Below are 71063 nucleotides of genomic sequence, written 5' to 3' on the forward strand. Positions count from 1 at the left end.
TCTGAGGCACAGCTGCTGAAAGGCAGAAAGGCACACAGCACAACTGATATTAATTTGCATACGGGTGTCATTCTGAAGAGGCAAGGCTTTAGCGAGGGCTGAGAAAATTCCGAAAGGACAGCATCAGAGCGTTCATGAATATTTTGGTTTTATTTGTTGTGAGCACAAGAAAACCACAGCAATGGGGAGTATTTCATTTTGCTGCAGCAACATTAGCTAGAAAACATTCAAAGCATTGAATGAAGCGAGCAGCCCTACAGTGTAGATGCATATCGGTGAGGTGGCTGTACAACTCCCCACCACTAGAGGGAAACCTTCCCAGAAAAACTTACCCCCATAAGCCTTCCTACTAAGGGACCAGGGAATGCAAAAAGATATAAGGTAACCACGGTGGGGAAAACCTGGTGAGAGTAAAGGAGAGAGGAAGTGCACAAGTGTATGCTTCCCCTGAGCAACAATCTCTCTGGCTCTGACTCCCTTTGGGGAGTCTATTCAGTAAACAAGCACCACTTGTACACTAGGTGGATTTTGGACTGGTTTCCTGGCAGACAGCAAAGGAACACTTTCAGTAATCTTAGGCTCAAAATCAGGTTTTCAACTGTCTAATACCCCTCCCCACATTTCTTTTTTTACCTGCACCATTTCATTTCCGCTGCACATCATACTACTACATCATCATATCGTTTCCTACTACTGTAGGAAGCCTGGTGTCATCAATGGTCTGATTACAACAGCATGATGTTGTAGCTAGCTGGTAGCTAATTACATTGGATAGCTTGACAGCACTAATGGGTTCTTTGTACTTGTATTACAGTTGAAGAACAGGTGATAGAGAACCTAAGGCAGCTAGTTACAAATGGTAAGTCTGGTTTTGTCCAACCCTGTTGCTACATTGTTGACATTAGTGAAATTTGCAAGTAATTTTTGCATAATTTGTTTTGTGGCCGGGGCATGTCCGTTTATCCAAAACCTTCCCGTTTCCATCCTGCATTAGCAATAAGATGCCAACAACGGCAAAATAACACAGGTGTGTTTAAGGTAGCTACCCATATTCAAATTGCCACACACAGGGAGAATGTGTCTAATGTCCTACCTGATGGCAGAGGCTAAGTAGGCGGCTGTGCCACAAACACAGCTCTGTTGGTCGTGTTCACACAGCCCTCTGGTGGTCAGCCTGAGTAAACACTCTTTGCCTTGCCTTTGTGTTTTCACATTAATTTTTGTACTGTACATTACATTATTGTCATTTAGCAGATGCTCTCATCCAGAGCAACTTACATACATTATAATTTTTACATGTTATCCATTTATACAGCTGGAGTCAAGCTGAGTCTTTGATTGTTGCTGCTACACAGGCCAAACTTAACTGAAAAATGAACACACACAGAATATTTAAATTCATTTTATTTATTACTTAGCCACGTTTACATAATTTTATTTTACAGCACTTAAAACAATGTTAGTGAAAGATTTTATATATGTAATCGGTGTTTCATTCTAAAAATCTCAACCAAACGGGTAACCTTGTATTGGCAGATGGGTGGCACAAGTGGCAAAGGAATATCAAAGAAAATCTCACAAAATAATCCAAGCCTCTGACGGAGGTTGAGCAGCTACCATGGGAACCACATGGCGAGACCACCTGAGTGGTGCTGAAATGACAAGAACACTGCAATTCCACCATCTGTAAAGATGTTGAACCTTTAGACCGTTTAACAACTATGGAGAAGCACTGGAGGGACCTTCCAGTCATTACAACAGTTAAGAACAGACTGCAGTTTGCCCCATTTTACCAATACTTCACCCTGTAGCAGCATATTTCTACTGTAAAGGGCTGTGAAGTGTATTTGCCTGTGCTAAAATTTTGCATAAAGTCTAATACTCATTCTGATTCAGGTTCAAGCCTTCATTTTTCAGAGTCTGAAGAGATCCCAAAACCTGGGCCTGGCCCACTGCTCTTATCATATTTGTATGCCTAGCAGACTCTCTTGCACAGATTTTCACAGTTAATTAACGAGGCAATTTAGGTTAAGTGCCTTTCACAGAAATACAGCAGTAGACTCTCCAGGGATATGATCCTGCAACCTTCTGCTTACAAAGCCAGTTCCCTACGGGCTCAGGAGCCCATGGTGAAGCTACAGTAAATGCCCCAGTGGTCGCTGGTGTAGCGGCCGCAGTCCAGCTTTTCGAGGCCCACCAGGCTCATGTGCTCGGGGGCCACCTGGGCCCCCGCCTTGGGGGGCCGCAGGTAGACGCGGTCGAAGCGGCACCTGCTGACGTACGGGACGCCCTTGTTGCTGTTGGCCTTGGTGTCCCAGGTGTACCTGCAGTGCTCCTGCCGGCCCAGGTGCTCCCACACGTCGCACACGCCCGCCGGCAGACCCCCCACCTTGGTGACCTGGATGGAGACGATGCAGAGGTCAGGGGTCAAAGGTCAGAACCGGCTGAGAGTGTCCCAGCTCTTGCCCTGCCCATTACAGCCCTTCATGGCATTGTTCTAATAAATGGTCTTCATAACATATATAACTTATTACAGACATAGATAATACATAAATATAGACTAAGGGTGGGAGGGAACATGGAGAAGAAAAGATGATGTTATAAATGGGGAACTGAAAGAACTACATTTTAGACAGAATGGTTCAAGGTTCAAGGTTCAAGGTTATCTTTTACCAGCAAAGCACAAAGGTTTTCACATTACAGTATATTCTTCTGTGGTGACCTTTATCTGTGAATATCTGACTTTTTCTGTATACCACTATTACACAGATGTGCTGAAGTCCAGATCTGACTGGTACTCATCTCATAATAACTTTAATGGGGAATTTCACTGATTTTCTGTTATTTTCCCTTCATTTCCTTGCAAGGCCACAGTTAGATCTCAATATACAGCACTCCCTCCACCAAACTAAGCTTGTTCATTGGGGTTATATGACTGATTTTAGAATCATGTTTGAATTACACACTACTAATAACAAAAACTGCCATCACTGTATTCTGACCACACACCATCTATACCCAAGTACTCTAACTATGACCATACATTAACTTTATCTCTCTGATATATACTGTGCCTGTCCATCTTAATGAGACTATCCCAGAACATTACAAAATGTCACCCACAGACATGGCTGACTTCTCCTCCCCTCTGGTCTTACCTCAGTGTCCCTCAGGTTGGTGTCCCCCCCAAACAACACTGTGATGTTGTCAGGTGCCTCTCTAATCCTCTTCAGCACCATCTTCAGCTGGGTCATCCTCTCCTGGGACTGTTCTTTACAGCTCTCCAGGTGTGATGTCATCAGGCACAGCTCCTGGCCGGAGAAGCTCACCTGAGTCCACAAGCAATCAGAAGACAGGGGTTACGTCAATGCTGATCACAGATTAAAAAAATGACATCCATTCCATCATCACTACTCGATAGCATATTAAGAACTCAGTAGCACCCAGAGCTCCCTAGAGCCAAACCAGGACAAAACATGTGTAGTCACCCTTATTCATGGTTTCCGTGATTGCTTTGTGATGTACAGCTTCACTGAGTGATCAAGCAGATGCCATAAGAGCAACTGGATACTCCCCTCTTCCACCCCAGACAAGGCAAATTAATCCCAGAGAGAAACAGGTCTACAAGACTGGAAGGTCTTGATCAAAGGCAGATGCTGGCAACATCTCATTATACATTGATTAGGTCCACCACACAAGTCATTCAGTGACTACAGAAATGTTTAACTCCTACAAAATGCAGGAACAAATATGGAAAAGTAGACTCTCTTCACCAAGTTGTCAGCATGGAGATACACTAAAGTGGTCCACCATCATCTGGTGTAGCCCATAACCTTGTCCTTACCATTTTTAGGGACCAACTAACCTGAGCTATGAGCAGGTTTCTCAACATCTGTGTTGTGGGGTATTCCACGATCTCGCTCTTCAAGAGTTTGACTCGAGATTTCTTCAACATGATGCCAGTGAAGTAACCATCCTCGTTTCCTTTAAGGAGAGGAAGCGTTGAAGAAACCGAGAGAGAAACACACAACAAACTAGATAAACCTGGTTTGCTGCAGCTAATGAAAATGAAAAGACCATACCTACCCTCAATGATGGTGTAACTCACTGCTCGTTTCCTCAGATATTGAATGTAGGGCGGAATAAGCTCTTGCAAAAACACCACATCAGGCGTGTACCTGAATATCACATTTTAAAGAAGCAGAATTAAACAGTGTAACTTAAAACACAAAGAAAATAACTATCACCTGTTAACATCAGGTACATCCACTAACTTAAGTAATATTCTCATCAGATTTATGAAAATTCAAAGCCACCAAGTAACATTTATAGACAAAAGTTTTTAAAAGTTTCATTCTTCCTTTATGAGGACAGCAAAAAAAAAAAACATACAGTATCTGTATTCACAATTCTAAAGTGCCCAGACACAGAATTCCGAAAATAAGCCCATTGATTTCTACATCAGCCCCAGCCCAAACCCTATCAGCAAAACACAACTTCGGCGGGGCTATCTGGATACACTTTACCCTGAAGACATACTCATAAAGAAGATGCTGCACATCCTTAATGACCAATATATCGCTGGACAATGACGTGCGCGGTTACCTTAACTAACTTACAGGACTAAGTACGAGCACAGTCCCCGAGCGCGCTCCTGCAGATTCCCCAGGTCCAGGCCGTCCACGTTCCAGGTGAGCAGGGACAGCTTTCCTTCGTCCTCCTGCTCCGTTTTTGCCTTAGTGCCTTCCCCGCTCCCCTCAGTAGCTGTGCTGCTACAGCTAGCAGGTTCATCATCCGTCAAATCAATACTGTAGGTCGGAAAAGAAAAATTGGGGAGCAGGCCCGGAAACAACAACAAGATTTATGAACACATACGTCGTCAGGATGGTGGGGATGCCGTTAAAATCATGATGGGGGTGGAAGTGTCATGGCAATCCGAGCCAAAAGCCACACCTTGTTTTTGGTGTTTACTTATAAAATTGGGCATACAACGATCCTACCCAGTACAGGCCGAAAGGCGAAGTACCGTATCTGATTAATCATTATTATTATTCGTATTACTTGGCTTGCGTTACAGTACCCTACAGTCCTTCGTGTCCTGGCCCTGTGACCCTGCTTGTTTGAAATTAAATAATCGCCCATTTTTGCACTGAACAAGATGGGTAATCTGATACATAAATCTTGGTCAATCTGTCTATGTGCCTGGGATTTTCAGTGGTGCATGTTCGTACAATGAAGGGGCTAGCTAACTAGCAAACGTTTCGTCGTTTATATTAGAAAAACGGGCTCACCAGTCTACGGTTTCAGTCACCGACTTTTTGCTCTTTTTAGAACTGTCGTCGTTTTCTGGTAAATCTTCGAATTCATCGGCAACCGCCTTCACGTCAGCCTCGAAAAACGAGTTCAGAGCCCTCTAAGGAAATCAGACAAAAAGAAAAGAATGGTAAACCTCTAGCAACTGGTTTTAAAATATATTATTCTAATGGTTGTCTAATTGTTTTGAAACTCACATACTTCCATATCCCAGTCATTTTCGGCAAGGTAGCACTGAGCCAGTGCGTTGTCAGTACTAGTGATCGAAGCAAACTCATCGCACAGACGAGTCCTTGATTCTTCCAAACTTGCCTCAGACTGTTGGTGTGACTGTACGTCGATATTCATATTTAGCGAACTAGCTAGTCAAGCAACTGAATAAAACTAAATCAAATTTTACATATCCACCATCCCATTGTATTGACAAGCTGTGTGTTTCCCCCAGCTCCAGCGCGCTACTTTGCTGTCAATGTTTCTTTAATAACGGTCCGGGTAATAACATACCCTCTCACATTTGTTTAGGCCTACAAGAAATGTCACGCCGTTCTACTTTCTAAACCAATTGCTAATTATTATTTTAAGGGATTATTGAAACAGCTTCTCGTGTAAACTTGAAAAAAAATCCAAGTTGGCAAAGTTAGCCCTTTATTTTACCAAAACCCTTTGCAAGCTGCGCGTACTTATTTTCATCGCGGAACTATAAATTACACAATGTTGTCGTAGGGATGTATTACAAGCGGGGTCCCTCGGGTTGCCAGGTTTTATGAAATGAACGTTATGAAGTGGAGATAGACTAAATTGTAATACATGTGGTGACATTTTCATTCAATTATGAACTAGTCTAACGCAAAAAAAAAAAAAAAAACATCAGCAGCTACAAGTTATGATAGCCGCAAAGCTGTAATTCTTTGCTAGCGAGCATGCAAAGTTGTTTGCATGCTGACCATGTAGGTCAATCAGCTGTCATTGTCACAAGCTAACGCGTCTATGCCTCTTAATTAGAGAGCTAGCAAGTTAACTTCATAACCAGTTTGTTAACTTAGCACGCTGGCTTGGTTACATAATTCCAACCTTGTGCCAAGGCTAAAATAAATGAGCAAGTATGAAGCATTGTCAAAACGGGTCATTTTAACATTTATTCTGAATATATATGATGACAGTGTGTCCGATGGCAAATTTTGTATGAGAAACAAAATGGGCATGCAATAATGTTAGTGTCCGATAAAATGTAATCATTGAATCTAATTTGGTACCTGTTATTTAGCCATGGGAGGTCACCAACCAGTCAGGTGAGCTCTGTATTTTTATTTATTTATTTATTTATTTACAATATGTCTGCAGAAATTAAACCCCATTATGAGCAGCAGTGGCAGTTCTGTTTAGTATTACAATGTTATCATGTTGTAGGCCTACATCCAGAGTGACATTTAATGTCAATTGAAGTGGCAATGGAAACTGGCAGGCTGACCTTCATCTTTGTCCTACTTTTCAGTTCATCTTCACTGTCACCATTGCAATTTCGATTTTCATCATAATGTCCCACTTGTCTGCAAACGAATCAACTGAACTGAGCATTTAATTAAATGGGAATGTGCAGGCTGAAGTGTATGAAGTGCTTAAGTGAACAGAGTGTTGTAAAAGCACTAGCATAGATGGCAAAATATTCAGGATCATTTTGAGCATGAGTGCTGAAAAGCAGTGGTATGTGGAGTTGTGCAGTGAGTTGCAAATGTCTATGGTTCACTCCACTGAGCATGGTGAGCTAAGGCTGCTGTTGCTTACCTTTGGCACATTTCACCTCTCTTAATCACACCCCTTCAGTTGCACGGAAGTGTAGCACTTACAAATCATATCGCAGGGATATGACTTCAACCAAGGAATGATAATACTGAACAATTTTACTGGCTCTTGCCAGAAGGTTGGTTTTGAGTGTATATATCTAAGTGTTTACTTAATCAGGTTGTGTTTAGCAGAAGCAAATACAGCATATATATCGCACTACCTTTATAAATGTATAAGATTGTTACTTTTTGGAGTGGGTGGATGCTCAAGCGACATCTGAGAGGACGCTTCAAATGGGGAATTGCAAATCTCTAGCGCAAAAAGTGGCAACCCTGGAAGTGCTTTGGTTCGTTCAAACCATTTCCGTTTCAAAAAAGAGTCTGCAGTTTGACATTGACGCTGGCCAGCCAGCTATCTAACTAAAGTAGAATAATGGGATCCTTGTCTTTAACTTCATTAAAACAAATTATGCGAGCTATGGTGGACAGTTCTGGCTTTGATCGAGTCTTAAGTAAGGTAAGTTACGCTTCCTTTACTTAGCCAGGTATGTAGTTTACTAAGTTAGCTAGGTAGTCCTACTACCGTATCTTCACACAAACTGTCAGTTTACAAAGTTTCTCGCACGCACAGTGCGGATATCCTCTGTAAATCTGTAAAACACCTGCAAATAGGTGTGCCATTCAAAAATTACATCGAATGAATGCAAGTTACATAAAACAACTGAAAACGTATTAGCTACTTCAGACGAAACAACCAAGGCTTTGTTGTGTAGTATCCACATCTTAAATGCCGGTAAGTGTGAGTATTGTGATTATATAACGCTCCATTAATGAAATGTATTGTCTTTATAAAGTACACTCCAGACCTGATATGTCTTTGCTTGAGATTATAAATTTATTGTGCTTATTATCACTTTTTAAAGATCTAGCATAGTTGATAATGACCTGCACTTACATTGTAGCAAAACATTAATTTATGCAAGCCCTTCAGTCGCTGTATTTGAAGCCACTCACATGAAAGTGTCGAATGCCGGACAATGCGAGGGAATAATATAACTTTACTATTGATGTAATTTATAGCAATTGAAAAATATCTTCCACATGATGTAAGCGTATACTTAATGTAAGTGGTTTGTCACTTTCTGTAGCACTACAGCTACAATCACAGCAATACCACTTTGTATGTAGGCCAGCATTTTAATGATGTCTAGGGGGGGTGTAATAAGGTCCACCAGATGGTTTACCATGATGTAGTGTGGCAGAAAAATTAAGATGAAGATAAGGAAGAAAGTGTGAAAATTTCCAACTGTGGACATTCATTGTGCAGCTGTTTCTAATTGTATCTGTGTAAGAGATCAGATGGCAAATGTTTTTAACGACTCAGGATCATTATGGTTATTTCCAGAGAAAACACCAAAAATGGCTTAACTGTTGGTGCTGTGTAGGTATGGAGTATGACCTGCCATCTGTAACTTCACAGATCGCATATCTGCCCTCCCACTGTTTTAGATTGCTAGACTACCTACTGTAAAAGAATGCATAGTTAGTTGGTTAGCTACCCAGCTTGATGGATCATACACTCAAGGGGAAATGTATGTAGCTAGCTAGCCACATAGTAAGGTAGCTAGAGACATGAATATCGTCTTATTACTCCAAACGAAAGAGTGAAATTAGTTGCTGTGGTTGTGTTGCTCTGCGGTTAATCCTCATACTGAAGGTGTGATGGGTCTCATGGCTCTCCAGGTTAACATCGTGTCAGCCAGCCCGGGTAAAGTGGTGTGTGAGATGAAGGTCGAGGAAGAGCACACAAACCGAGGTGGCACTCTCCACGGAGGGCTAACGGCCACGCTGGTGGACGTCATCTCCACAACCGCACTGATGTACACAGAAAGAGGAGCACCTGGCGTGAGCGTGGACATGAACATCACGTGAGGTTTTTTTGTTGTCAGGAGCATGTGTAATGTAACCGGCTGTATGAACATTGGAGTTTGTGGTTACGGTTCAGTTGTGTATTGGGACCCAGGCACTGGATTCAGGACTGGATCGGTCTCCAGCATTGCCACCATTAAGGCTTACTGATTATACAGCCAAAATAATGTTTGCGTGTCTGTGTGTGTGACTGAATTCTGTCTGTTTTGAATCCCTATGAAGGTACATGAACGCTGCCAAACTGGGAGAGGATGTCATCATTACTGCCCAAGTCCTGAAGCAAGGGCGGACCTTGGCATTCGCCACTGTAGATCTCACTTCCAAAGCAACCGGAAAGCTCATCGCACAGGGAAGACACACAAAGCACCTGGGCAGCTGAAGCTGTGATTGTGATGTAATAATGAGAGGGAAGTGCTAGACTGCAGGAAGAGATGGACATGCGGGAATTGGCAGTAGCCACGTTGCCACGGTGTTCTTGCTATATAGATCATTTTTGTTGAATGCAGTTCCTGTTCTTTTCCGTTGTAAATAATTACGGTACATCCGTTGACTAAATTAAACCACAGTATAATGTTTAACAGTGCTGATTTTCCAAAGTTAATCGTTCTCAAACACAAGAACCTGAGTCTAAACGTGCTGATTTGTGCCTTTATCTAGTGAAGTCTGTTTAAAAAATACACATTTAAGCACCAGGAACAAATAATCCAAATGAATCTTCCACTTGCATTATAAATATAAATTGAAATACTCCATTTTCATTAATACCTTTGGAGCAACATGTTACTGTCCAAAGTGTTTCTGAGATGTTTGTGTAGTTGCCTCTTGGGAATACCTGTTGTATATTATCAGGACAAATATTTTATTCCTAATAACAACAGGTCCTTGAGATAGGTCAGTACTTTGAATTCTTGCATTAACTTCATTAATTCATATCAGTAGCTGGAAGCTTATTGCACATTTTCCTAACAGCGACCAAGACTGGCACCTTTTAGTATTAACCTACCTGTAACTGCTGTCGGCCAATAAAGTGGACTACAGACTGACTGGGGTTGTTCATGAAGTTGCATGTTAAGTGTTTCACATAGTTTCTGGAGTGGAATTCAGACTTTACCAGAGGATAGAAAAGACTTATAAGAACACCTGAATACAGACGTCCCTGCAGATCTAAAACAACTACACTAGCTAACTTATTCATATTATGCATTTGAAAAGAATGTAAAATGGCGGATACTGCAGCTGTACTTTTTTGATGGTGATGACATGTATAAATGATTTTTGAGACATGACCATTTAGCACATACCTGAACAGGCCTAGTACATGCCTAAGAAGGTTGATCATCAGGCAGCTTCTGTCTAGAGAAGGGAAGACGGTATCTACAGCATCTATGCCATTGCTAGCCCGGGTGAAGTATTTATCCTTGGAACATCCTATAATGTCCTGCAACTAAAATAGTAATGGGCAAGAAAGAGTCAAGTAAGATGAGGCAGAATAATAAATGTGTGTCTGTAGCAATGCCACAGACTGTACACTAGATGTCACCAATTAGCTTTCCCCCTTACATCTTCCATTGATGCAATGAGTTTTGAATTGGAACAATGGGCATTTGTTTTATTTGTAAAGGTCATCATCTTTTTGTGAATTTATTGGTTATAATAGTGTTTCTTGGTGGCTTGTACCGAAATGCTTATAGCTAGCTACATAAATAGTAATATTAATTGTGATTCATTTTTAAGGCCGTCACAAGTCGGGAGGCTATTTGTACTCTGTTGTAAGGTGTTGTGTATGTGATTCAGTTCTCTGTGTTAGAACTGCATCGTCTACCACAGGTATTTGTCAGAATGTTTATTTTGTCTCACAGGTGAAAGCAGGCCAAAGAGGGTAAGGTAACGCAAATGTTACTATTTGTGAACAGAAACAATGTAATTCTTATATGGCCATAAACATCAGCATATGAGATGAAATGGGGTATGAGTCATTGCATTCTATTGTATGATATAAAGTGAAAAGATGGTTTCATGTCAAATTAAGTGAGCATTTGATGACAATATAGTCTGTATTGTTCCCAAGATATTACTTTATTTGAATATGTAGTTTACATTTTCTCTTCTGGTGAAAGCCTTCACAGACATCACTGAGATGCTGGGAGTTGCTGTATGTTTTAGTGCATCTGCTCTTCTTCCTCTTGTAGGAAGCATAAGGTGCCACCAGATGGCAGTCAATTTGTTTTCTACTGACCTTTGTGTGGCCTTTCTGTATGTCATAACAGAGTTGTGATTGAAGATAATCACCATAGAATTCCTGTCCACTGCCATCAACTGTATTTCAGTAACTGTCGGGATAAACCTAGGAATGGGGGGGGGGGTTGTGGGTGCTGTAAAAAATGTTACAAATATGTAACTAAAATAGTTCATGCAAACAGATCAACACTTAACAGGTAATCACCTTGTCCTCAACTGTATTCACATTCCAGAGCTGGGGTTTTACCCAGGACATATTTTGGCATCATTATCTAAGGGGACAAAAAAATATGGCAATTCATTTCAGTACAAGTTGTGACATAACACTACATTCCTCAAGCCTGTGCAGTAACAGTCCACACCATGCAGAGTACTGGACTCACAACCAGAATGTTACAGCTTTGAAACTTTGATATGATTTGTACCCTTGAGCAAAGAATGCAATCTCAGTTGCTTCAAGTAAATTTCCAGTTGTATGAGAGGATCGTTTTTAAATTTAAACATGTATGGTTAAAGCCGAGGTAGAGCTGTTGTAACTGCTGGACAAGACAGATGGCAGAAGATAATTTTGGGTGACAACCACAAAGAAAACACAAACAAAAAGATTCATTTTGTGTTTTTCATGTATGAAGGAAACCAGTCTTGATTTTTAAAAATGTTGCTATTTCAACTTCAGGCATGTTATCCACCAAGTTAAGGGTTGGGGGTTGTACCCCATACCTATATAGCACAGAGAGTTAGGTATTTTATGGGGTGTCCTATAGAAATAACCACAATGACCCTGACGTCTGACTCCTTTTACACATTTACTGATGTACCATCTAATCTCATCTAAACCAACAAAATTCACATACAACCTCATATGGCCACACAATAAATGGTTAAAGTTAGGCCATTTGCACTTCCTATCGCATCTTCTGCATCTTAATAAAACTCCCAGTACCCCTAATAGTACTTTTAGTCACTATTAGTCTGTCATGCCTAAATAGCCTGAATTTCACCATTGCTGATGGCAGATTGCTTTACTTCCTGTACATGTTCAGCATGCTTTTCTTGTTTTTTCTCAAAACTGAAATTTATTTTGTGCCTCCTGTAGGCTTAATATAGTCAGCTAATGCTGAGAATGAAACGCCATATGCTTGACATTATTGATATCTATACTGCGTTCACATTTTAAATGTATTTGAGTTTGCTTCACTGTACAAATATATACACGCACACAAAGATGACAGGTGTCTGTTACTGGATTCCTGCGTAGAATTATCAGGCAGCATAAAAGATGTAACAAAAAGCATGTCAATTATCTAGGCGTTTAAAGCTAACCTGATATGATAAAATAAACACCGCTCAGTTAAAGTTTAAAAGATCCCAAAAGAAATGCGCGATAGTACAGATCAACGAAGTTCTGTTGGCCTATTGACCATCCTGCGTGTTTATTTTACTTCAAAGTTGTTCAAACGAGAAGTAAAAAGGTATGCGTCGTAAAACAAGTCCTTATTGCCATTATTCTCTGTCGCACTTTCAAGGACGGCCTTTGAAGTATTATCTCTTCTTTGCGGCTATCTTAACTGTCGATGATAGTGTGAGTAGTGATGCCGAACTGCTGCCAGCAAGAGAAGGACCATCAAGAGATAGCACCCCCGCCCCAAGTGGCTTTTGAACATCGCACTTCCAAGAACCACCCAGTAACACTTTCAACTCACATAACTAGAAGCTAAGTGATCAGTCCTTTGTGGGAGACAACTAACTGCTCCAGCACTTTCTCATCGTTAATTAAGAAAAAAAAGTACAGAAAGTGTAGGTACAGTCTATTATTTAGCAATTGGCGATAATATCCAGCTGATGCTTTATATATAATACACATATATATATAATTATAAAAGCCATTACTGGAAAAAGCCCCACAAAATGTAGATTTACACCCAGCTCGCGGGAAGCCAGACTCACTCCCGGGGGAACGCGAGAGCGGAGCGCGTGCGGCGAGACTGTGGGACGGCGCTTAGACCACGTGACCGCAAGGGCTATTTAATTTAAGGCGCGAGAGCAGGAGCAGCAGAGGTCTGCGGGAGTTAGCGGGTCGGTGTGGGAAAGAGAGAGTTATCGCAGATCACCGTAAGTACCGCTCGAACCGCCAATCCAACAGTACAGCTGGCTAGCTCGTTAGCGTCGGGCAACAACAGTCCTCCATATACACATTACTATCAACATTCACTTCGCTTGTTTGATGAGATAGATTAGTCAGACACGTCGGATGCATGTTGCATTGCAGCTAGCTAGCCAAAGTTAGTCTAGAAAACTGTGACGTGTGACGAGCTACCGTCAAAATTAGTAATGCGTTTTATTGAGGGCGAATTAACACTATTGGAAAATCATTCCTAGTTAGCATTTTGGGTAGTTATCGAAGCTCTCTACCTAGCCGCTGTTCGTATATAACGTTAGTTTAGCTGTCTAGGTAGGTGTTTGGGTAAGCGTATCTCGCGTCATATTGCCTGGTACTAAAACTGGTATCAGTACTTAAAACGCCTGTAATTTTTTTTTGTATCGGATTCTTTGTGGTTTAGCTAAAATCTAAAACGTGGCAAGGGAAAACGGCGTAGTGTAGTTTGTTTGTTCGCCAGCCATGGCTGTCTTGTTGGCGGGGATTTTTCTGGCGCCAGTGCGAATGCGCGCATCTGTTGTCCCGGTGCGCTGCAACTGTACGCTGTTAGCTAGTTAGCTACCAATGCTAGCGTTTCCTCAGTGAGGTCTGTAGCTTTAGCCAGCTCGGTGTTTTTACCCCAGCAATGGTAGCCAGCTTGCCATCGGATTTAGTGGGACGCAAAATACCGTGTCGTTCCCCCCCCAAAAGCCGTTTTTTAGGATGCCTGCGAGAAAATCTCAAACCGGTTCTCTGCTAGCTAGCCACGAATGTCCTTCATCCAGCTGGTTCCTTTTTGCCAGTTAACAGCCACCTCAGCCAGGCAGGTGAAAAAGGCCCCGATGTTGACCCCAAATCCACACAACCATCAATTATCTACAATCAAGGTTAATGTTATTAAAATGTATCATGCTTAATTAATAATTGTTCGTATTTATTTCTTGTTTCAAGGCACACTTGCATCAAAATGAGTTCCAACAGGAAGCTTAAACGTATTGATGTTCCTTCAGAAAACATAAAGGTAAGCACGACTAATTATTTTACTATTTTACTTATTTTACCTCTCTGAATACTGAATGCTATAAAACTGACTGGAAGCTGAGGAGCATGGCCAAAGCTGGCGCTCTTCCGTCTGCTGAGGTGCAGGTGATGATTAACTAGTTTAAATATAGTTATCCAGCGCGGCTCCTGGGTGAGTTAAAGGTGTGTAGTCAGATTGGTAGAGTTTATGGTCGCCTTGTTCTGCAGTCCTCTGTCATTACCTACAGTGGTAGCAGATGCCAGTATTACCTGTTACGATCAAAATGGTGAATTGTCTGCCATAAAGGTGCGGTATGTAATGGTGTAATAGTTGCATATCACTGGTCGCACCTCATTTCTTGGCCTTAAAATGCACACTGGCATTGCAGTTCCTGCTCCTTGAGCCATTTCCATTGACCTGACTAAGAGCTGGAGGCAGTATAATCCTGACTGGTTTTGCCTTCTAAATGTAAACATTGGTTGTCTTTTCCAGTTGGGCGTTTTAATCTGCTAGATTTGGGTGTACAAAATATGCCACTCAATCAAACCACTTCGCGAAGGATTCTGTAGCCTACATTTGATGAAAAAGGCTTAAAGGCTTTAGCTATAAAATTTTATAATGCTTAAGGCATCACCTATTCATACTGCAGCAGTGATGTCAGCATCTTACCATGGCTTGCCTGGCTAATGGCATAATACATGCTGTTTAAAGTTGGTCTCTGAACTTAAGTGGCATAAACGTGCTCCTCACAGTGCAACATGATTTCATAGTGCCAGATATTGCCGAACATTTAATTCCGTGTGCAGCTGTTTTATCATAATTATGTGATGGACGCATAGCTCAGGCGGTCATATGCTGAGCATCACTTAGCACAACCTGCACTCTGCTTATATGGGTGGCTTAGGACCTGGACTTAACCGGGGGGGGGGGGTGTACACACATCTGCCAGGCATGCTTGCAACCAAGCGTTGCTTCTCAAACAACTGGCTGGAATATGTTATTCAAGAGGGATTAAGGAGGTCTGTGTTCCCCCTTTTGTAGTGTTAATTTGATATGCCTTCCTTTTCTGTGTAGGCCACTTTTCAGTTAACGGCTCAACTGTCCTCACGTGGATCACGTTAGTAATGTGTAAATAAGGACTTAAAAAATGAAGATGAACCTTTGGCATGTTTTTGGAAATGGGAGGGGGGGGGCACGTCTAAGCCGTAAACCACGCAGAAACCGCTCGCTGACAGGTAGTTAACCAAAGACCTTGGAAACGCGTTTCATAAATTATTGGCCACTCTTGCACCTTTCACAGACATCACGCACTGTGAGCTGTAATTTGATAACTGTACCTCTTGCTGTCACCATTGTTCCCTGTTGAAAAACATTAACTAACCTCCAACTCGCGGCTGTCCTTAATGATCGTTTCGGAGCCAGTTCCCACGGTAATTATTTGTTCAAGAATGTTGCAGTAAGATAATAACCTCTGGAAACAAATAGCTGCCCATGGGAATTGAGCGCAGTCGCCCCATAGCGCTAAAGGTAAACCTGCTCCTTTCCCACGCTCGCAGTGCCGTCAGACATGCAGGCCTGATCAGCCAGTTCTCTACTCATTTGCCACGCTGTAATGACAGTGTAACCAAGTGTTCAGGAGGGGAGGGGGGGGGGAGAGAATGACACTCAGCCTAGGTAAATGAATCCTTTTTGCTATGGTCACCTTGGGGTTTTTTTTCCCCTGTTTCTCACCAAATTTTCCCCTTTGTCTTTGGACTTTTTTAGGTTTAATTTTTTTGCTTAATGTCTATAAAGCTGGTGTTGGGTTTATGGCAATTGTACTGACCGTGTGTTTGTTTTTAGAGCTTTTTTACTGGAGCCACTCCAGGTGCACGGCCAGAAAGGAGAACCCTGCAAGTCCTTCAGCCTTCTGCCGTCAACGAGAGTCTCGGAAGAGCGCGAGAGGTGTGTGTGTGTGGATGCAGTGAGCTTATTTTAAGCGTAATTGAGTCATTTTAATTGAATTTGATCTCTGTGGTTCTTCAGGCAGGGAAGAGCGTCCCGAAAAGAAAACTGTGGAGCGCAGAGCAAGTGAAGGGCTCAAAAAGGATTAAAGCTGAAGTCGCTGTGCGAAATGTCGAAAACGAGAACGAGTCTGAAGGGATGACAAAGGAGGCTTATGAGCTGCTGGTCAAAGGTAAATCTCCTCTTGACTCTGAGCCAATTTCAAATGGCCTTATTCTGTTACACCTCCCGTTTCATGTATCCCATACATTTGAAAATGCTAACGGTAAGCGGTTCACTCTGGCAGCCAACGAAGGAACAAAAGCCTAAAGACTCTGCTGTACATGTGTGGACATGTGGTTTTCTGCTGTAGCTGTACCATGCAGAGCAGGGAAGGGGCTTCCTGCAACCTCTTTTTCTTCTAATTGTCCCTCTAAGCAGGCCTTCATACAAATCGCAAGGTTCACAGACAGTAGTTGAAAATTGATAACCAATGTATAAGTTGAATATACAAGTTAATGTCCTTGACAAGGTGACCTTTTAAAAATGGCTTGTATAGCTGTCTTGGGTTTATTTTTATGCTTCAAAGATGCAGCCTTTTCCAAAGTGGATGTTTGTACTGGCCCATTCTTTCACATTTGCCCATACCTACACAACTTGCAATATAGCGCTCCTCTTTGCTTTGCTACAGAAACCCCACCATCCACATACTGGAAGGAGGTGGCCGAGGAGAGGCGGAAAGCCCTCTACAACGTCCTCCAGGAGAATGAGAAGGTGAGTCAACTGTTAAGCCATTGGTCTGTCTTTCCCTACTTAAAAACAAGTGCATGCAGATGCTACTCGGCATGGCTATTTGTCTTTGCTTGTGGAAATTTTGGGTCTTAACCACCCTTTACTTAACCACACTGTAATCTTGACCCTATATGTTTGGGGGGGGGGGGATAAATATTGACTTTATTGAATGGTGTCCCTTCCCTTCCGGCTGGGATATGAGATTTCTCTTAACTTGATATGAAACGCCTTTATTAAGTGCTGGCCCTGCGTTTCCCCACCAGCTGCACAAAGCGATTGAGGCCAAAGAGGAAGAGATCTCGGCGCTGCGGAGCGAGAACGAGGAGCTGCAGGAGCTGGCGAAGCACGTCCAGCACATGGCCGACATGATCGAGGTGAGGACGGACTGGGAGGCAGCCCTAGCCCTGGAGTGTCATAAGATCAGAGCTAGGCTAGTGACCATCTCCATCAAGGCTAACTACTTTTTTTCCTTCTGTCTCCTTGCAGAGGTTAACTGGGAAGAGCCCGGATGGTCTGGAAGAAGTGAGAAATCTCTCTTTTGTGGCAGAGGATGATGACGATGAGGAGGAGGAGGATGATGAGCCAGAGGAGGAGGAGGAAGATGAAGCAGCAGAAGATGATGATGATGGAGCGCAGGAAGATAAGTTGAGATGTGAGGAAGAGGATGGCTCAGACTGGGCTCCAGAGGAGGAAGATGAAGCTGAATAAAATGCTGGCAGTAAGGAGCCAGCTTGTCTCAGGATGTGCATAAGACTGGAACTTCCAACACTGAGGGACCTGTAGGTTTGAGCAATGACGCCCAAACCTTGCTGCTACTTTGTCTAGTGGCTTTTTTATAGCCTTACTGCCATGTGCAATGTAATTACCGTTTCATTTCCTTGTTTGCTGGGGGATTCAATTTCCCAACTGCCTTTTTTAGTAGTAATTTTTAGCCCCTGCTCTTAGATTGGCTACAGTACTCCAATTTCAGTGTGTAATGTAAATTTCCCAAAGGAGTGTTTTTTTTAGTTTACAAACTTGAGTTACAGTGTGACTGTTCAACACTGGTAGGTGTTGGTCAGTTGTGGACTTGATTGTGCAGTTTTAATGCATGGTATCTGTACATATGTAATTTGCTGGACTGTACTGTAAATAAACTTTTTTACACAAAATGTCATGATTGTTATTGCTCTCAAGTCTTGGCCAATGTCTTGAATGTAGGAATCAACAGCCATGTTTAAATAGAAGACCTCAAAATACAGTATGAAGTACTGCATAACCCTGTTAAAATGGCCATGCAGCTTGGAATTCTGGCGAAGGGTCTTTAACTAGAGATGTTGGCCACTATTTTAAAATGAATGGCTGTTCAGCACTATGGAACATAAGGCCCAATGCATTGTTGCAACTGCCCAAATGATTAGGTCCTGCTTATTCCAAGCTTAAGTTCTGTGGCGCTATTGGCATTGAACAATGAGTACATAATCCATTAGAAGTTTTTGGTCGTTGGCATGACATTGTACAAAGGTGCCTTTTGATTCTACAGCTTCATTACACCATGATGTTTGGTATGTTAATCTTGAAATGTTTGTACAACCCAAGAGATCAAACCATGGGACTATGTAGTACATAGGCATTTGATCCATTTAGAATGTTGGCATATTTTTCGTTTTACTTAATGGTTTCATTGGAAAGAACAGCCTGATCTTGCCGCTTCTTCCTGGTAATTAAAAACCGTATCAAGTTGAGGGAAAGTTGAATTTCCATTTTCTCATCACTGACACTAGTTTGTGCTGAGAGTGACTTTGCCAGCACATTCAGTACCCTGGGAGGTACAGGAAGGACACCCTGGGCGTACTGCTTTGGACTCACGATTTGCCCAGGCTCCTAACGACAATGCCTTTGGTGCAACATGTTCGGCACGTCACGGCTCTGGAACATTGCCCTGACGGAGAGGTGGGTGACTCATTTGCTCCAGGAAGTCCTTTGGTGGACCGTGGCATTCGGGCCAAGGGACTGAGCCTTCCACCGATGGATGGCAATGAGGATTTGGCAAAACCCTTCACTGCCAATCGGAGAGCAGGTCCAACGGCTGGCATGCGCTCACCTCTGAACATTGTAGCAGGAAGCAGTTTTATCAGCATTCTGAGATTTATGCCTTTAGTTTCTTAAAAAGAAAAGTAACACAGAATGGACTGGAATGTACCGGGACGGTGAGATTGAGAGTTCATATAATGCGTACAGTTCTGTGGTTTGTCCCCCCATTGATAAATTCCCACTACCACTTCAGATGTTAAAATTTGCTCACAGCCGAGGCACCGATTCTGTGGCCTTGCGGTGCCACCGAGAGCCCAGAAGGCCGTGGGTTCAACTCACAGAACGAGTTGAGCTTCAACCCAGGTGACACCCGCTGTCTGCCTCCCTTGCTCTCGGCAACACAAGTGATGGATTGGGGGTACAGAAAAGACACTTTGGTGTATAAATCAAGCCACTTCACCGGCGGAGAGCAGCACGAGCTCCAACCGCCTGAGCGGCCCAGACGCAGGTGAGGAAACGACTGACTCTCCTCTCACGTGTCCCCCACCGCCTTAATCAGGTTTAATCACAGGCAGACATTCCTAAGATTGAGACAGAGGGCGGAGGTACCGCTGTTCAGCAATGCACATAAATGGCAGTCAATGTCCCCCGTGGAGCGCAAAGGGCCACTGTGGCGTCCTGCCTTCCGCCCTCATCTGTAAGAGCACATCTGAGTTGCTGCGGTCTTTGGGTTATTCCAGTTGACACACACGATTGCGGTCATCTCTAATCTGTAATATCTATTCTATCCTTCAGAAAACGCCGTTCTACGAAGGAGTAGGAGCGTAGGGCCGTGGGCCCGGAACTTGACCAAAGGAGCGGAGGCTGTCAGCAAGCAATGTGAATTGTTCCCTGATAAGTAATCTCTCCTTGTGCAAACAGCAAAGAAGTCACAGAAAAAAAAAAATTCAATGGCTGGAGGTCATATCAGTTAAGACAGGTCACACTCTTTCCCACAACCTCTTAACATTCCAGTGACGCCGCCAATCTCTTCTTCTGCAATGTGGCTCAGAACAGGTTGACAATGGAATGTCTTTGTTTTTGCATATCTCGCTCACCTTATTTTAGAAGTTCCCACGGATGACAAGACAGCATGTTTTCTTGGTGCGCTTCTTGTCTTGCGAAGTGGTGGCGGCAGCCTACAGCTGAACTGGCAAGCTCCGAAACGAGATGGGTAAAACAAAAAAAAGCACACAATTCGCACAAGCATTAAAAGATTATTAAAGGACACGCTTTTTTTACATAGAATTATGCAAAAATAAACTTTATTGCCACTTTAAATGAACCAAAGTAGTATTTTAAACCCAAAAGAGAAGAACATGACAGAGCAGTAGGTACGGCAACAAATATGAACAAAATCATATACACCATATTTACTTCAAACCAAGTCACAGTTTTGACAGTATATAAAAGTTGACACTCAGGGACTTGAATCTGAGAACAGGTTACATTTTGGGACCTTCAACCAATCAAGCTGCTATTGCTGAAAACTGCATATATTGTCACAGAAACATTAAAATTGTACTGAACATGTAAATAGGGAGAGGTCTATAGCCTTTTCTGAAGACTTCAGACTTTCAATTTGCATTTTTGGTGGTGACTTGGAATGAAATACGTACGGCATAGAAAAACTACCAGGCCATTTGATACATCTGTACAAGAAAGTGTTACCTTCAGAACAAGCAACAAAGATACATTATATTAACCAAAATATTTTCATATTAAATAGAATTCACAGTACAAAGAGAAAACGCACAGCGGCTTCGTTAATGCAAATGATCTGCTCAACTTAACCATGAGGTGAAAAGCCACAGGAGTACCTAAATACTGAAGTTAGATATCATCTCATCCAGCACATACTCCATTTCCACTGGCTGATCTAAAACTAAAATAAAAATACTGCTTTAAATTTAATATGTTTTTTTTAGGTAACACTATGGCTTTTGCTTTAAGGTTACATTGGCTCCTACATTTTACTTCCCAACATAAATGCATTATTATTTTTTATTACTGTTTTCACAATGTCACTTTTTTCCAGTTAAATGTTCTCATGTCAGAGGTGCTCATGTCCTCAGCACATTCATTATGTACCTTCTTGCTATGCTGGAGCCCTAAAGATTTCATGATGACGTCCTTTGGTCTTTTGCCCATTGCAGTGACAAGGAGACATTTCCCAAAGACAGCCATTGCCCCGATCAGAGAAAACATTTGGGGCAAACAGCAAGTTTAGGAAAAAAAAAACAGGAAATGTATTATTTTAAACCACTCATAAAAAATCATATGTATAAACCAGTACTTTGCAGTACCCATAAAAATCTGAAACAGAACTATTCAGTTGCAAATAAGTTGCTGGTGATTCAAACAAATTTAACACTTCTCTCAGTGGTCCTGGAATCTCATTTGGGAATAAACACATGGAAAAAAAACTGAACCAAAACTGAATATGAATGAAAACATAGTGATGTGATTACCTTTTTCAGATCTCACAGATGCAATCACGGTAGAGCTATTCTGTAATTAATGCTATTCTGAATATTACTTACTAAATGTTCTTATGAAGAAAGAAAAGGACTCTCTGTCTTATAATATCCAACCTACAAATACCAGACAGGTAAATAAAGTTAATATAAATATGTAGCTCATTTACAGCTCAAACTGAATCTGTACCACAAAGCATTAAAAAAAAAAGAACAGGAGAATCAAAATACACAGTCAGGCACAAATTAAAGAGAGATGAATTGCGCCAAGGTAGACCTCCGCTTGTTGCAGTAGTACAGTTAGAGTAGGCACACAAGCTAACTGGATCACAGAGGGTTTCTGTTCTCTGTCTTCATTCCTCTCGTTGCCACCAACAGCAACTGAGACTGGCCCAATTCAGACATTGTGTCAGGAGTCCCTTTGCCAAAGATGGCCGTCGACGGTGTAGTAGCACTGATGTCACCAGTAAGAAAGGGCCTCTAAGGTAAAAATGATTCAAACCGCGTACCTCCCTGCTCAACCACACACTGATCCCAGGTCAGTGCTTGGCAAGGGAGAAGTCCGTATCGCAAAAGGCTCACTTCTGTGGAGCTGATCTGACGTCAGTGGCAGTCGCGGGAAGGAGAGAACAGTGTCCTGGGTCTACTGTCACACAGCCTGACTTGGCGCAGAAGATTCTGGGAGTGCAAGAACACTGCACCCTTCCATTTCACGTGTGCACCGAGATCCCCCTCCCACAAGACTCTGAGCAATGTCGGGCCTCAGAAATCTATGGTAGCACATTGACAAAAGCAAAAAAAAGTGGTTTGTAAATCCCTGAAACTGAACGGCACGTACCAGAGAAACAGGAACTGAATCAAGTACAAAACTTCACATTATACCAAGTATAATGTCCTACTTTCACAGGCCTCTGACAGTGCAATTTCAAAGCGCAAAACATATATTTTCAAGAATATGAACTGCTGAAACAAATAATTAATACTATATTTAATAACCATTGTCAAAATAACAACATCAACCATAATTAAAGTGATAATTAATAGGAAAACTGCATTGTGCAGAAAGAAATGGCTTAATAGTGGTCAGAATGAACGGTCAAAAAATTTAGTCCAGTCCATGAATGCAAGGAGCCCTGGGGCTCTCCTGGAGCCCCCTGTGGGGCCCCTGGTCCAGTCTCAGCTACTGTGAGCAGGGCTCAAGGCTCAGGTCAGTGGAGTGGGGGATTAGGGGGGTTACTGGGGGGGTCCCTGTGAATTCAGGCCCTCTCAGAAGGCAGTGGTGACGGCGTTCCCCCGCCGCGTGCCGAGTCGTACCATCTCCCTGGGGACTGTGTCGAGCTGCTCGTACGCCAGCCGCCCCTCCTCTCCTGTGGAGACACACCCGGTCACCACCTCTGCATGTTGCTGTACCCACACCCCCAACACAGACGTACACACACACACACCCCTGACACACACACGCACACACACACACCCAACACATACATGCACACACCCATATACATACAAAAACACACACATGACCACACAAACACACACACACATGCATACACACACACAGAACTGGGCCAGTGTATTTGTAGGAGTTTTTTTTTAAATAATTATGCATACATTTAGAGAGGCAACACCACAACAGCTTTCCAAAGTAACTCAGATATAACACCTGAAGTCAAAAGTTCTGAAACTTCATTTTAACTGTGTACCCTAAGTATCACAATATGCTAACATCATGCTAATACCCCCCCTTGCCAGCACACATTATCATATAATTGACGCTAAAACCTTACTTACTTGCACTCATCTGTAAATGCTAAATTTACTGCTGGGACTATTCATAGTTTGTAGTTCATGAGTCTCTGAATGCCACATGACAGAAAGCGAGAGTTATAGATAATAATCTACTGAACAAACGGAGCACTCAATACAGTCTGTCAGTGGAAAATACCCTGCTTTGAGAACCAGCGCCTTAAGGAGACACACACCGGCGTAAGCTATTATCTCGGTGTTTACAAGCACTTAAGCTGAGATGCTGGGGGCGCAGCCACTAGGTTAACAGAACTGTATTCTTCTTCTCTGACTTGATCTGCGCTGTTCACCTGTCAGGACGGGAGCGTGGGAAACAGACCCAGGCGAAAACAAATGCCCTGACAGAGCTATGCGCCTATGGGGACACAGCAGGCTCACGGGGCAGGAAAAACAGACAGGTATCAAAGGGCCAAAACACACACACACACACACGCGCGCGCGCGCACACACACACAAATCCACGGTCGGCTCGTGTGCCAGCCTTCGCTCACCCAGGGTAAGCAGGGTTTCTATGGCAACTTGGTGGAGCTCCTCGTCAGCGGAGTCGCACAGTGACACCAACGCTGCGATGCTCTCGTGGGCCTGAGAGAGAGAGAGAGAGAGAGAGAGAGAGAGAGAGAGAGAGAGAGAGAGAGAGAGAGAGAGTGATGACAATGCCGGCGTTAAACCAATACCGCAGGGAGCCGAGGGGCCAGCTGCTTCTGACCGGTGACGCCTCCACACGTAATTATGAGAGAAAACCGCACACACAGAAAGGTCAATCAATCAAAGGTCAATAATTATAGTGCACTGGCTTCAACTGGCATGATCAACAGAGAGAGAGGTCCATTTTCTTGCTTATAGTTTCATACAGACTTTTTGCATGAACTACTGGGCCCCCTTTGCTGCAGCTTTCCTGATTAGTGTATAATATAATGTAATATAACATTATAATATGAATAAAGATTTCTACGGAACCGTAATCTTGAAAGCAGACCTTATCTTCTCTATTTATACACACCAACACCTGCACACTGTCTATATGCATCTTGCTTGCACCTGCCGCAGCAATAAAGTTGGACAGGGGAAGAAAGCCAGCGATGTTCACCGCAGTCCCCTCCCACCCCTGCTCCGGCCCCGCCTCTACACACTGACCTGTAAGCAGCTGATCGCGGCACAGGTTGCCCTCTGTGTCTCCGCTCCTGCTTCCGATAGGCCCTGAGTGTAGAACTCCACCGCCTGCGCAGCAAACACGCAACACTTCACAATTGACTTCTGCTACAATTCTACTCCCGTCCACAGGGTGGCGCTCAAGCTATTTATCAGAACATACAAGAACATAAAAAACCTAAGAGCTAAGAGCGTGAAACCCATGGAATCTGTGATAAGGCCTGATCACAGAGTTGAATAAATACAGAAACTACTCTATCAATCCTGCTTCAGTCTAAGAACAGAAGACCAAAACCACAATAAATATGAACAAAACTATCTGCAGTGATTCAGTGCACACAGGGAAGATGTCGGGGGTTTGCTGACCTTTGACCTGAACGGAGGGTGAGCGGCAGAGGAGGTGAGGAAGGTGGATGAGGCCTTGCTGAGCTGGGGGTCATCGGCCACCAGCAGCACGGCCAGCGCCTTGAGTGTCTCCTGCTGAGGCTGCAGATTGGCTGCCTGGACCTCCTCCAGCTCCCTTATCACCCGCTCAGGGTCACCAGAGCACAGTCCCTCCACAAACACAGCTGAGCAGGACACAACGGAAACCACAAGAAAGTCAGGTGTATCTGCAGCATTATGGTCATCTTACTGAAGTCCCTAAGTAGACCATAAACACTTTTCAAACCATTTCTAATGATGTACATCTGGGTACAATCCCAAGTACAGTACCCTGCAAATCAGTCAGCTTTCACAACTTACAATGTATGTGCAGTACACTGTACTACATACAAAGCAGTTAATGTAATACACTGCTTTCCCTGGACCATTACTTTATTTATTACGAAATAATACACCAAAATGACGTTTTCTCTTATAAACAGTTATAAAAGTTACATTTGGATCACAAATCCTTCTAATCAAGTAAATCTGAATTGGCTCTCGGATTACAAATGATACCTTAACCTTAAAAACTAAGGAAGTAAAAAAAAAACAAGTATGTAAAAATGATAATAATGATTATCTCTTTTTTGCATTTTTATCACAGTCTCTGAATCGTACTGTTTCTTCTTACAGTGTACATAAGGTGCCATCAATTATTTCTAAGTGGTCTTCGTCAGTGGAAAAAAGGTCACTTTGGCCCTTCAGAAAAACAGCACGCTCTGCGATAATCCCTCCGGCTTTATTGAATATCTGGTGTTACATTAAACAGCGGCGCGGGGACTTTGTACTCTGTGTGTGCATCTTCACTAAACCGCTTTCAGAATCTGAGAGGTGTCCTGTTTTATTGCGCCTCTGTGAGCGAAACAGCTGAAGTGTTCTTTTCAACACCACACTCCGCCCACACTGTACTTACCAAATGCCATTCTGATTTAATACACATAATAAAACAATCCTTTTCTTCTTCAGTTTAATTTTACTCAACTTGGAAAGGGCCGTTACTGCAGTTTTAAAGTGATTCTGAACTAAGATAAGTTTTTTCTACTGTTAATGGCGAGGACAGAAAAGTAAATTATATGAAATTATACCCATACACTACTATTAATTCTAACATGAGAAGAATGGTACCAAGGCCCCCTGGTAGCCCAGGTGAATTCTGGGATTTTATGGTGATGTACCTTCTCGGGCCACCTGCAGCAGGTGCTCCTTCATGTCCGACACAGCGTGCGCGGAGGCGTAGCCGTGGAACTGGAAGACGGTCAGGGCGTCCGGGGGCAGGGCGGAGGGCGAGGCGCAGGGCGAGGGGGCCAGCTCGCCCCTGTCCGTCATCTCGCTCACCAGCTGCCGAATGACTGCGGGAGACAGAGACGCACAGCGCGCCCTCAATCGAGGTCGAAGCGGGCCACACAGTACACCTCTTTCGAATAAAACAGACGCAACGCAGCTTCCTTTGAGGGACCTAACGCATCTGGCTCTCAATTGCCACAGACACACAGAGCGCTTTTCTCTGTGACACAAAACAAACATCTCTCAAAAGAGCACAGTGGACTGTTATTCAACATTAACAAGAGCACTTTCAAATGCCTAAATCCACCCCTTACAAATTTTTATCCTCTTTCTACAGATGCTTTTAAACTGCACCCACATAAAGAGGTTAAAAGGTAAACGCGTTTGAGGTAAAAGTCTTGTTTGCTCAGTGGCACACCAGCTGTGACCCATCTGCGACTTACACCCACAATCCCCTGAGCTACATTCCAGTGGCCTGACCTCCGTAGGCCCTGCTGTCCTGACACACAGCAGGACACATTCCAGCACGTGTCTTGCATTTAGTTCGGTGTTAGTCCACTTTAAACTGCAGGAGCCTCTGGGTGAGCTCACAATAACGGCTACACTTCAACGGCAAAGCAGGAGTCGATTCGGAGTGAGGGCTACCTGAGTCTGCGCTGTGGGACGAACTCCCCTGCAGGGCGGCGCTAAAGGTACGATCCATGTGCTTCAGCAGTCTGTCCAGGGTGGTGTGGAACAGGCTCCCGGACCCACTGCAGGACGACCACAGAGACAGCAGCGCGGGCTTCTCCGCCAGCCCAGGGAGCACTGGGGCATACAGGGACACGGTCAACCCACGCACCGCGACAAGGACACAGGCCCACACAAGCCACAGCGCTACAGGTTTAGCAGGCTGTGGTACTCACCGTCCGCAGCCGAGCTGATGCTCCCCAGCCTCTCTGTGCTGATCTCACCCAGCTCCTCCAGCAGCTGGGTCTGAACAGACACCTTGTGCAGCCTGGCTTTGCGTTGTGAAGGGCTCCCCCCGGTGGACAGGAGCTGTGAGCACATGCAAACACATAAACAGTGAGATACTGATTACGGACCTGAGACAAGGGGTTAAGTTCTATGGGTTTATTTATTTTATTACTGCTTTTGCTTTCAAGTTTGGACTTGTTTTGATTTTAAAAACCAGCCTACTTAATTACTATCAAATGAAGTGTCAACACAAGGAGGTGCCTCTACAATTTACAAAAAGCAACAAACATGTTAAAGGTGACAGACAACAAAATGTGTTTTGGTCTTTGCATCTTAGAACAGTTTTTTCATGGAAATGAACCTTTTTTTATTGTTTATAGATGCATTAAACACATAAGCAATAGAAAACTGAGACCTATTTTCTGCAGTACATTGCAATGGCCTCTAGAGGGAATTAAAGAGAGCCGTCAGAGCACCAGCCTGGTTACCTGGATGAGATGGCTGCAGTATTGCAGGTGTATGACGATGGCGATGTCCAGGCTCTCGTTGCCCGTGGTGAGGGGCAGGGGGCTGCCGGCCACGCTGTTCCCCACCCCGGTGTCCTCTGTCAGGGCTTCACTCAGATGGCCCCTGGCCTCCGGGTGCTGTCCCGCACTGCGACATCACCAGAAGGGAAATAGCATACGGTCACCACAAGGGGACAGTGATACACATCTCAGCCTGTTACACAGTACAGAGTAATTAATATACAGTAAAGCAATACTGCAATCTACATGGCTATGAGAGCAGAGCACATATGAGCAGCTTGGAAAACATCAAAATAGAGATGATAATTTGTTCATTCAAAACCAAAGCTTGGTAAATATTTATCACAGTTATGCAAAGTATTAGTAATAGTACATGATAATATTGCACATGCAATTTTATATTACCACACTTATCTTTACTTTGAGAAGTTCACTAATAGAAGTGTGGTTCTCACAAAACTAGAGGAAGCGTCATGCACAACCCAATGCGAAGCCCCAGGGAGAGAGAGAGAGAGAGAGAGAGAGGGAGGGAAAGAAAGAGAGGGAGATGGACAGAGAGAGGGGAAGGCTGGGTGGACACACAGACACAGGTACAGGTACAGACAGCTACAGCACAGTCACACTCCACTGACGAGCGAGTCCAGGGACCACGCACAGTCACGACAGAGTCCAGAGAAAACCTACACCTGGCCGGCAACCTGTGCCACACAGGGCCTGTGAGAGATAACCTGACTCCACAGCACGGAGTCACAGCGCTACAGAGGAGACAGGGGAGAGAGACAAGCGGGGTTAGTCACAGACACATACACACACACACACACACACACACACACAGGGACGCAAGCACACATCCGTCGAGCTGCAACGGAGTCTGCTTGGCCGGGCTGCAGAGGGACAGGTGGTACGTTAAGAGGACAGAAGCAGCTTGGGGGAGGGGCTGTGGAGGGGTTGGTGGGCGTGGCCTGCGGGACATCCCGACACCCCCCTCCCCGACTCACCCGATCCTCTCCGCCTCCATGTCAAAGAACACGGAGCGGGGGAGGGCGTCCTCGCCCGTGTCGTCATCGTCAAAGTCTGAGGTGTTGAGGAAATCAAAGCTCTCTAGAGCGCTCTCAACAGTCAGACTCAGACTGGAGGACCTGCTCCTGTGGGCCGGCGCTCGGCACTGAGGGAGACACAACACCCACCCGTTTCAGACACACATTCGCCCGGGAGGGCGCGGCTTTAACCAGCCCCATGCTGGGAGGGAGGAGGGGTCACGGGCTGTCTGTCCAAGACCTCCTAAAGCTGGACTCATTTTTGCTCAACTAGACAACGTTTCTGAAATACATTTTCATTAAATACACTTTACAGGGACTTCAAGGTACACTTCAAATCGAATCCTCTTCTTGTTAATGACTGATGACAGCACAGTTTTTAAATCTTTGAGAATTAAGGTCAGACGTATTTAGGCTTAAATGTATGTATGTATGTATGCATGTATTTAAAATGCATAGAAACAGTATCAAATTGAGGCCAATTAAAGACATATGCTACAGACAAAAATCAGCCTTTTCTGGTTTGGCTGGGTGAGTCAGCTCACCTTCAGCAAGTCCTCCAGACGCATCACTTCCTGCTCCAGGTCCTGCAGCTCGCGGGGCTTCTCTCCCAGGCCCTCCAGCCTGAGCAGCAGGCTCTGAATGGCCTCCTCCAGGCTGCCGTCCTGCAGGGCCCGGCCCCCCTCCGCCCCCCAGCCCTGGGGCTCCTCTGGCAGCACATCGGCCGACGTCAGCCTCTTCACCAGCTGCTTGGTGAGGCTGCCCTCGTCCGTGTCCAGCTCCACGGGCTTCAGCTCCGAGCCCTCGTCCGGCAGCAGGCCGTCCGACACGCCGTGGTCCAGGAAGACGTCCTCGGGCGCCACTGCCGAGAGCTGGTCCGAGCACAGCGAGAGGGAGCCGTTCTGCCGGGCCTCGGGCAGCTCCCACTCTGACTCCGCCTCTGTCTCCGCCTCGCTGGCCAGGCTCACGCTCGCCCGCTCCGCCCCCTCCTCCGTGGCCCCGCCCTCCAGGGGCCTGCGAGGCTGCCGGTCGTTCTCCGGGGGCGTGACCGTGATCTCGGGGTTGGACTGGCCAGGGGCGGGGCTGGACCGCGGCGAATCGCTGAAGGTGTAAGACAGCCGCTTGCACTCAGGGCCGCCGTTCTCGAACACGTCGTCAGGGAGGGCCGACTGCCCGCGTAGAAGGAGAGAGAGGGAGAGTGTCAGGAGAGAGGGTAGAGAGGTGAGGCTAGTGGCCTGATCCTGACGTGCTGTATTAGCAACAATCTCTATCATCACTATTGCTCCTGAGGGCTAGCTAAACCAGAGGTCCTTTCTCTTTTGAGTGTGACACAAACTCTGTGTCAGTCACTCCTCTCCCTGCTGTTATCCTCCACAGCAAGCATGCCTTACGCAAATATCCAGGTCAGTTTACCATAGGAGGTCTTCATTTCGCTGCAGGTTATTGCCAATTAGTTCTAGGAGAGGCTGGACCACTATAGAAGTCTGCAGACTCTGTTTTTTGAAAAGGTTTTGGGTGCCCATGGATGCTGAGCTGGGGAATCCTCGACCAAGGTCAGGACAGGACATGCTGACCGGAGACAGAACAAAGCATGCTGACCACAAACAGAGAGAGCAGCGGCATGCTGACCGCACACGGCTGGGGGGCATGCTGACCGCACACGGTTAGGGCGCAGGCTGACCGCACTCACGTAGACTTCCAGGCTGGACTTGGGCCGCGGCCGCAGGGAGGCCAGGTCGCCAAAGGAGCGACTGCGCCTTAGCCGCTCTAAGAAGGTGCTCCGCAGGACGCGCAGAAAGGAGGGCCGCTGCCGGTCCTGAGGGCGCGGGGGCCACTTCTTCACAACACAGACAGCCGGGGGGAGGGGGGGGGGGGGCGGGGGGTGTGTGGTTAGGGTTAGTAAGGAGGAGCAGCAAGCGAGCGGACACACCCACATACGCAGACATGGACAAGCACTCACGTAAGATGCAGAACACAAACATAAAACATTTCCGTTCGCGTGTGTCAGTAGGCCAGATTCTTGGAGCGCCTTGGAAACGATCCAAGGCAAACACACGGAGGGGGTTAGCGTGGGGCCGGGAGTGTGCAGGCGTGAGACGAGACACAGAGGGGATTTAGGAACACGGCGAGGTGGCTCTAACTCCGTTTGCGGGTCCCCAGAATGGGGAAAGGAACACTCACAAAGAAGGAGGTGTCCTGGAAGGTGGGCGTCTCGGGCGTGCCCTGGCTGTACACAGACACCCGTCTCTGTAGGGCGGTGGCCTTGCTCAGGTTACCCGATGACAGCGTCAGGTCCTCCACATCGAACGGGCTGAGGAGGGGGGAAGATACCAACACACGGTCAAGAGACAGCCGACCGAAAACAAAGGCCACAGTCAACAAACCCATGAACAAGTCAGCTCTTACACTTAATGGTGCCATTTTGCCACTTCAAGCCTATTCTCCGTATTAATCAGCACCCTATTAATAATTAAAGTAGTTTCATACCACTGGTTCTGCACTATGATGGAACCTAATACAACACTATTGTATAATATTTATGTTGCTTGTCCTGTGCATGGCTAAATGGAGCACTGCATTATCAGTTTTCCACTTCACTAGAAAGATAATACATCAGAGTTATTGTGCGTTTTTCTCATATTGGCCATCAGCCAAATGTGTGTTGGATCGAAATATTGAATAATGTAGCAAAATGCTTGACATAGACTGTAATATTTGTATTTCATAAATTAAAATCATGAGCAAGGGGCTTTTGTCGGCGCTGACTGCACTGTGCTGTAGATTCTGAGGCTCCTGAATGTCCACTTCAGCTGCTAGAGAAGCTGACAGTCCTATTGGCAGCACTGCCTACTGTGTGGATTCACTGCTCATCCAAAAGACATTTTGTTTAAGTGCTGTCTGCTCTGACTGCCAAGCGCTGAAACTACGCCGCGGCAGTTTGCTGTCAACTGCAGTGGTTATGACAAGCGGACAGAGCCGGCGGAGAGTGGCACCGTTGTGGTGTTTGAGTGATTGAGCAGAGCTACTTCAACTACAAATCTAGAAGATAGCAATTCGCTGAAACCTGACAGGAGCTGATTGCGGCACTAACATCGCCTATTGAATTCAGGTCCAATTCATTTCCTGTTCCACACCTGGAAACAATGGATTGGTGCCACTGACTTGTGCCCCGTCTTGTCTACTGACTTGTCTATAGACATGTCACAGGCCTACAGTCCCTGTGAAAGCTGTATGTTTGCTAATTATTATATTATCATTATATCGTTATTATATATTCTAAATAACCTTTTAACAAATAATATAACAATAAGATAAAATCATTTCTAAATTTTTTGAAATATATGATGACCACAATAAAACGGCTGTCAGTTGTTGTCAGTTGGTACTGCATTACCCTACGCTTGCTACACTCAGCCTCTTGAAAGACACACTTTTCCATTTCCATTCCATGCCCATTTGAAATAATATGTCCACTTAAGCCCACTATATCTCTTCACTGTAGTTCAGCATTTCAGCCATGTCTATATCTTAAGCAAAAGGGATATTGAGCAAAGCCTTCCCCGAACTCATACTAAAAGAGAGCAGAGGGTAGAAATCTGGACCAATCACAGCACAGACTGGTGAATACTGCACACATTCATTAAACAGTCATACTGAACCTAATCATTCAGTTCAATTACATGAGGGCCACTCTTGTATCATAATTTTCCATGTATGCTCTGTGAAAACATCCTGACGCAACAACTATCCAGCAGGGGGTAGCAAAGAGTCACACTTTCAGTTGGCTCCACACAAGTGGATGTGTTTCAAATAACCAAAGCACACTTGCTATTCCGCTGATAAGGATTCAAAGGCTGTAAAACACACTTCATGTTAGCTGTGACCATGATGACAAGTTATTTTTCTCACAAGGCTAAGATGTTCATCACAGAACATTCATTAAAGACAGGTGTTAATGAAATGCAGAAAGGGATATGTTTCCTTGTTATACACATATGCACAGTCCACAATACTCCCACTATTTTCATCACTGTTTTCATCGCAGATGCTAGGGCTGATGGGACTGCTCTCATGTAGGGGGTCCTCCTGGGGGCCAACTGGCGACTGTACTTACAACCAGGTGACCTCCAGGTTGAGCTTGATGGTGCCCAGGTCGTTGACGTCCACGGCGACCACCTGTGGCATGGCCGTGAACAGGTCCTTGGTCTCGCAGATGACGCTGCCCACCAGCATGTGGGTGGCCAGGCCCTTCAGCTCCGTCACCTGAGGGGACGGATCAGAGAGGAGATTCCGTCAGGGACACCTCGAAGTCGGGGAAACCTTTACAACAATAAGGGCGGGTCCCACGAAGCCCGTGAACAATGAGGAAGTAAACTAGAGAGAACAATGCACTTCCCTGCCTTTAAGGGGAAGTCAGATAAACTGCTTAAGGAGCAAAGCACGCAGGCAGCCCCTTTCATGAAACTGCACATCGGTATCAGTGGGCTCCTCTGTAATTTCTGCTTTAGCACCGGACAGCAGTGCGTTCTCACACAAGCCACTTAATACCAGTTTTTAAAAAAATGAATAGTCCTTATACCCCTGCTTACAATTACAGAAGACGGCTGGGGTCAGCCTCACCCATGGTCAGAATGCATGTGTGTCTACTTCCCACCGCAGAACCTATGCTACAGAACCTAGGCTTGCGCAAAGAAAACCCAGGGAAAGTTTGGTCGGACACATTTATCATTCCTCTAAAGGATACTGAAAAGAATGCACGCTTTGTTGGTGTGTCATGCTAAATATTTTTTTTATTCTTCTCTCACAGTTCTCTGCATATCATAATAATAGAATTCAGTGTAATGACATCATAAAACCTGCACTATTCCAGATAATGTAAAACGGATTTCAAATTTCAAGTTAGTACTGGCCACAGAGTTGCAGTGACTGATGAAGGAAAAATGCAAGATCTAAGAGTGTGTAACATCCCCGTAGGGCATGGTGTGTGTTTGTGTTTTGGGGGATGGGGGAGGGCGCACCTTGATGGAGATGAGGTCGGTGATGAGCGGCATGAACACCATCTCCTCTCCGTCCCAGCTCTGCCTGGAGTTCACCTCGATCTTCCCCTTCAGTTTCCAGCGCTGGCGCCCGTAGCGCATGAATATCTGCAGGGGAGAGCACAGCTGCTGACAAACATGGCAACCCGGCCACCAGGGATCACTGGCACTTTATCTACCTGCCAGACTATTAATAATACTGCAGAATGTCTGTACTGCCATGTCTATGGGGAGGGGGGGAAGGGGTGCAATTGTGTTTGGGAGAAGCCCCAGTATCTGCAGGGATGTGGATGGTGCCCTCAGCAAGGAAGGTCAGGAATGCAAGCAGAGGGACCCTGAGACCCTGAGGGGCTATTAATGAATAGAGCTTACTTCATACTGATCCCCGGGACAGAGCCGTGCAAAACCAGCCAGACCTAGAAGAGTAAGTGAGTGGGGGGGGAGGGGGGGCAGAGAGAGAGGGAGAGAGAGACAGGGAGAGAGATTAGTTATTAAAATCAGCGTCCTTTCATATTAAGCCTAACACGGTGGCAATCAGTCTTAAGTGATTCAGGAGCTGCAATCATCGTTTCCAAAATACCTTGATGATGGTGCCTCCTTCACCTAACACAAACACAGACACACACAAACAAAGACAGAGAGACAAACAGACAAACAAAGACACACACAATCTCACACACACACACACACACACACACACACACACGCACGCACACACACACATGCACACATACATACATGCACACACAAATACACACACACACTCTTTGCTGTCTTTAAAAGCTGGTCTGCCCCGGTGCCCCTGTATCCTGCACGGCCCTCTGGGCGCTCACCTTTCATCTTAATGTGGAACTCTCCCAGCAGGTTCTCCAGCTCAGTCTCAAACGTGCACATATTCTGATCACAGGAGACAACAGGAACACATAAGAACATTTCATTTGCATAGCATAACGATATCTGCAAGCGACGCAAGCCAAAAATTGACTAAGATTTACACAGCACAAACAAAGTCATGAACTAAGCCATGAAGGCGAGGCAGACTGACAGAATTGCAACGAAACTCAAATGCATTTGCTTAGAAGATCCGCCCAACATCTGCTCCGGTGTATAGTGTATATTATATAGTATATTGTGCATGTGTGTGTGTGTGTGTGTGTGTGTGTGTGTGTGTGTGTTTGCTAGAGGTAGAGTGTGACAGCATGTGTATGTGAGCGTGAGAGAGTGTGTTTGAGTGTGAGAGTGTGAGTGTGTGAATGTGTAAATGTGTGTGTGTGTGTGAATGTGTGTGTGTGTGTGTGTGTGTGTGTGTGTGTGTGTGTGTGTGTGTGTGTGTGTGTGTGAGAGTGTGTGTGTGTGAATGTGTGAATGTGTGTGTGTGTGTGTGTGAGTGTGTGAGTGTGTGAGTATGTGAGTATGTGAGTGTGTGCGCATTCTCCCCACCTCACTGTACTCCCTGCAGCGGCGGTTGACCTCGGCCAGGCTCTCCCGGGTGCCTTTGGTGGAGGGCGAGGAGGAGAAGGCCTGCTTCATCTTACAGGCTCCGTCACGCAGACGCCTCTGTATGCAGAAGGCCTCGTACAGCTCGTCCACCTGGACAAGGACCGCAGGGGCATAAACATGAACCGCAGAAGTACGAACACTGACCGCAGTGTCACAATGATGAACCATAGTCACAAACACAGACCACACCCAGTGACCACACTGTCACCGCCATTGACCGCACTGTCACAGCCACTGACCACACGGTCACAAACATGGACTGCAGCGTCTCAAACGCAGAGCCAGGGAAGACGAACGCTGTGTCTCCGCACTGGCTGCACCAGTCTGCCGTGGCCGCACGCAGCCTTTGAAGTCTGGGACGCGTTTCAGTTTAGTAATCAAAAGAAGCCCCTGGCTGCCGAATTCAAAGTGGAAACACGCTTCGGTCCCCTCCCCCCACCCCCCTGGTACAGCACTGAGTAACTGCCTAATAAACTGAACGCTAGCGGCCTTAGGAGGGAGACCGGCTTTGTCAGGCAGATCTGACTGTGGAGGTTGTCTCTCGCTTACAGTCACTGGGGGGAGGAACGTGTTCTACTCCTTTCTCCACCGATGAGCTGCAGTCTTTATCGTGGAAATGCACATTTAGCGCATTTACAAGTGACGGCACACTGTCTGACTCTCTATCCCGCCCAGATTAGCTATGCTAATCTGCCTTTATCACAGGGAGTGAGAGAGACAGAGGGGGGAGGGAGGGGGAAAGGGAGGGAGGGAGTCTAGGGGAGTGGGACGGGGGGGGGGGGGGGGGGGGGGGGGGAGAAAGGGTGAGGGAAGGGAACGAGACAGAGGAGGAGAGGTAGGGAGGAAGACAAAGAGAAAGATGGGACGCCCTTCTTCTCTGGACCCCGTGGAGTCCCTCCATTCTCCGTGCAGTGCGTTTGCCGAACACTGTTTACCACTCACTGTGTCACGGCCCGGTTCAGCGTGTACCCAACACAGCGTGTGGTCATGGCCTGAGAAACTACGTTAGCTGACCGTGACCCTACCAGAGATGAAGCTATTCGCTTACGCACACAAATCTTCGCATTTTTTAGAGCCTCTCTCTTTAAAATAGAGACACAAGGAGGCATTCCAGACAGTCTGTGTCTGGGCCCTCATCTCTTTTTAAGGAGGCAAAAACAAACACCTACGGAGGGGGAAATCAAAGGGAAATATTTAAACGTGCGTGAGCGAGGGGAAAGGGGTGTCCTGAAATATTGATGCACCAGAGTTGGGTCCTCATTAGAGAAAATGACATATAGACAGGGGTTAGGCAGGGCTTTCTCGTCAGTGTCAACAAATGCATTTAGTGTTCTGTGTGAGGCAAGCCATCCGTGTCAGAAAACCACCGTTTACTGAGGGACAGCTTTGGGGAAGGAAGTGATGTTACGTCCGTCCCACTACCGCCACCCCTCCCCAACTGAAACTCCCAGGTGGCTTTGCTTTCAGGGACACCCCACCCTGGGGTCACACTCCCCACTGACCTTTTGTCCCCTGTCCCTGCCTTTCACATACAGGTTATCACCTGCCCACCCCACCCCAAAACACACCTCCCCTCCCCTGCCGACCCCCCCCCTCCCCACACCCCCTCTTTGTTCCTGCCACACCCCGCTCTCTATTCATGCCATACTCACATCCTTTGTGGCTTGTGATAGCTTGTTTATTTGGGCATAGAAGGCCAGTACTTTACTTTAAATCTTTAATGAGGAGTTTAACAATGCCATTTCTCCTCAATCTTTTCTCTAATCACTAAATGCTCAGTGTACTAACCCTGTATGACAATTCCTCCAACCCTTCCACTTTCTGGACAGAGAAAGGAGCAGCCACCTCCAAGTTGTGGTGCGCAGGCCCTGTGCGATCCGGCCCTCTCAAAGACGCGGGACCTCTGTCTCCGTACAGATTGTGCCCCGTGTGTGAGAGGTATTTGGGGACCTGCATGTGATTGATGCAGCCGAGGTCGTGCCGGGCCACCTGCTTGTGTCAATCGGCAGCGACTTCACAGAGGAGCCAGCAGTGATGGACCGGCCCTGCGGAATGCTAAAAATGCGAGCACCGACACCGAACAGAGGAGAAACAAGCACACCACGCATATTTCTGTTTTGCAGTCACCTGTCCAAGGTCACTTTTGCTGCCTGTCTTTTTTTTAACAATGCACCCATTTACGAAGCTACTTACTTTTTATAGATGCAATAAAGAGCAAAAACCTTTACTTAGTGGCACGGCAGCAGAAATCCACTCCATTTCAGTAGCAGTGTGGCACAGCTGTTACACAACTTAAGTGGTAAACAGAGGGTCTGCGGGTTTAAGTCCAGAACAAAGCACTGCTCTAGGGCAAGGCACTTGATCTAAACCGCCCTAGTAAAACATGCAGCGGTACGGAGGGATAATATGCAAACTGCGAGCTATGCCAGTCGCTCTGGATGAGAGCAGCAGCGAAGCGAATAAATTATGTAACGTAACGTGATGAGACGCCAAACAACAAGCTGCTGGACACAGTCCAGGCCTCCGGCCCTTACCCAACGCCGCTGCCTAAACCAATTAAAACACTCCGCTGCCGGCCTACCCGAGCGACGCCGGGGAGAGGAGGAATCCTGACCCGTTGGTCTGAGCAAACAATCCGGGACGAGAGCTGCGTGTCGCTCCGTGTCCCGGCGGCCGGAGTCCCACAGCGTGACACAAACACTGCCCGCAGGGGGTCAGGAGGTCAGGGGTCAGGGGTCTATCAGCAGGACGGTTAAGACCTAAGAGCCTGCAATTTGGCCTTTTTGCTTCTCTCTACTTCAAACAAGCCCTTTGGGGACGTGACCAGGCCTGCCTCACATACGAACAGCTGGTTCCGCTCTCCTCGGAACTGTGACCCCGGGGGTTCCGCCTCCTCCTCACACCTGACATTCCGACCCGCCGCCGTGACGATCTGGAGGAGGAGGAGGGGCGTTTCCACGCCTCAGTTTGATGCTAGAAGGAGTTGCTGTTCTTCACACAGAGACACATGACTGGGTTATAACCAAATCCAGGATGAATTAGGCTCTGTTCTGAACACAAGTTTCTGCTAAGATGGGGGTATTTATATTCGACCTCTGCAGCACAATAACAGCCAAAATTTGCCAAGGGAATAAACCACGGAGGCAGATGAATGCGAGAGGGGATTGATGTGCGGCACTTCGAAACTTCAACGCTTAAGTAGGACACCATGACAAGGGGGAGGGTCTTTTGCATGGAGATAATCCTCTTGCAAGATGCATGTAAGATGATCAGTTGTGTGTACAAGGATTTACCCCGAGGTACATTGCGGCACCGCCATACCGCACTCGCGATAAACAGAAGATTAAGGGGAGATTCCTTCAAATCAAACGCAGGCGCTCTCTCAGAGGTAAAGAAATTGATCTGTCGGATCAAGAAGCGGGCTGAGCAAGGATCACACTCCATACACGCAGATTAGCGACCAGAGAAGTGAAATCCTCACAGAAGTTCCACTGACACACTTGCTGTTGTACTGTTAAGTATCGTACATTACCTGACTCCGGTAAACGCATATTAAGGAATAAAGTAAACAGCGCATGCCAATAAATAATACATAGAGAGATGACAGAAGAGGAGGTAGGGTCGGGCGCGGTGTGGCTGTCTGCGGGTCATGTGACCCTAGCCGTGTCCTTGAGTGTCGGGTTTCTGTGCGGCCCGCGCTTCGTGTGTGTGTAGGGGGGGTGTCAGGTGTCGTCCCGAGAAGCGATGCGGGAAAAGACGCTCAGCTCCACGAAGTAATCGAGGACTCCGCCTTCTTGGGAGCAAGCGGGAGGCGTAGGGGGTGGGTCACCCGGGAAACGCAAGGGGGGAGGGGACGGGTCAAAATTCAGCTGCCCGCACACCGCCGGGACTTTCGAGAGATCTGGAGGCACGTCTGATCGTGACATGCCCTCCTCGTGTGTCGCCCGTACCCTCCGCCTGCCTCCGGCACCGCTCCAGTGACCCGACGACTGCAAGGTCCTCACGTGTGTGCTGTGTAGGTGAGTAGACAGCGTCTCCTGAGGCACGGCCCCACAGAAACCAGCTTTACCCTCCAGCTGGCCCCTGTGTACTCTAAGAGCACCGAGCTGTGTCAAACGGAAACCTATTTCAGGCGCTCCTTTGAGGAGCAGCCTCAGTGCAGTATGGCGTATTGAGAGGTGCCATTAACAAAAAACACAACCATTCTCAGACACCCCACCCACCCTTCCGCAGCACCACCTGTTGTGCAGCTTCCTGTTTGCCCTGCCCTACTTCCTGTTACAGCACACTTGCTGTCCCTGTGACAGCCACCTCTTTCGCAACGCCACTGCTGAGAAAGTGTCAGCTTCCATTCAACGCCATTTCAAGTTTGGCCAATGAGAAAAATGATAGGGTAGCTGAAGCTCAGACAAAGATTATACAGTTCAAGCAGACATAAACACCGTCGGACAGAACACTGTGCAAGCAAAACTCGGAAAAAAGCCGGATTCATTTTAACCTCTTCTCTGCTTGTGCTGCCGGGGCAATAATGTTGCCAGGATATGGTTTCAATTTCCCCAACGTCAGTGTCTTTTCTCTGGGCAGTTCAATTCTCCGGGTGAGGCAGTTTATTAGAATTGATCCCATTAGATATGAATCTGCTGACAGCCTGCTTCTGGCCTGGTGTGGCTGATCTCGCAAAAGCCGCCACTGCCCAGGGACACAGAGAGATAGGCATCGGTTACCCGCCCACTGTAGCATTTGCTATCCCAGCAGGCATTGCAGCACAACCGAGGCCGCTTTCTGTCTTTTTTTCATTTTACAAACGCGTACGTTTTCTATTCAGGGGAACTGAGCGGAACATGGGCCTTCTGGTTTGGGACGTGAGCGCCCCCCCCTTCCCCGTCAGACCATAGCAGACCCCCTACGGACGAGATCCGACCAGCTCTCTCCCCGGGGGCCGCCTACTCTCAGCAGGGAGACAGAGAGGCAACGCACAACGCATTCCTCTTCCCGAAAAAAAAAACACAGCCTTCAAACAGCACCCCCACCCCCCACCCTCCCCAAACAGCCCTCATTAACGCCTGTTGTATGAAGCTCTCATACGTTCAGCTATCAGATGGGCTCTCGATAGCTCTGGAGGATTGTTTTGACCTAGATTCAGCGCAGCTGTCTGCCGCTAACAAACTGTGTGAGGAGTGTGAAGAGAACAAAAAACACACACACACACATACAAAAAAAACCATTGTTCTAACATTGGCTATTTTGGATGAGGAAACGAAACAAAGATTCGCTCGGATTTTAGGGCTCGGGAATGGAGGACCTGGAAACCGCCGCTTCGGAGGACGCGGGGGAGCCGCGGCGCGGAGAGGGTTAACGTCAACAATGACTCGCTCTTCAGAGCTTCAAAGCCTCCCGTCTTCAGGTTTCCATGGATACCTTTGGTTTAGCGCTGCCGTCAAATCGCCGCTTTTGGGTGCCTCTTGATTGGCTGTCACGCGGCGCGCTCGGAGGATGAGGCGAGGAGAAGGGTGCGTGAGAGACGGCTCCCGACCGGGGCGCACGCGACACCACGCTGTTGCCGGGGGGCATCTGTGCATCGGGTCACATGACCCAAACTGCTCTCAGACCAGACTAACGCCCACTGTCGGCCTCACACGATGTGAGGACCTCAATCCAATAAAGGCCGCTGCTCCTCCCAGAGTTCCTTTTTGTATTGGGGTTATGAAGCTGTTGACTGTCAGCAATGGTGATTCAAGTTAAATTCAAAAATCTGATTAAAAACACCTTCCTAACAGAGGGTGCACACTGGCACAATGGTGCTGGAACATGAGAAATACTCAAAAACAGCCAATGACACCCTACAGTGCCTAAGTGGGTAGCAAGGAGTGCAAGGGTGATAAAAGAGGTCTGAGGGTAGCAAGGGTACTTTCTACAGATCTAGGGGTTTAGTTCAGTAGTGGTGTGTCGCGCCAAAACCAAGAGAAGACCAGGAGAAATAACAGACCCTCTTCTACCACAGAATGTGCAGTCCATACAGGAAGCCCTTCAGTGAAAATGGGCAGCAGTGTGGCACAGTGGAAGGGAGAAGGGCTCGTAACCAAACGGTTGCGGGTTCAATTTCCCAGCAGGGAATTTCTATTATACCTCCAGTAACTGGACCTGAATTGCCACATTAAATATCCAGCTGCATAAATAAATTTATTGTGCGACAAAAAAAACTACCCACCTTACTGATGTGGAACTCCAGGCGGCGGACGTATCTCTCGATGCTTTTGATTTGCTGCACAAAAGAGAGGAACAAGCAGTGAAGGCAGTTGTGATTACGGGCGGTAATTCAAAAGGGAGATGGGCTCACGCGCTCTTTAAGCGGATGACAGAATGCACGGCCACACTTCGCGGGCGCATCAAATGCGCTGCACAATTAGGTCAGATTCGCTGGGAGAGAGGGGTGCGCGGTTTATGCAAATCCTCTTAAGCCGAATTTGGGCAAACTTCCCTCCCGCGTCGACTTCAAAGACCTCACCGCCGACAGGTCGAGCAGGTAACCGGGTGCACGAATCACCCCCCCCCCCCGAGTTTCACTCACCTTGTCAAGATCGTACAGGACGCCCTGCAGGACAAAAAAGAAATGAGAAAACAGCACACATTATAAGCGTGGTCTACGATAAACCACCAAAAGGAAATGAGTTATTAACATCAGAACATGGCCACAATAAGGTTTTTACCAGGTCTGCCTGCATAAGACTCAACATTTGACGGCGCACTTGAACAATTTCTCATACATAATCCTAACAGTACTCGTGTCAACAGAATTTTGCCTGCAATTGTTGCCCTCAGTGTAAGTGTGTGGGTGATGATGTCACTTCCTGTCTCACCAGTCTGGAGTTCCTCTTCATGTCCTTCATCAGGAGGGTGAGTTTGTCCAGTTCCCCCTGGTGCACTTCCAGATACTCACTGAGTCAAAGAGGAGAGAGAATGTGACTCACCAACAAACACACACAGACATGCATCTGACATATGGAAAACAGGCAGGCTACAGGCATATGCATATGTGCGTGTGTGTGTGTGAGAGATAGTGTGTTCGCATAGGGCTCTGAACATGCATGTGTGTGACTATGTGTTTGTGTGTGTGTCTGTGTGTGTGAGTGCGTTTGTGTGTGTGTGTGTGTGTGTGTGCGCGTGTGTGTGTGTGAGTTTGTGTATGCGCGTGCGCGCGTCTGCAGACGTGCGGGGCGAGCGCACTCACTCCAGGCCTCGTTTCAGGGCCGCGTACACCTCCTCCACCCGCTTGGGCTGGGGCTCGCGGGAGCTGCTGCTGGCCTTGTGCCCGGCCATGTGCGTCTTCTTCGGCTTCGACTGCGGCTTCTTCTGCACCGCCGAGTTCCCCATGAACGAGTTACACCTGCAGCCAATCACACGCCGACAGTCAGACGCACAGCGGTGACAGCCCCCGCGGCACCAGCGTGGCCTTGTCTCCAACCCCATGTAGGGTGTACAGGGTCGTCCCTAGCGCTTTACGCCACACTGCACAGACCGGTCTGCTGGCCATGTGTGGCATTCGGGAGTGCGCTTATCACTACATCCCTAAAGTGATGGGCCACCTCTCTGACCAACACATTACATTACATTATTGTCATTTATCAGACACTCTTATCCACGGCGACTTACACAGGTTACAGTTTTTATACGTTATCCATTTTATACAGCAGGATATTTACTGAGGCAATTGTGGGTTAAGTGCCTTGCCCAAGGGTACAGCAGCAGTGCTCCAACAGGGAATCAAACCAGTAACCTTTTGGTTTTGAGCCTTGCTCCTTACCACTATGCTACACAGCCTCCTCTGACCAACACCATCCTTTTATACACAGGACAGCGGTGCCTGGATTATACCAACTCCCAACTGATTTAGCAGCTGTTCCATTTGCCACAAAGCGTGCCAGCAGCGTGAGAGTTCTTGTGGCGTCACCTCTCTCACCTGGCAGCTCCAGGACTCTAAGTCGTGAAGAACCAGCGAACAGGCAACCAGATACTGCGCTCCTGCAGACTTGGACATGCAGCGGGCGCGAGTCGCAGAGTTTCAGCTGGATCGAATCTAGGCCAGCGTCTGAAACGAGCACACGCCGTTGCCTTGGGTCACACTGGACCCCGCGCATGACCACGCTTGGACACACAAATCCGATTCGCTGCGACCAGGGCCGCCGTATCTATCCCACGGTCTTTCGCTGTCTTGTCGGATGACAGCGTTTCGCGCACGCGCGTCACCGCCAGTTGGTCATCTCGGTGTGTATGACCGTTTAGGCCACCTCCTACAAATTCCCAGAAAATGGTGGCTCCGTTTATTTGGATCAATTTTATGTCTACATTTATTTGCTCAGTTTAGCAGTCATTTAAGTCATAAATGTGCTCACAGAGAATGTGGCTTTTTTTGGTAAATGTGATCACTGGGAGAAAAAGTAAAGTCACATTGCGATATCTGGCACATTCATTCAACATTTTAGGCAACCTGACATACAGGTGGCAGATTTTTCTGAAAAATGATCCAAGGAAGACCTGTGCCTGTCCAAATACAATCATCATTACTTTTCAATGCTACACTGAATATGTAACTTCTGTCTACGGATTTGCATTATAATATATTGTAGACAATAAATGTGTATAGTTGTGATTACGTTATTATTTTTATATCACCTTCATTTGTAAGGGTTATTTTCCAATTCCAGCCACTGCTACTTTTGATGGTATTTGTCTTAATTTCAGGTATCTATGTGACAAGTCACCCTTTATAAGGATCCTAAATGACCTAATATTTGTTCTCAAATTAGCATAGCAACTAACAAAACGCAATGGATTATATACACAGACACAGTCACACACACACGCGCACACACACACATACACACACACTCACCGTGAGCGCCTCTCCTGCAGGGTGCTGAAGCCGGCGAAGGACTGGCTCCGGATGATGCCGTTGGGGCCCCCGGGGGAGTGCGTGCCGGCCGCCATGATCTCTGGGAAGCGGGAAGACACTCCTGCAGAGGGAGGCGGGGGGAGAGGGCGGGGTCAGCATCACAGAGGCAAAGAGGGGTCGAAGTGACAGGACAACACAACCGCTGCACCCCGGCAGCCAGAACTACAACAACCTCGACAGAGTTATGAGAAGATCACACAGAAGCGGTGAGAAAACCTGATGTCCCTGGTCAAAGGTACCTGACAGACCCATAAATCTCCAGGAGTGGAATGCAGTTTGAGGCCACATGCTGGGACACAGGCTGTTAGGGCCCAGTTTCAGGGGCCATCAGGGCACGACACAACATGTTCACTGTAATGTTCGTTCATGCCTTTTTCACAAAACAAAACACAAAAACCAAAACTACTGTACATAAAATAAAACCCACATATTCACTTTCTTTTTTCTCAAAATAAACACACAATAAACTCCATGCTCCATGACTAATATTTATGAGTTCCGCATGCCTTGACTTAAAATGGAGAACATTGGTTGCGACAACAGCGTTCTTTGGAAACTAAATATGAAAACCACAGAAATAAACAATGTGCAGTCGCAGTAACACAGGCAGCCACACGTGCCCTGGTCACCGATGCAGAGAGCGCACACCAGCTGACTCATGACAAGGTCTCTTTCAGCTTTCAACGGCAGCGTCGCTACTGAGCTACATCATAATGCCGACAATAAATTTAGTGCAGTGACAAATATAGATGTGCGATGGCTTCCTACTGAATGAAACTGGCCAAGCGATCTCTCTCTCCCTCCCTCTCTTTCTTTCTCTCTCTCTCTCGCTCTTTCCCTCTCTCTCTATCTCCCTCTCTCTTCTTTCTCTCCTCTCTCTCTCTCTCTCTCTCTCAACATGTGTTGTCAGTCTAAACTGGAACCAATCTATGGCAATTATCGTGCTTCTCGATTGACGCCTCGGGATTTCCCAGAGTTCAGCTGGAGTTTTCCCAGGCCGCGCTACGGGTTTCTGACCCCGTGGGTAACTGCTATACGGAGCACCCAAAGTCCCGGGTGGCGTGAAACTCGGCCCGGCTTGTCGAGCAGAGAGATTGGCAAGCGATAGCTTCCAGAAAGCCGCACACAATAGTAGCCCAGGTCTCCGGGAAAGACAAGATCTTGTTTTGCTGGGGCAGACAAAGAGCGCTGGACTGATATGTGCACAGGCTAATTATAGCTTCCCCTTCAATGCCACCTGAAGTTCTGCAGGCGCACAAGACTCCGGGTGTTTAAACCACACACAGGACACGACGATACACCCCAAATCCTCAAAAGACCTTAAGAGTGTGGATAAGATGAGACAAGATAAGAAAAACAGCTTTTTTTCACATGTGCAAAGGCAGAACGGCTTGAATTCTTCAAAATCAAGTGAAGATAGGTCTATCATCTATTCCTCTTTGATGTGGTAAAGCTCTCTTTGAAAAGTGTTCAGCCCACTAGGCCAAAGGAACCCTGCCATCGGGGCCAGTAAATGACTCTTTCCCACTGAAGGGTGGGGATGTTATCAGAACATCAATAAACACAACGGATCTTAAAGACATATCAACAGGGAGAATGTAAACACCAGTTTTTACCTATCAACAAAGTGCTACACACCCACAGAGACCACAAGCTCCACAGGGGCTTCAAACAAGCTTCAGCCAGGTTGCTGAGACTACTGATATGCCATGGCTAGATAACCAGCCAACTGTCTCAATTTATTTAAATGGAATTTACAGCTGTAAGCAAGCTTACAGCTGTAATTCCCAATTAGCAACCCCTCTGCACCAACATCATGTTAGACACACTGTGCATGGACACATATTTGTATGTGAAGTTTTTCCAAGCTACGGACGGGACTAGAGAAAGTGTTTTAATGGCTTTTCTTTTATGTCATGAACAAAACAGGTCACCAGTGCACTGTTTTAAAAACTACAGTGACATCAGTTTGAAAGCAGCTAATGTGCCAGTCGTTTCTGTATTGAACGAGGTTACTATCCTTTCTGGTAGCAGTACAGGCTGGTACCTAGCAGTTCCCTTAGGAGAACATGAGGAAAATGTGAGTATTAACAAAGTTTTCATATCCTGTTACAATTATAGGGGGCTGTTGCAATATGGATTGGCCGTGTTGTGTAAATAAGTGTAAATAAGGCTTTAGTCCTAGTGAGCTGGACAAGAGGAGTAACATGCTAATCATATAAAGACTCCTGCTGAATGGTCAGGCTGGTCTTTTTCTTTGCTGGACACAGCTCTCCCGCTGTAAACAAATCACAATGACAAATCACATTTGTCACAAGAGACAAGTATGATTGATTGGAGTGGGCGCAAACATTTATAAACACTCAGCCTCCCGTCAGCTGTTCCAGAACGCCTCCCGGCGGGTGCCGCTTCACTGCGTGGCTCCCAAAATGAGCCCCGCACGTCGGGGCGACCGCGGCACAGAGTCCCAGTCCGTGCGGCCGGGACAGAGCCAAGGCACGCCAGCCAAGGCACGCCGGCCAAGGCTCTGCCACTCACGAGACGGCCCTTTCAGCGGCAGCTTATTCACGCGCTCCAGCGTCCCCGAAGACGGGGCCACCGCTCGGGGTCTGTGTGAATGCCGTCCTGATCGATATGCGCCTCCACTTCGCTTCTGTGAAACACCCCGGCACAAAGCGTTGGTCTGAGCCCACCAACCCCCCCACCGCCCAGTTCTTGCCAAGGGTTCTCATTAATTTGTCACCTCCAGCGGGGTCGCTGGGTGTCAGGTCCACCGTGTGTGTGTGTGTGTTTGTGTGGGGAGGGAACCGTCTGGTGGAAAGTCAGCCCCCGGGGGTGGCGGGCATGCTGGGAAAGGAGGGACGTGCCTCTCGCATCCGCTCTCACAGCGGGGCCCGGGGCTCCGAGCTTTACAAACCAGCCGGATGATCTGCGGCGCTGCCAGGACACGCAAGCAAGGCATCCTGGGAACCAGGCATCCCAGCAGCACTGCTGCACCCTTTCTCACACACACACACACACACACCCACACACACAACCACACACACAACCACACACACCCACACACACAACCACACGCACACACACACACACAAAACCACACAACCACACGCACACACACACACACACACACACACACACACAAAACCACACAACTACACACACACACAACCACACACACACCCGTGCACACGCACATGCAAACACACACACCAGTGCACACGCAAACACACACACAACCACACAAACACACAGGCGCGCCCATGCCCACACACACAGACACACACGCAAGCACGCTCATGCACGAGCACTTGAGTTAATACCAGTGGCATGTGCGATTAAAATTAAACCCCAGCCCACAGCGTGCCTTAAAATCTAATTTACTTTAACGCCTGCATAAACGATGTTCCCCATGGCAACAGCACACAACATAGGAACTGTTACATAAAACAACACCGCCGTTATGGGACCACCAAACAGGAGCAGGACTCTACCTCTGGCAAGGCCTCCTTATCCCCTCTGTTCTTTCACCGTGACCCCAGTTAGGTGAAAACTGCAGTCTGGCCAAAAACACTACGAATTTGTCCCCAGTGAGGGCAAGCCCTGCGGGTAATGTCCATTTAACCTTTCGGTAACCTTTCGACCGCAGCTGGGCAGAGGCATCGTGATCTCAGCTGCATCGATTCAGCCAGGCCCCGTAACCGCACAGACAGCGGGTCACTTGACAGTGACAGTGACCAGACGGTCTTCTCATTGAGGAGATCCCATAAAGCCTCTAACATCTCTCGGTTCACTGCATGGAAAACAATGGCTGAATCTTTACAGCTGACCAATGGCAAATACCACACAGAAAAACAATATCAAATGATTCATAACACACAAAGTGGCTTGTATTCATAAAATACTCTCTGACACGGTTAAATCTTTACCCTGTCATATAAAGCTCTCACAAAAGACAAACTGGGTGGCACAGTCTTCAAGGGTGCCAATCTGATTTACCACAGAGACCATTTTCACTTTCAAAAACATACTTCTTTCTTCAGACAACTGTGGTACACTTAGCATGGCACGAATAAATAATGTGGTCTAACACTCAGCATTGTGAGACAGCCTTAAGTTCTGAGAAAGTAATTGCTGCAGCTTAAGTGCTGTGAACTGGAGAAGTTACATAAAGTCTCCTCAATAAATTAAGAGTGGGGAACAGTTAAAAAGTAGGTGGAAGATAACTGTGAAATAAAAACTTGTTGGCATGTTGGGTCAAACTGATGAAACTGCGAATTTAAAATTTAATATGTTGGTCCTTTTTCCTTTTCATTTAGAAATTACTGGGTGTTTATATTGAAAAATGTATTTGCTCAAATAAGTAACACAAACTAATTTTAAATAGTCTTATGATTTTGTGTGCTACTTTCAGACTACACTCACAAAGAGACCACAATGCATTGCTCCACCTCCACATCTCTTCATAGAGAGATGCTGGAGATGCTTCATTTAGCAAGAGTTTACCTCTTCAGTGTTAGGCTGTTTTGTGTCCAGTTTCATATTATAACCATTCTGCTATGTGCTAATGTGATGCGGGTAATGTGAAGGGGTACAACCATTGCTACTTGGCTTAATCTTAGTTTAGAACAGTAGAGTAGTAGTTTAGTATTCTTGGTTTAAACTAACTAAAGTGTGAAACCCGTTACTATCTTTTCAGTATGTTTACCTAGTAATCAGTAGATAGGGAACAGATAAAATTATATTGTAAATTTTCAGTTTGTTTTTTTAGTTTATCATCTCAGTTCAAATCTCGTCACTAACAGTGTGAAGTCACATGAGACCCACTGTCATTGTAAACCCAAAAAAGAGTTGGTCTGGAATCTCTCTGTCGCTGGTCTGCGGTTTTTTTTTTTTTTATCTTATCTACTCAAGTCTCTTCCTATCTGTAGTGTGAGTGAAACTTCACAGCGCTTTCCTATGGTCTCTTGAATGCTCAAAAAGTCCTAGCAGGAAGGGCCTGGTCCACTTGTGGGGTAGTTCTATTTGGTTAGAAAAGCCATACACTAGGCCCCCCACCTTTTTAGGAAATTTTGGTTTGAAAAATTCCCATGCGTCGCAGTTGTAAATAATGACACTGACACTTCGGAATCTGCCTCCAGCTTAATACCACGAAAAAAGTGGATCATCCAGTCACTTTTAACAACTTGTCAAAATTATGTTAAAGAAACAATAGATTCACCTGTGATTTGCAAGACACCTTTCATGGAATAAAACCAGCAGGAAACAGCATGAGTTTTCTCAATCAGCGCCTACCTCCCCAGAAACACAAGACAACAGAAAGCGCGGTTTGGCTAGCGTTAGCACGAAAGCACGAGACCCCCACCCATCACAATGTCCTCAGGCAGTGCCTCCTCAGTGGTCACTGCTTGCTTCTCTGCTGCCCCAGGAAACAGAAATGTCTCCTTTTGACAAGATAAAATAGGTTAGCCTCCCACAGCCATAGCACGGCAATAACAACAGCAGCTTAACACGCAAGGCCACCTTACATAACCCCCTCCAAACCAGACAAGAAAACAACTACAGTCTGAATGCTGGGGGTGGAGTCAGCTAATGAGCATTTTACCATCTTCAATTATACATGTTTGCAGTTAATTTTGCATACACTGTTATATTTGTGGGGCTGAAGCAAAAAAACATTTAATAAAAAACTGCCCCCGAAATAGGTGACCGTTTGGAGGTATTGAACTGCCAAGAAAATGGGTAATGCTACCATCAAAATACAAACTGGCTTGATGGTGGAATCCAGAACCCCATCGACTGAATGCACATTCCTTAAAAAAACACAAACAGCAGGGTATGCTAGCATTCTGTTAACCCTTCTGAAAGGCACTGTTAACGTAGCAGCTACGCATTTAAGATCGCGAGCACCACTGCTTTTATAAAGAGTGCATCCAGAGCGTGGGAACTTCAGGAGCGTGTCGGCGGGCACAGGCACAGTGGAAGGATCACGGGGGGTGAGTGCAGAGGTGGGAAGAGGGCGGCCTTCTCCCGTGAAAGCCTTCGGTGCGGTGGCGCACAAGGGGTCACGAGCTCCGATCACATGAGCGTAACCCGAGGACTGGCAAGCAACAACGGCAAGCAAACAGAAACATCCCGATCAGAAAAGCACAGCTAAACAGTAGCGTTTCCTGCACGACTCTCAAGCCATTTGGGTTCAGCACTGGTACAAGGAATATCTGACACTGTCCACGTGATGGATTGCACCTCAGCGAAATGGTTCTCTATCCAAATTCATAACCGGATTGCGTGTGAATTTCTTGTTGAATGCATAAAGGGAAAGGGTGGTTAACTGTGAACTGTATTAAAAACACTGGGGTACTCCATATACAACTTTGGTCATCTTAAGCTTCAAACTGGTCTTCCCCTTTCTGTGAGGCAGTATGCGTTGGGCAGTTATGGGGCCACAGCAGGTTTCCATCAGGCTGTTTTTGATTTTAAGCAAATACATAGTCCCCAAATGTTCACCAAAAGATAAACGCATATGCTTCTAGCAAAAGCAAAAACACCCAAAAAAGAGAAAAGATACCTAAATGCACTGATGAGGTATGTATCATGTGGCGTCATATTCTGGAAACTTCTGAATTCAAAACAGAAAGAAGATGTTCATGACCTACAAGGTCAACCAGTGCTAAAAGGACTGTGCATTACTGTGTGGGATGTGAAGACCGCACAGCCATAGACTTTGTTCTACACATGCCAAAAGGTTATGAGGGCGGGGCTCACTTTGACCTCACCATGCATGATGAAACTACAACAAAACAATGACCCAGATGCATTTTGGATATTTCCCCCCTCAGTTGAAATAGCAGAGTCTTTATCAGCAGTGTCTCTCTCTCAGAGGCTGGCTCGCGGTTTCACAGCGGCCAGCGCGAGAGGAAACGCTTTTAAACTTTATCAAGTGAGGCAGAAACAGCTGGCTTAATCTAGTTTAGACGGACACAGCTCTTTAGTTCCGCTTCAAAGTTAGCAGTGTTGATTCTGAAAAAAAAAGGGGGAAAAAAAAACAGATCCTGCCGTTTCAAAATGGAGGGCCCTGACAATGGAGGCTTAAGTGGGGCGAAAATCGCTACGCAAAACGCAGAGCAAATGGAAGTGACGTGCATGTCAGTGTCTTGGCGCTGCGCGTAGTGCGGGAGACCGATATTTATAGAACGCTCTGAGAGGCAGTGTGGGGAAAAAAGTGAGTAGTCCTGTATGTCCAGAGGCACTAATGTCAAGGCTTGACCACATGCTGGTATCAGGCTTCAAATTGGCCCGTTTATAGCAGATAAACACACCCCACATTCTCCACGACCAATCATAGCGACTGCCACGTTAAAATTGTTTTATTTAAAATGATTTTAATATGTAGGAAGACTGGTATAAGAGACACAATCATGCTTCTGTGGTTCTAAGAGCTCTTTCACCTGTGCTGGACCTCAGCACACAGAGAAGTGCTGACAGGGAGAAACCCTTTCAGTCATTTTGACCATTCAGTCGTTCTGAGGCCAGGGCATTACGCAACCATTTTCTCAGGAATGGTTTTCAATGGGCCATCTTTTATTTAACTCCATCAAAAAGGATTCTAGAAGGAGATGGGATGAAGAGACATAATACACCCTAAATGAGGGTAAAAATATCTGAAGAAAATGAGGTGCGCTCATCTTTGCAGATTTTTATACCTGGAAATCTATTTCAATGTTTTTAATAGCTTTAGCAATGCAAATGAGTGAACTGAACTGAACTAATGCAGGTCCCTGTACTTCACATAACCTTCTCTTTTCTTGCAAGCTGCGCCCTCTCTGCTGCTGTCGAAAACAGCTTTGAAGTACAGGAAATTAACTGCATTAATTATTCATCAAGAGATCTACGCTGGCAGCACGCTGCAAAACGGCAGGTAGGACGCTAACGTGACAGCGCCTCCTCCGCTATGAATCTCCTCGGACCACCTTTGTAAACTTGACAGTTTAGCCCGCCGGCTTCGGGGTTTATTCAGTCGCCTACGTAAATTACGCTTTTACCTCTTTTAAAATGGCTAACGCTGTGCCAGCCCACAGAGGAGGCATTCGTAAATCCCTCTGCCAAAAGAGCTTACGCGGAGGAAAAGTAAAACCTTTTCAATAAACAATGGCTGATCAATATTAATGTGGGGGGCTTTGTGAGGCTGTGCCTTGAATGTATGCAAATGTCCCGCACGCTGCTCTCCCCATCCACTCGTGTATTAACACAAGGGCGGTTATCACAGAGCGTGCGGTTCAAATTAAAGTGCAGCCGACCCTTTCGGCGCATCGTTTATCCTTACGCCTCACCGCTAGGCTTTAGCGCAGTCGCCGGTCCCGGTAGGCTGCCGGACCGGACACTTTCTAGCGGCCGTGTGATGTCATTATCCAGGTGCATCTGACCGAGCCTGGTTCCCTCAAGCGCAGGGAGAATTGGCACACGTCTCTCTAAATGCCAAGGGGACGAATGTGGAGCAAGCTGCGTGCTCAATTATCACCTTTCTCCTCCAGAGTCAAATGCACAAACACCTGCATGTTTTTTTTAAAGCCATTTCCTGAGCTTGCAACCCGCTGCACGGTCAGCACAAAGCTACCTGACGGACCTGACTCCAGCTGTTCACTGCAAAGCAAAATCGGGGAACAAAAGCGAAATGACTTTCCAACACCAAAACACCCAGCTTATCAGCTTATGAGCCTTAAAAGCTAAACCAGCGTAATGCTTTCCTCTAAAAGCCTATCAAATACATTCTAAAAGGGCTCGGGTGATTGTGTGTGTGTGTGTTTGTGCGCGTGTGTGTGTGTGAGTGTGTGGGTGTGTGGGTTGATTGCGTGCGTGTTTCTGAGAGGTAAATATCGGCAACAGCGGCGAGTTGCTTAACGCTGCACCCAAATGGAACGTTAATCAGGAGGATTATCCCAGATCTCCCGCGGAGCATCTGAAAACTCTGCTCATCTGTTTGTAGGAGGAGAGGGAGACAGGGGAGCGTCTGGGACGGGCAGGCGGGAGGGGGGAGGAGCGCCCCAGGCTGGACCTGCAGCCGCTCGCTCCCACACCTGCTACCCCGTCCTGTCAGAGCGCCCACAAAAACGCCCCCATCCCCTGCTGGCACCGGGCTGCGCCTCTCCACACCCATACCCCCATCCGCTCACAGTCATCCGAAATATTAAGCACCAGGACTCTTCCCTGCCCTCAGCTGCCATGCATAGCATATATGTGATGAAAATGACTGTGTTTACTCCTGGGATTGGGCTGTAGTTATAAGCACTCTTTCAGGTATTCCGGATGTCAGATATTGTTGATGCAACATTCATTCCTGGCATACTCATATCACTCACATCTACAGGCATTAATGATCAAAACTTGTCATTTTTTTGTTGCTGGCAACCTTGTTAACAATGTAGCGTGAGCTTGTTATTTCATGAAATGTGTACTGAGGATAGTAATACAAAGAGACAAAACATAGTAGGTGGTGAGATTTCTCATGCCAGTATAAAAATACACAAACAACAAACTACTCTCGCTGTGGGGATTATGACGTGGGTTGAGCGTTGGCACTGCTGTGATCAATAAACCAGAAAAGCAGTCATATTCAACACAGAGCAGGGTGCTGCCTGTACCTCCCACCCCCCCCGGTGTTCCCTTCCCACACTGCACTGGGCGCTGGAGTGAACCGAGGGTGAAAGTGCTGATATCATCAAGTGCCTCTCGGATGAGGCACGGCCCTGTGGATACGTCCCGACCACTGGCCTGGGTTGGGCAGCCCAAGGGACAGCTGGGAAGAGTGAGACGAGGTGTACTGTCTCGGGCCTCCGCAGTCTCTGAACGGCCCTGGTCGGAGAATGCCAGGCATCCCCACTGACCGCGCCCCCTCCTCCCCCTCAGCAAACATGACCGTGCGGGCTGCGGGTGCGCCATGTCAGGACAGGAAAGCCGGGACTGGGGCCGCCTCTCCGCCTGACCTTTGCAGAACGGAGGTCACGCAGCGCAGTGACTCACAAAGCAAATCTCAGACAATGGAGCAGCACCGGCGTTAAACTGTCCGCAACCCAACGACCGCAAGGACTCTGGACAAAGGACTGAACTCCGCAGACAGGGTCACCGTCTCAAGGGAGTCTCTCCTGGTAAGACCACACACCCACAAAACACAGGTGAGTAGGGCCCGTTATTCTAGAATGACTGGGTTACTGCATTTCAACAATATTCACCCAGAACACGACTATGAAAACATTCAAAAAACAGAAGGGATTCATTTCTCTCTTATGCTCAGAGGAACAACCAGGCCTACATCATCTGTGGAGAAACAGCTGAGGACTACATTTTTGGCTACCAGAAGTGAGACACGCCTTGCTTGATTATAATCAGCTGTGAAATCTTTACAAAGGAGTGCCTAAGTTGCGATTTGTCAAAATGAACTCAAAACCACACAGGCACAGATGCATGCACAACCATATACACATGCACACAGGGTTTTAACCTATACTCAGTGGGAAGAAGCGTTCTGGAATACTGTGAGTGGGTGTTCTTGACGAGGTGAAGTCATGCACTTTTCTGAGAGATTATACTGCTGTACTGCCAGGTTTCACAGAAAAGTATTAACCCTTTGCCTTCGTCAGTGTCTCAAGGATGTTTTTTTTTTTCTTTTCTTCCTTGCAAAGGTAGCTTGACATGTCCTTCAATCCAAACAGGGCTTCAAAGGAGAAACTTTGCAACTGGAGGACACAATATTGATTGTGAAGACACATTTAACTTGCTACACAAAAGACCCTCATTCAAGGTAGAAAATGAGCCCTCAATGAATCCGGGAAGGGTGACGTCACTACCAGTAAAGGCTCACTGTACCAAATCAGCCCGTTACAGTTCATCAGAGAGATCTGCAAAGCAGAGGAATGTCGCCTGCCTAAATGTGCTCCCCGCCAAAAGGCAGTGACGTTGTCGATAAATTGAATAATTTCATTATCCTTTCAGTAAATTATTCAGACTGTTACAGCACAACACTTCTACTATGCTACCACGATTTACTCCTGTCATATTTTTTTCAGTTGTCAGATGGCAGGCGACTCGACCCCAGGGAAAACACTTGAATGCGTCAGTGAAAAATGCAGCGAGGCAGCTCGCGAGCCGGCCGCCCCATCTGCGCCCGGGATGTGTAGGTTTCAGAAACCGAGAAGTCGGAATGCGCAGCGGGGCGAGAGGGCTGGACCGGAACACCGAGCGCGAATACGAAACCTCTCCATCCGCAAACGTGTGGTTTCACACCCGTCTGTTGCCCGCGGGCAACGCCGACGGCGACTCCGATAAAAAGAGGCGACAGAGATGCCCTCCGGGCCGCTGGCACGCTGGGCACCTCGTCTCTGGCAGGCCAGGTTAGGCTGGTTCTCTCGCGATTCCTCTCAACTCACTGCTCACAATCAAACTGTTTACAAACCAAACGTAGCTTTTACCATTCGGAGGCAGAGCGTCCTTGAGTACACAACATCATAACAAAGTATCCCCAGAGGATTTCCAATCATTTCTTTCTAAAATGTTTCTCTTAATGCCATGCTAAGCTGCCCCCTCGCTTTACATTGCTAGGAATGCACAATGATGCAATGGCTGGCTGTAGGTGCGAAATAAAACCATGTTGTTGTTTTTTACCATACATATATTAGTTTCATATGTCAGATTCAGTGTATCAAATCTGTGAGATTATTCAGAAAGCCATCATCATGAGGCACAATGACATGATCCATGTTAAATCCTTTTGAACATCCAAAAGGGCTGCGTACTGACAGCTCTCACAAGCTGACAGCCAATCGCCGCGCCGTGCCGACCCCACCCCACCCCCATCGCCCCGAGGGGACATGAAAGGGGCTTCTGCTCGAACCTAACAAAGTTTATCTGATGATGACACTTACGCTGGCCCCCACCCACCAGCGACCGACTGAAACCACGGGTCTGGTTCTTTTCAGGGGATCCAGCGGCGCATGATTAACAAGGGTGGGCTTTCTCACCAGAGTCCCATCATTGTGAATCATCCGCCCCCGTACACCTGCAGCAATTCCCCTAACGATTCAAAGCCGACCATTAGGACTCCACTCTGCGATGTGCATTCTCTCTCTGATAACGTTATATTAAGAGCGTCCGCTGCCACAATGTAACAGAGTGCGCGCCGAGCTTTTTGTGCGGCTCTGTGGTGCTGAGCAAGGAGCGTCAGCAAAATCGGAGCGGTCACGGTGAGCGGTCTCAAAGAGTAAACGACGCTACATAGGCACAAGATAATGAAATCAAGGTAACAGGCTGGATAATTACATTGATGGCCATGAAGCGGTCCTTGCTACTTTTGTGAAACAAAGCAATACATTAGGCTAAATCTGTGAAATACGGTACATTGTATCAGCTATCCACAAGAGGAACAGTTGTGAAAGTAGATACTTTCTTCTTAGACAATTGCAGAAGCTACATTTTTTTCTGCTTCTATACACGTAATTGTCGCAGCTCTTTTTTAAATAAACAAACCCAGCAGCTACAGTCAATAATCGCCTGATTGTCCTACTACCCCACTAACATTAGAAGAATGGAGACTGACAACCGGTTAAAAAACAATGCTAAGTACATCGGCTGTGCACTTTCAGTTAGCGTACAACTTATTAGCTAGCAAGCCAGTTAACTAACTTAGCTAGTTATTTTTTCTTTAGGATGTTAGCATTTAGCTTGCCGGCTAACTCCATGCGGATAGGTATAAACTCAACTTGCTAAAAGCAATATCTTGTGCGCTATATGAGAAAAGAGTTCACTTACCTCTAGAAAACTACTTTAACTGAATCCGATATACTGGTGCCCTGCTACCTGCGTCCTTCCATCCATGCGTCAGACAGATCGCCGTCTTAATTTAAACGTTTTAGCAAGCAGCGCGCAAACCAAAAGCAGACATTCGCCCGTGCGCTCCCGCTGATGCCTGCGGAAAATCGCTCCTCACAGCTTCGTTATTGTTCCAGATGCAGCCTCGCGTACAGTGTCTTAACAAAAATCATGTGCATCTCAGTTGAGGTCCGTGGAACTCTTTGGAGCTGCTGCGGACCAATGAGCGGCCCGGCTCTCGGTGTGGGCGGGGTATACCATTACTTTCCACAACAGACAGACTCGGGGGTTGCTCTGAGCTCTGGGTTGCCAGCGTGCCAGCCGGAGCAACTGCGCCGGCAAGGTCCTATCTCCGCAATGTTTACACAGCTGTTACGGTATTTATGCATCTCTCAGCTCGGGCTCTATACCGTTACAACTGCTACGCGCGGCGCTGTGCGAGTGCGGCCTACTTATAAGCTTGAATGAACTGCACACTACGATAAAAATAGGCACGATCGAGGTGCCTACAGGCAGACACAAAAAGGCACAAGGTCGTTAAAACCCAAAATAACATTTACTACGTGTTGTTTAAATGTAATGTTATTTAAGCAGAATTAATTATGTTGTGGGTGGCAGTTTTGTACAACGACTTCTGAGGCGTATTTCTATGCAAGACTCGGGTTAACGACGCTGCTAATAAACCACTTGAAACGCACAGTAATGGGACGCGATGTAACACTGCTATCCGTGCTCCGATTTTTCCTCCGCAATCGCATTCTCTCTCAATGAGTGGCTTGACATAGTCCACTGCTGCCAGCGTGATTGCCCTCCATATCTGGACGTGCGCTCTGCCGCTCGCAGATCTAATTCTGCTGTGTGGGGGTGGGGGGAGGCCGGTATGGTAGATTCTGCTGTCCAAACTGATCAATCAAACCCGCTCCAACCCCCGCATGAAAGAACTTAATGAGGTAAAATTCTGAAATAAGTTTCACTGAATGAATATCACCAAATTGGAATATAGTTACATTAAAACTGGGACGGATCAGGAAAGGAAACTGTTTGCTATTATGAGCAAGATCCCACAGCCCTCTGGATGCCATGTGCACATTGGTGTTTCCTGAGGCTGGGTTGAAACTGGGCATTTAAAGGCTTGCAGGGTGATGATTTGATAAGAACTGCACATTTCTATACATTTAATCAAACATGATTAACACAAAGCCCTCACATGTCCACAAAAGTGAGGCTCTTTGCAGGGTCTCTAAGCCAATACCTGCCTCGCAGAAACGGGTGCTGAGATCATGGCGGCTGAATGTGGCCCCCCAATAAAAGTGCAAGTCTGGGCAGCCTGCACGGGCGATATTCCGGAGGCTGCTGCGGTTTGCCGAGGGCAACCTCCAGCAGCACAGCTCAGACACCTACACACATCTCTGCTCAGCTGCTGCTGCGGCCTGGCCTGTAATTACGCCTGTCATCAGCAACCCCGACAAGCAGCTATATTTACTGGAGACTAACAAACAACTGCGGCGGCTAAAGGAACAGCTTAGGCCATCTGCGCGCTTTTTTATCATTCACTTCTGTCGTCCGCACAAGTAGTCGGAGAAGCTGTCTGAAGCCTCCATCTTGTTATTATTGGATTAAAGTCACACCATATTATGTAACTGTGTAGTGTATCAGAGTGTGCCTTCAGGACGACTTTCAGACAAACTGTGTAATGAGAGTGTAAGGCGAGAGTGTGATCAGCCTTTCAGTTTTATTGACTACTCACGTCCATCCTGTCTTCCTCTGCCATAGTCAGCTCCCATGCCAATAATCCTCTTTTTAGCATAGTGTGGCATTTCATAGACTCCCAAAAACCACGGTGTTGTCTCTGTGAGCGCACCTTCCTAAAACATCTCAGCAGGCACCCTTTGAGCACTTGTGACCGTTTGAACGCGGCCGACAGGAGCGGAAAGGCCACATGACGCTGGGGGTGAAAGGTCAACCCAGAGTAAAGGAAGGGGCACAGCTGAGGGCGGGAGCGTGAAAGGGCGCGTACCCTTAGAAAACGCCGACCGCCTTTCTCGGGTTTCTCCTGCCCGGGCCAGCACGGAGAGGTGGTGAAGGACAGGGAGAGGGGGCGGGGCCTGAGGGGGTGGGGGGGCACAGCTGACTTGTTTTTTTGCGCTGCCTTTATCACTCATGTGTTGTGGTTTGCGGATGCCCCGGCATGTCTCCACGTCTCCATGTTTTTTTTTTTTTTCAAGGGGGCTTTGAAAATAAAAGCGGTCGTGACGGAGAACATGTGTTTTCGCTGGCGGGCCCCGGCGAGGTCCCGTGCCCGAACACGAACCAATTACAGGCTCACTCACACACACGTGGCGCGCCTCCTCAGCCTTAATGACAGGCTTCCGGCAGGTAGCTCCTGCTTCTGAGCGCAGCTGTGCGAGGGCCAGAACCTTCTCTCCTCCAGGTGTTTGTCATTACCTCATCCCTCGATGGCTGGGGACGGTAAGGCCACATGGGCTCCGCACCTGCAGGGCTGACTGGTTCCGCCTCTCTAAGTTTGGCAGGGGCTTTGGCGAGACCTGCCCCTGCCTGTCTCTGAAACTTGCCGCGGTAGAAAGAAAAGCAGTCCAGGCTGGTATCTGCGGATATCTCTGTTTGTTTATGCTAAAGTAGGTCAATGGAGGCAGCAGTAGCATAGCAGAGAGATTAAACACAACGTAATATGCACAGGCTCCAGGGTAATACGAGGCTCTTTCTCTCGGGCTATAGAGCGTGATGGGCATTTTTTTATGCAATTACTCAACTAAACTTCCAGTGTTGTGTTGCTGTAAGTCAAAAGAGGAGCACCAGAGCCCCCGCTGGCCCCCAGGATAGCCTTTCCTTTTAAGGCCTCAACTCTATGTCCTGGGATAGCAGGACAAGGCTACTATTCTGCCTTCCTTAGGCTCCACTGCTCACAAACATACACCTGATCTCTTATTGGGCAATACACTGCTACTGCTCAGCCCTCAGGGTATGCGCTGGAGCATACCACACACATACACATGTACTCAGTTACACTTGCACATATACACAGACACACACTCACGCAGACATATAATAATCTCTAGGAAGTTCAAAAGGTACTTAATTACACATAAATGTGCACACACACAAGATGACTCAAGTGTAACAATCTCCAGGAAGTTCAAAAGATACTAAATTACACATGAGCACGCACACACACACACACACACACACACACACACACACACACACACACACACAGGCCAAAGCAAAACAATCTCCCATGAGTTCAAAAGATGGAATTAAATATGACCAGCTCCTTTAGTCTTTCCTCCTTTAGTCTTTCTTTAATGCATCTGATATGCTCTAATATGAATCACTTCCATATTGCAGCTTTACTGCATAGTACAGTTTCATTATCTAAAACCACACTGAACACTTTTCAGCGGCTTCAGTTCCAGACCCAAGAAGTAAATTGGAAAGGATTCTGATGCTGGGTGTTATTAGTGTTGTGCATAAAGCTCTTCTGTATTTGTATACCCACAGATGACAAAAGTCCCAGCATCAGGCTTCTTAAGTTCAGAGATGATACGTGTGAATTAATGTCTAAGAACCATCTCCAATCACAGCGTGTGGTATCATTGTTAATGCTGCACTGTTCAACTAAAACCTTAAAGTAAATTTTTTCCTCTGTCCTTCTCCCTGCTTCCCTCAGAAATCACTGTCAAGGGAGTCTTTTGATGAAATACGGTACCGTTTTGTCTGCCAGTGGCCCCAGAGGGGATAGCATTTCCCCGGATCGGGCGCAAGACAAGTCTAGACAAGAAAAGCCAGAATAAATGGATTTGTGAAACCTGATCCTTCTTTTTGCATCTCGCTGCGATGCCACTTTCTGTCACCCTTGATGGGTTTACCGGCCTTGCATACCGCAAGCATCCGTGTAAGAGAAAGCCATGCATTATTGCATCTTGATTTATAACCAGCAGTGGGGTTTTTTTTGGATCGAATCTCAGCTGGACAGACGACTGAGGCGGAGTGATGTCCCATTTCGCTTTCTTAGAGGTGTTTCATGTGAAATCTGTGCTGCCCAGGAAGGTGACACCTGGTTTACTCTAGCGTCAGGTTATATGGGGCGGGAGGGTATGCAGTAAAACCAGGGGTTTGAATAAGTAAAGCTGCCAGGTACGAAAGCTTTCACAAACCTCCATCTTCTCGGAGTGGCACTTTGCGTCTCCAGACCTGACTGACCCACTTTTTTCCCCGCTAGCTCATTCAAGTGTCCCGCTAACTTTGGATTTCTGAGCCCTGTTCCAAAGCGATCCAGGCATTCTCTTTGCCTGCTCTTGTCAAACTTCGGGCTGAATTTCTCAGGAGTTTTGTGGACTTTTCACTCTCGCTGGGTCTTGCAGGCTGTCTCGCGCAAGCCGACCTTTAAATAACTTATGAGACCCGTGTTAATGTGAGTCAAAGGGATCCATTGTGTTCATTTTTGTCACAATGTTGCTGTTGTGTGGCACCCTTTTTTGTTTAGTTGAATTAGGGTAACAGGGAAAAAAACCCTTCATAAATGTTACTTTTCTTTTGTGAATAAAAATGTTAACTTGTATTGACTTCTCCCAGCACCCCAGGGTCTTAGACAGAGGCTGTGTTTTTGAGCAAGATGAAGTTTCCTCTGGAGCTTGAATTTCAGGTTTCAGAGGGGGAGAGAGGGAGAGTGGAGGCGCTCTGATCCTGCATAGTGCAGTCTTTCTGGCTGCCTCTGTGCCGTTGAGCCTAGTTTTAATGACTATGTCACTCTACACTGTGTTATCTTTACATGAATTTTTCACTTGGTCTCACTGTTTTTTATGTCACTCTGTTTCTATTTGCAATGCATTGTCAATGTGCTTCACTGTGTATATATTTATATTACTATGTCACCAGGTTTCAATGTGTTTATCATTACAGTACTGTATCACAGTACTGCATAGCATTTATTGCCACATTATTAAGTCATTGTACTTCACTATGTTTATATTTCCATTACTGTATGATTAGACACCTTTTTATATCCTTCTGACTCTAACCAACCAGTTACCATACAGTGATACTCATGCAGCTCCTGGTGTGAGCTGTAGCATCAGGCTCCAAGGACTATAGGAGGGGAACTACAGGAGCAGGGAGTGGTGTGCAGGGTTTCTTACTGGAGGTATAAGGATGCTCCTGGATTTAGAAGGTGAAGCTTGTAGTCCAACATGGGTAGCCATTACTTAGTCTGTAACCACATATCTTTTCACAAAACATGTTATGTACAAAGAACTGTGGGTGAAGAAAAACTTCTTTGGGTAAAAAAAAACTGCTCAAGACCAGGAAGAGAAGAACATCAAAAAGAGGATCTTCGACTGAAAACACTTCCTATTCTGGGTATGTGCAAAAGAATGTGTTCTCAGGTCCTGACAGGAAAGGCTCTCTGCAAACAGCAGTGACCTGAATTACGAGGAACGCGACGAGAGACTTCATCCACTCAAGCCGCACTCCACCTCCGGTACGTTGACATTTGGCAGTGATATGGCACTGGAGAAAAATGCGACCGCAGCCATAATTCATAGCTCCCTTGCTGCCAAGCTACTGCTTATTCACTGTGTCACTGGGCCAACAGAACAGCATTTTCACTTTCACTAAAGTTCCCATATTGAATTCCTTTTAGCTTTTGATACTTGCCTGTTGGATTTCAATTCTTATATTGATTTGGGATTTTTTTTGCTTTTTATTTGGCTATGACTGAAGGCTCAGGGTCTGCAAATGATCTTGTCCCTCACTCACTCATTCACTCAGTCAGTCAGTCAGTCACTAACTCGATCTCTCTGTAAGAGGGATCTGCAGGACTCAGACCTGCTCACTTAAAAGCACTGTAGTTGCCACCATTGAACAGTGCCTGTGCTGTTCCTATAACCTCTACATTGACATTAAGGCACTTTACACATCTTACAGTTGCAACAGTATGGCCGCACATTCTTTAAGAAAATAGTTCTCCCTGTTCTCCCTCTTGCAGGAGCCACACATGAACTTGCCCGATCAAGTCCCAGGACACCACGTATTTGTACAATTTATCATCACCTCAGCAATTTGTCAAGTTGCTGTGACTGACTTAAAAGGGACCTGGGGCTGTCGTCTTACAAGTTAACACTAGGTTACCTCACCCTTCACAATCAGCATCTATTATAAAATTAACTTCATACTAAATTTTGACATTTGTTTCTTTTTCTGGAAAAAAAGTCTATAAGTATGTAGTAATGATAAGCAACACTGATTGGTATACTGATAAATCTATACCCCAGACCTCAGACACACCCTGCTAAGTCTGTTTCCTCTACCTCGTTCTGTTTCCTGTGCTGTCTTTCTCAGTCTCTCTCTCTGTTTCTCTCTCTCTCTCTTTCACTGCAGCAACGGGGGAGAGCTACGCCTAGTTCTGGAAATAGGGAACCAGTGTTCCGTGTGATGTCACAACAATCAGATCAGAGAGACCTGCCAGCTGACACCCTCTCACCATGCACCCCGAAACTTTCCATCCCTACCCCTCCTCAGCACACGGCAGCAAAGCTGTGAGCCTGAGGGGTGTGGCAATGCACAGCAGCAGATACCTAGAATAGCTGTGTGAGGACTTCACAGCCGTTTCACAATGGCTATATACAGCATGCCTTTTGGCAGCTTATTCTTGGAAGACGTCAAGCTAATTGAAATGGCACACGATAAAAGGAGAACCGAGCTAAATCTATACCGCATAAACTGCTTTGAGTAGGGAGGAAGATGGTAAATTGATCTATCATACAGCATGAGGTTAAATTGCATACTAAGCCAGCCAGAACAAAGTTCTTGGGCTAAAAGCTGTGCAAATACACGGATATTTAAGCTAAATATATCTGCACCTGCACTAAAGCCCATCCAGGTAACATAATGATCAGTAGATTTAGACAGGTTCTGCTCAGGTCACATAGACACTTTGATGGGTTATTATAGTTTTATATTACTGGGTGTGCTCAGAGACTTGAAAGCAAATAGGAGTAAGAGCACAAGGAACAAGGAACAATGCACCAAATGTTGCTTTTTTCGTTAATTTATTTTTAAAACGAGCCTCGCAGCTACCAAATCATCTGCTGATGGGTGTTGCTGTTTTACCACCCTTTTGTGTCTGAATCATTTTGCATCTTTTTTTTTTTCAATAGTGAAAACTTTATGCTTTGGAATTTTTCTTGTAGTGATTTCTCCTTCTGTATGAAAAATACAGGGCAAACACTGTCTAAAATGCCAAGACACAGTTTGGGCTTTAGGAGCTTTAAACTGGTACTCAAAGGTAAAGCTTAGAAACAGATGCTAGACCAAAGTAGTCTAGATGGTGTACACCTTGTCAAGGCGCGGTGTAGCTGAATTTGCCAGCCCAAGCCAATTGCAGCCTACTTCTGTGAAAGCACTCATCAAAGTATATTCTAATGATTTCTAATAATTTAAGAAAGTCAAAAATATCGACAAAAATTCCATTCAGAATTTCTCATTTTACGATGCAGTAGGAACAGTATACATGAGCACCTGTATCTCTCAAGACTGAGTAGCTCCAAGTTCTGTTTGTTGAACAGATTAACGACAATGAAATGGCATCAGATTTAGCCCAGACATTCTCGCTTTCACAGCAAGAGCCCCCCCCCCCCCCCCCCCCACAGAGCATATCAGCTGGTGGATATAGATGATAGAATCTGAACCCTTGTGCCACCCCTGCTGCGGTGACTTCTAGCAAAATTAACAGAGAAGCTATTCACTCCAAGCGTATGTGCCTCCATCAGCGTCCCAGTTTGGTTCTTATCCATTGTGGCAACACCTAGCCCTTCAGGCAATAGTACCAAATTTCTCATGTGTGATTCACTGATCCCGGCTCTTGCACCCAGCCAGTGGGTTATTCCATGTGCGCATCACACGCCCCCTCATTGGGAAAAGGCCTTACTCTTGACCCCTGACCCCTGGACCACCCTACCTTCAAAGAAGACATCCTCAGCTTCCTCGCGCATCAGGGCGTTCAGGTCGTCCCTCGTGATCTCAGCCATGACGGCCACTTTATCCCCCCTCGACTGGCAGTTTCTCGGCGAGCTGCTCTGCTGTTAAATCGGATCAGCGCTGGGCCGAGCCCTCCGGGCGAGCGCCTCTCTGTCAGCTCGAGCCCGAGCGGAGAGACGGAGAGAAAGAGAGAGCGAGAGACACGCAGGGGCGACTCTTCACCGTGGAGAGTCGAGTGCGCAACAGCCTGCGAACGCCGCAGCTCGCTTTCACCAGCGCGCCGGTTTCGTAATCTCCGGCGCGAGGAGGCAGGGAGGAGGACCTGCAGATTGCTGGCGATTAGCAGGAATAATTAGCGCTCTCTCAGACAGCAGGGGAAGGGCGGGCGGCGTGAGGCCAGCTTCGCGCCGCATTTCTGCGACGCCCTCGGTCCACTGCACACCTTCGAGCATGTCAGACTTGACGCTCATCCTCGTGAATCAAAGTGATCAAAGTGACCATCTTCACCATCTTGATCTTGCAAGGCCATTTTGATGGGGGACAAAAAAATGGTATACAGCAATAACTGTTTCATCACTTCAGCTGGTTGCAGGCTGTGGCATAAAATATCAAAGGCTTCAATTTAGCAACAGCATGTGACTCTGTAAAATAAGCAGCCATACGTGTTTCTTCTGTTCCCCTGTTGGGTTTACCTTGCAGGCATGCTCACCACTTCAGAACTGAATGGGTTAATTGAGAGGCCTTTCTGGTGCAGTCGTATCCAGTGTTGCAGGATAGGTGATATGATTCACTCCATCGAGAAAGCGCTGAAAGCCAATGCCCTGAAATAGTAACTAGGTTGCATGGAATTGATTTAACTTGTGCTTTCTCCTCCAATCCCCTGCCCCTCCCCTTGTGCCCAATGAAACAGGCGGGTGACAACCTCATCACAAAGGGACTTGTTTAGAAAATCACAACTAAAATACTAACGGAATTTGAAGGACGTGTTTTTTAAAAAACATTTAATCATAATACTGAAATGGTTAAATGCCACAAATGGGCCGATTTGTTGTTGGCATCATGCTGATCCCTACACCTGCACAGGTGATGTGCCTCTTTCACACAGGTGAGTGTCACCCATGCCGATGATGGAGGAGCATTCAAATCCCAAGAGATGGACTTTGCTCGAATGAGAACATGGCAATAAAATTACCCATGATGCAATTTCTCTACCAAAATGCCGCCAAGAGCCCTGCACTGTACACCACATCACACACTTCCTTGAATATGGCTACACAATATGGGCATGTCATCATTCTTCATAGTGTATGATTTAGGGGAATCATCACCCTGGATCTAGTGGGACAAAATGGCATACAATCCTTGATCCCTATTACACACCTTTGATGTATTGATGTGTCTTTTGGGTGTGGACCACCTCTGACTGATGAGAAGCACACCTCTGCAAGCTGTAATATATAACGGGTTTAATATATAAGGAGCTGCTGGAAACCAGAGATCGGGGCAGGGGGGGGCTTGCAGATTGGGTATTAGCGCAGCATAGTACAGTACGTTTACCTCAAGGGATGAGTAGAAAAGCAAAGTGAATGGGCAGTCCATCTGATACCATTGATCTGAAAGGAGAAGGGAAAGGAAAAAGAGAAGTTCAAAGGTCTAAAAATAGAATATTGGAGAAAGGATTATGAAGGGGACCAGGAAGCATTCTTCATGAAACAGCGGAGAAATGGATCCTCCTCACAGAGAGTTGCAGGCTCTGCAGGCTTTTCTTAATAATCCGACTCCATGTGCGATCTGTATCCACTCATTGAATTTACTCAGAAGCTGCTTCGGACAGAGCAGAAATCACAACAACAAGACAAGCTGAGTTATGTTGCCGAGTCCTTTTAATAAGCACTCCCATAATTACCCGCAACCCTGAGATGAACAAATCTATTTATACTCACGAGGCCCACAGTGCGCTCGAACCGTCTCGCAACGCATTCCAGCAGCATGCTCTCCATCTCACGATTCCACAGATTACAGTTAGTTCTGGCTACTTCAAAAAAGGCCCAAGCCGGCAGACTCAAACTTGGTCCCTGGAGGGCCGGTGCGTAAGTTGTATTTTGTTCCAACCATTCGTTCTTGCTTAATTGACTATTTTAATTGATTTACAGGTTAATTAGTTGTATAGATTTCTTGGTGTATATTACAGTAAAATATCCATGGGTATACATACATAGCAGAAACATCTTCAGATGTTTCTATAGCCGAGCTGAGTTATCCATTGGGCACTTTGGGAAATTCAGAGCAGAGGCTAGAACATAAACCTACATGCATACTAGTCCCTATATTTTTACATTCCCAGCCTACATCATTGCACTTTGTAACCTGGATGGAATAATAAAAGCTGTACCCTGTGGCACCTAAGAACAGCTGGCCTCGCTACTAGGTTTCATATATTATGAAACTAACATCAGGTTGCCTCTCTACCATTCTGCAGGGACATCAAATACAGTAGTTACCATTAGCGGTACAACCAAATGTGTCTGCTCTCCCCCAGTCCCCAAACCACTTTATTCTGCCGAACATGCCCTCCGCACCAAGCCAACTGCTTTAAGACCCAGCTACTCTGGCCTCCTGATTCTCCTCTGCTTGTGCAATGGTATGCCGAAATTAATCAGTGGTTATTATTATTACCGCCAATGCCAATCCAGCAAAAGAGTGACAGCTTTAAGGGACTCTTCCTGCAAAAAATGAAGGAAAGCATGATACATAGTTGGGTTTGCATCCCAGGACAACTGAATTTCACTCACTTTTCACCCCATAGGGCTCACCAAAGGCTGATAACCCACGGCTGCAGAATACAAATCACCCTCAGTAATAATAAACCAGTGTCATGTTTTCCCACTGCTTGTAATCTGCAGTGAAAACAGGATGCATTGTTTTCAGGAGAACACAGAACCATACTCCTTCTCTTTCTCTCTCACACACACTCACACACGCACCCACACTCCTTACAATGCGTGATTTCAAGGCCTTGAACAACGAGGCTCTTTTCCTCATAGTATAATTGATGGTTAATGGAACAGACAACAACACATCTAAATGGCATCCTGACTAAATGGAATTTACAACAATATAGATGACTGTGCTGCCCTTGCTAATGGGATAAGTGGTATAATATGGCACCATAGCCATCAGTTAACCTAATTCAAAACGATCGTGGCACTTTTGCAGAGCAGTAAATATTCACATTATTATTATTTTTGGAGAAAAGAACATGGATTCTCTCAGGAATGAACGGTGCAAAAAATATCAAAAGCATTTTTTCCCCTTTAGAGAGCTAAGCCAGCCCAGCACAAAAAGGAGTGAGTCAGGTTCTGATGTCAAAACGTTACCCTACATCTATCTGAGCTGCGGTTCCTGTCTCCTTGGATCCTGGGGGGAGGGAGGGGGGGTGGTATAGTGAGTGACGGTGGAACAGCGGAGAAGAGATTGGGCCGCGCAGCACTGTGGGCGAGATGAGCAACAAGTGGGTCGCCCCCAGCAGAGAAACCCTCGAACGCGCTGGTCTCGCCCTGACACAGTGGCCTTCTGTGCTTTTAGGGACAGACAATGAAGGATAATTGTGAAGTGGTGCTGAGTTTCCATGGAAACAATAATGAGGGCAGCGCTGCAAAGGCCGACGCTGGGCTCTGATTCATGCGCCTTTATGGTCTGGTAAAGAATTCACCACGCTGCGCATTCAGCTCCTGCAGCGCCGCGGATAAACGGACCCCGTAATACGTCCAGTCAACTCGCAGGGAAAAAAAAAAAGATCACTGACGCGCATCGAGGGCTCGCTCCGTTCAGCCAAGTCGCGTCACAAGTGGCCTCGTTGAAATAACGAAGCTCTCAGATCGAGCCTTTTGTTCAGTTTGTTGCCCCGCAGGTGTTTTGTTCGCGATGTCGATGGAGAGGAACAAGGTGGGAAGGTTTGATGGAACCAGCGCCGTTACGCACGTCAGCACGCGATCTGCGCTCGAGGGCACCGGGAGCACAGCGCAAACCGACGAGCCGTAATTGAAATTCATCTTCGTTCCACATTCAGCAGTGTGGCAAATTTACAATTGCTGATGCATTCCAGTTTTTTTTTTTGCGACCGAATAGCTGCAGTTATATTTGATGTCAGTGGAAGCCACGACAGCAGTGCTACTCCAAACCCCAGAGACATGCATGGGACCAATTGTAAGACCACCGCAAAATTGTGTAAAAAAAAATTACAATTCCCCATTTCAGCGTCTTCCATTGCAAAACAATATGAGCAATAGAGATGGCAGAAAGCTCTGTACTCGTGTAAGCATTAGCATTAAACAAGAGCTTCCTCACCATCTGTCTGCTCAAATTCTAAGGCCGTACAGTACAATACGTTCGCAGCTGGCAGCAGTCAGCTGTGAGGAGACAGCACTGACGTTATCAATAGGCTGACTGTGTATATTCCTGGAGGGGACTGGCAACAACAACCAATAACAACCAACAACCTGGATACTGTTTGAATTCTGCGTCTGCCAAAGGTGCCGTTTTTAGAGACCTTCGCATCACACCTGCTCCAGAACGTATACAAACAGTAAGCATTATCTGACATTGAGGGGTAACAAAAAAAAAAAAACTAAAAGCACAAATTCTGTACAAGTGTGCAATATTTTTAACTATTGCTGGTTCAGTTGACAATGATGCATGGCATATATTTGCATATGCTTTGTGGTTATATTTTGAAAGCTGAATTGTTGAGTAATTTCACAATTTGTAATGTATTTTTCGTAACCTTTATTTTACAGGGTAGGACTATTTCTGTTTTGCAATGATTGGGAGCGAATTAAATTCCTGATGTTGAGATTTTTGACATCTTGTTGATTGATTGATTAACTGACACAGAGTGTTGAGCTATTTACAAGATCACTTTCTCCCGCCAGCATAAGCAGCCCACACACTCGCGTAGAACGGGCATGTATGCGACCACCCATCGATCTGCAAAGATTTCCTCTACGATTCACCGCGCGCTTACAGCGTGTGCTTGTGTGTACAGCCTGTTTCTGTTTGTCAGATAAATAGCGTCGATGAGAGGACCTGCCTGGGTGGAGCAGGCCCTGCGGTTTGAGCCCAGGCCACCACAGCATCCGTTCCCACTAACCAGGTGACCAGAGAAAGAGGAAGCAAGCCCCGGGGAGGGGGGGTGGGTCCCAGCGAAATCTCAATCTCGCCATCTCGATGTGGTAACCCTGCCAGGGTGTGCAGGGATACATGTGCACATGTTCACAGAGGTCAGCTTCCCGGAATAAGATCAGCGCGGAGGGACTGCAAGCCCCAGGCCGCAGCAAGAGGTGAAAACAGGAAGGGCTCTGTCCAAACCGTGAGAGGAACGGGCGCGGCTCCGAGGGTGCGCGTTTTTGCTTGTTTACGAAAACCTCACACGCGCCGAAACTCAGAGTGGCTAGAGAGGGAGGACGGTAGAGTCCCACCTGAAATCTGGATCTGTGCCCTTTCGTAAGGTCCACGCCCCACATGCCGCACTCTGAGATGACCAGGGTGAACGTTTGACATTGATAAAACTCCCGCCTTGCAGGGACGTCTCCTAGGGCCGTCTGTAGCAAGTTGTGTTTATGTAACACTGTTAAGACTATAAGCATGATGAAAAACTCCTGAGGGATCACATACACAGAAGCTTCATGTCTGCCAATTGAATGAGAAAACACTTTGCACTACTGTGCAAATGCTACTGGTGAGTGTAGTAGACTGAATTGCCTGTTATCATCACTAACTTGTATTAAATAGGTGGTTCAAAAACTCATATATTTTA

The 71063-nt window shown here is 46.4% G+C and overlaps 4 protein-coding genes across 4 annotated transcripts; 2 read left to right on the forward strand and 2 right to left on the reverse strand.

Moving 5' to 3' along the window:
• Positions 1-1455: 1455 nt before the first annotated feature.
• tdp2b (tyrosyl-DNA phosphodiesterase 2b) lies at positions 1456-5757 on the reverse strand. Its single transcript, XM_036515924.1, has 7 exons — positions 5515-5757; positions 5292-5413; positions 4620-4808; positions 4087-4178; positions 3866-3984; positions 3159-3329; positions 1456-2398 (listed from the first exon to the last, which is right to left on the reverse strand). Exons 1-7 carry the CDS (start codon positions 5659-5661, stop codon positions 2117-2119), a joined length of 1122 nt encoding a protein of 373 aa, XP_036371817.1. The 5' UTR covers positions 5662-5757; the 3' UTR covers positions 1456-2116.
• Positions 5758-7466: 1709 nt separating this feature from the next.
• acot13 (acyl-CoA thioesterase 13) lies at positions 7467-10571 on the forward strand. The gene is made up of 3 exons (XM_036515971.1): positions 7467-7611; positions 8838-9022; positions 9246-10571. Exons 1-3 carry the CDS (start codon positions 7528-7530, stop codon positions 9400-9402), a joined length of 426 nt encoding a protein of 141 aa, XP_036371864.1. The 5' UTR covers positions 7467-7527; the 3' UTR covers positions 9403-10571.
• A 2757-nt stretch (positions 10572-13328) lies between these two features.
• gmnn (geminin DNA replication inhibitor) lies at positions 13329-18139 on the forward strand. The gene is made up of 7 exons (XM_036516298.1): positions 13329-13373; positions 14350-14419; positions 16262-16363; positions 16445-16595; positions 17094-17176; positions 17458-17568; positions 17681-18139. Exons 2-7 carry the CDS (start codon positions 14366-14368, stop codon positions 17900-17902), a joined length of 723 nt encoding a protein of 240 aa, XP_036372191.1. The 5' UTR covers positions 13329-13373; positions 14350-14365; the 3' UTR covers positions 17903-18139.
• Positions 18140-22808: 4669 nt separating this feature from the next.
• On the reverse strand, positions 22809-57410 carry ripor2 (RHO family interacting cell polarization regulator 2). The gene is made up of 22 exons (XM_036555028.1): positions 57194-57410; positions 44336-44456; positions 42674-42829; positions 42303-42381; positions 42014-42037; positions 41654-41707; positions 35386-35535; positions 34779-34842; positions 34318-34361; positions 33928-34053; positions 33024-33172; positions 31091-31220; positions 29455-30078; positions 28871-29037; positions 27834-27999; positions 27294-27426; positions 27034-27195; positions 26280-26453; positions 25045-25247; positions 24664-24747; positions 24021-24111; positions 22809-23090 (listed from the first exon to the last, which is right to left on the reverse strand). The coding sequence occupies exons 2-22, from the start codon at positions 44428-44430 to the stop codon at positions 22990-22992; spliced, it is 2976 nt and encodes a 991-aa protein (XP_036410921.1). The 5' UTR covers positions 44431-44456; positions 57194-57410; the 3' UTR covers positions 22809-22989.
• Between the last annotated feature and the right edge of the window lie 13653 nt (positions 57411-71063).

The sequence above is a fragment of the Megalops cyprinoides genome, chromosome 21 (genome assembly GCF_013368585.1).
Source record: "Megalops cyprinoides isolate fMegCyp1 chromosome 21, fMegCyp1.pri, whole genome shotgun sequence".
Lineage (NCBI taxonomy): Eukaryota > Metazoa > Chordata > Actinopteri > Elopiformes > Megalopidae > Megalops > Megalops cyprinoides.

Excerpts from the sequence above, each read along its gene's own strand:
- tdp2b (XM_036515924.1), bottom strand. The coding sequence starts at position 5,661 with ATGAATATCGACGTACAGTCACACCAACAGTCTGAGGCAAGTTTGGAA. Across the intron at positions 4,179-4,619 it reads CTGTGCTCGTACTTAGTCCT|GTACACGCCTGATGTGGTGT; the intron begins GTAAGTTAGTTA and ends TGTGATATTCAG. Across the intron at positions 3,330-3,865 it reads GAAACCTGCTCATAGCTCAG|GTGAGCTTCTCCGGCCAGGA; the intron begins GTTAGTTGGTCC and ends TTGTGGACTCAG.
- gmnn (XM_036516298.1), top strand. The coding sequence starts at position 14,366 with ATGAGTTCCAACAGGAAGCTTAAACGTATTGATGTTCCTTCAGAAAAC. Across the intron at positions 16,596-17,093 it reads TTATGAGCTGCTGGTCAAAG|AAACCCCACCATCCACATAC; the intron begins GTAAATCTCCTC and ends GCTTTGCTACAG. Across the intron at positions 17,177-17,457 it reads TCCTCCAGGAGAATGAGAAG|CTGCACAAAGCGATTGAGGC; the intron begins GTGAGTCAACTG and ends TTTCCCCACCAG.
- acot13 (XM_036515971.1), top strand. The coding sequence starts at position 7,528 with ATGGGATCCTTGTCTTTAACTTCATTAAAACAAATTATGCGAGCTATG. Across the intron at positions 7,612-8,837 it reads TTGATCGAGTCTTAAGTAAG|GTTAACATCGTGTCAGCCAG; the intron begins GTAAGTTACGCT and ends ATGGCTCTCCAG. Across the intron at positions 9,023-9,245 it reads AGCGTGGACATGAACATCAC|GTACATGAACGCTGCCAAAC; the intron begins GTGAGGTTTTTT and ends ATCCCTATGAAG.
- ripor2 (XM_036555028.1), bottom strand. The coding sequence starts at position 44,430 with ATGGCGGCCGGCACGCACTCCCCCGGGGGCCCCAACGGCATCATCCGG. Across the intron at positions 42,830-44,335 it reads CTGCAGGAGAGGCGCTCACG|GTGTAACTCGTTCATGGGGA; the intron begins GTGAGTGTGTGT and ends GATTGGCTGCAG. Across the intron at positions 33,173-33,927 it reads CCGACCTCATCTCCATCAAG|GTGACGGAGCTGAAGGGCCT; the intron begins GTGCGCCCTCCC and ends CCGTCCCCTCAG.